The sequence below is a fragment of the Artibeus jamaicensis genome, unplaced genomic scaffold (assembly GCF_021234435.1).
Source record: "Artibeus jamaicensis isolate MK-2021 breed Jamaican fruit bat unplaced genomic scaffold, CSHL_Jam_final contig_786, whole genome shotgun sequence".
Taxonomy (NCBI): Eukaryota; Metazoa; Chordata; class Mammalia; order Chiroptera; family Phyllostomidae; genus Artibeus; species Artibeus jamaicensis.
Window position 1 is genome coordinate 3,384,609 of NW_026521971.1, and position 72,089 is coordinate 3,456,697.

Genomic DNA, 72,089 nt, shown 5'->3' on the forward strand with positions numbered 1-72,089 from the left:
TGGGACCTGTGTGAGAGGTAACTGACTAAAGTTTCATATTCATGTTTCTCTCCCTCTCTTTCTAATTCCCTTTCCCTCTCTCTAAAAATAAATAAATAAAATTGTAAAAGAGAGAGAGAGAGAGGCTGGAAGACCCAAATCTTAAATTTCATACCAGCAACAGCAGAGTTAGAAAGAAGATTTGGTGATGCCAGAGCCAGGTTTTCAAAAGGCTGTGGGGGGCAGGAAATGGGGCAGAGAAGAAAGCATCTCAGTTAGCTACCAGCATGGGTCTCTGAGAAGGGACGGACACTGCCACTTCCTACTTCCTCCTTTCAAACCAGGATGCTCAGATTAGGTTTGAGATTAGGATGCTCAGAAAGGTTTGGGGGCTCTGAGAGTTGAGAGAATCTGTGCCTTGGTCTGTAAATAAGGTGAAAGTCTAAAATCTTTCATTATGAGAAGGTATGATAGAGGTCAAGTAGAAATGGCAGGTGGTTGTGCCTAGGCAAGTGGGCCTGAAAGCATCTCAGGCTCATGCTTAATGTGCGAGGGTCCCAAGGAGCAGTAAAATATGTCCTGAGCCTTAAAACAGCATGGAATTTGCTCAAAGAGAGGATGGTTGACCAGGAAGGGGCTTCTGGTGATGCAATGCAATGCAGACATCTGTAGCCACCATAGAGACTGAGGATGACAGCTCACAACCTGGTAGTGGTGAGGTCTGCCTGGCTCCCTGCACAGGAGAGGAAGATGGGTAATGACCAAGGACCAGACAACCAGCCCTTCACCCCCACTCCATACCATGACCACATAAGCTCTGCAGAATGTAGCTGTGATCTTGGATAGCAGAAGAGGGACGGAACCTTCAGCTTGACTGAGGGTACCCCTGAAGTGACTGAGCAATCATATACCCGCCCAACTTCCTGAATTCACCAGCAAGTGACCAGATTATATTTCTGCTATCAAATGGAAATAGGTACTATAGAAAGTCATTCAGAAAATAAGACAGTTATCATTTTGGCACACTTGAGTTTTCTGAGTTTATTTATTTATTTATACAAGCAACAGTTTATTTAGAAAGTCATAAAGGTAGAAGTAGTGAGCCACGGAAGAAGTGAGCCATCTGGGCTGCAAGGGCTCAGGAAACAAGTTGCAGAGGCAAAAGAAGGGCCCTTAGAGCTTGGGAGAAAGGAAGCAAAGGTACACACCTTGAGGGAAGAAATGGTGGGGGGGAGGCACAGGTGTTGTCAAGAGATGGCATGTACCTGAGTTTTCAGACTTTAAAATTTCATACAGCCACGGTTAGCCAAGAATCATGCAAACTTGCTCCCGCCCACTTGCTGCTCACATACTGTGTGGTCTGGGTGAGTTTTTCTCCCTAGCCTCTGTCTTTGTCTGTAGAATGGTACATAGAGTACATTTTCACCTCACAGGATTTTTGTGAAAATTAATATTTTAGTCCGCAGAATGGCTAAACTTAAGAAAGTGACAATACCAAGTGTTGGCAAGGATGTAGAACCATCGAAGCTCTCGCAAGTTACTGGTGGAGTGCAAATTGATACACTTCAAAAAAACTGACAGTATTGCCCTGGCCAGTTTGGCTCAGTGGGTGATAACATTGTCCTGTAATCAGAAGGTTGTGGGTTCAATTCCTGGGTTGGACACATAGCTAGGTTGTGGATTTGTTTGGGAGACAACCAATCAATGTTTCTCTTTCCTACTGATGTTTTTCTCTCTTCCTTCCTCTCTTTCTTCCTCCCTCTCTCACTAAAAGCAATGAAAAAATGTCCTCCAGTGAGGGTTTTTAAAAAACTATATATTAAGAAAAATCCTGATAGTATCTACCACAGTTAAATATATGTATACTCAGTAATTCCAATTTCAAATACGCAACAAGAATAAGTTGTATGTTCACCAAAATATATGTTTAAGAATGTTTACTACAACTTTATTCATAAGAGAAAACAAACTAGATGTCAGCAATAAAAAATATATATGAAATAAAGTTGCTTCAAATTAGAGGTTTTTTATTATTTATGTACTTTTAGAGAGCGGGGAAGGGAGGGAGAAAGAAAGGGAGAGAAACATCAGTGTGTGAGAGACACATCAATTGGTTTCCTCTTACACACCCCCAAATGGGGACCTAGCCCGCAACACAGGCATGTGCTCTGGCCAGGAAACAAACAGGTGACCTTTCAGTTTGCAGGCCAGCGTTCAACCCAGTGAGCCTACCAGCCAGGGCTAAATTAAAAAAACAGAAATAACAAATCCATCAACTATAAAGTGAAAAAATAAAGCATGGTACATTCATACAATGGAATACCAAACGGTGATGAAAAAGAAACTACTTATACAAACAACACCATGGATGAATTTCACAGACATAATGTTGAGCAAAAGAAGCTAGACTACAAGAGTACTTATTCTATGAGTCCAGAGAAATGAAAACCAAAAGCAGGCCCAACTAGGTTAGAGATGATAGAATAGTAGTTACCTCTGGTGAGGAGGCAGGCATTGATGAAGAAGCTTCTGGGATGCAGGAAATTTTCCATCTTGCTCTAGGTGGTAGTTTCATGAATATATGCAAATATAAAAGTTCACAGAACTATAATCATACTTCTGTACTGCATAGAAGTCATAACTCAATTTTTAAGAGAGAAGTGTTGCCCTGGCCGATGTAGCTCAGTGGATTGAGTGCCAGCCTGTGAACCAAAGGGTGGCCGGTTCAATTCCCAGTCAGGGTACATGCCTGGGTTGTAGGCCAGGTCCCCAGTAGGGGGTATATGAGAGAAAGCCACACACTGATGTTTCTCTTCCTCTCTTTCTCCCTTCCTTTTTCTGAAAAGAAATAAATAAAATCTTAGAAAAAATAAAAAGAGGAGTGTGAAAAGTGGGATAGTGCATATTGCATGCTTAGCATGACACCAGGGTGGGTTCCTGAAGGAACTTTGCGCCCCTGTATTCTCTCCTTTACATGGCCCAACCCTCTGCAGCCAAGGCTAGAGGAGTAAGAGAGGACGTTGGGAGGGAAAGCAGGGGTTGCTGCAAGCCCCTGTGCCCCGGAATCCAACTGAGGCCTTGGACAAAGCTGCAGAGAGGAGCACTCATCAGTTTCTTCGCTTCCACCTCAGCCGACCAGTGCCGCGCCGCCCTGGTGCGCGCAGGGCCCAGCCTTGGGAAGCTGCTAGGGCCGCTCTAGGCAGTAGGGCATCCACACCTAAGTGCTAAAGGAGAAAACTTTCTGACCCTTATCTTCTACCTTGTACCTATCACCACCAGAGGACTGTGGGCCCCGACTGGATTGGAGGGTGGTCAGAGTGGGCCAGCCTCCCTCCAGGCTGAGGTGGATTATGTAACTGCCTCAGGCCACGCGGTGGGGAACTGGGGAGGTGGGCTTTGACCCTAGGTCTGACTCACCATGGATGAGTCAGAGCTTCCCAGAAGAGCTTGGGCTAGCTCTGTTCTATCTCCTCCCCCAGAGGGAGGGTCTGTGGGGATACAGGGTGTGTACTGTGGTCTCAGAGTGGCCACACCCAGCTCAGCAAAGATAGGGACAGGGTTGGGGTTACCTGCAGTCTGGTCCTCGCCAGTCCCCAAGAACTACCAGCACTGATAGGCTCCAGCCAGCAGATGGTGCCAGAGGGTCAGATGACTATCCAAGGAGAGCACCTTCACTGAGCTTGCCCCTCCCAGGTTTGCCCTTTTTACCATGCCCCCTCACTGAGATGCCTTCTAGAAGCAGCCCTCTCTCCTCTTCAGTTCCCAGTCCCCTGGCCTGGCCATCAGAGACTGGGTGACAGCGCAGCCTGATTGTAAATCCAGTGTGCCCCTGGAAGAAGGCTCTAGCCCTGTGGGTCAGTGTCCCTCTGGGAAACCAAGTTCACACACAGCAAATTCTGGTGGTACCGCTGGTAGGCTCAGCCAGGAACAGAGCAGTGCGGTGCATCAAGGGGTCTTTTGCAGATGAAAAAACCATGACTGGCATGACCTACCATTTCCTGCTATGTCCTTCCTCCCATCTGAGTCTCTGGACTTCCAGAGGATCCCAGTACCATCATGGCATCTGGAACCAGCACACTAGGGCGACAACTACCAGAGGGAGCAACCTGTCAGAGGGGACTGCAGCCTGGCCTGCCAGCTGGCTGCGCGTGTTGCTCCGGGCCAGCCCCGGAGGTGCTGAACATTCCAAGAGCCAGACTCCAGGAGACATCAGTGGGGTGAAGGTGAGTGTGACTACTCAGTACATCCTACAAGCCAGGTGTCAGTGTGAGAATGAACGCTTGGTCAGGAAGGCCTGCCTGTCTGCCAAGCGGCCACTGAGTAGCATGGATTTCCGAAGGAGAATTCCTGAGAGGCCCAGACACTGGCTCAGAGAGCTGCCAGTGTGGCCTGTGCCCATCAGTCAATAAATATTCATCCAGTACCCTCTCTGCCCCTGTCCTAGGCAGTGGTAGAAAAGATAGAAAAAGGACTTCTGCCTTCAGGGAGTTTATGTTCTAGAGGGTTAGACGTGATAAGCACAAATTAGAGAATGTTAGGTAGATAAGTGACAGACTTGATCTAGAAAGTAAAGGTGGGAGGGCAGAGGTGAAATATTTCAGCAGAAACCTGCTGAAAACGGCATCAGCCATGGACAGAGGTGGGAGAAGCGTTCACACAGAGCACGTGCAAAGGCTCCAAAATAAAAATGACCTTGGTATGCCCTAGAAACAGCACAGCCAGCATCATTAGAGCTTAATGAATGGGGGAGGGTGAAAAGAGATGAAGGCAGAGAAGCAGGGAGCTTTCGTAGGGAGGACACCATAAGAAAGTTAGATTTTATTCTATTTGCATTTAGCAACCTCCAAGGGTGGAAGGTGGCGTGATCTGATCTACAGGGTAGAAAGATCCCTTCTGTGACTGTGTGGAGAATGGATTGTAGTGAGGGGAGAAGGAAAGTAGTGAGATCATCTAGGAGCCGTAAACTAGGGCAGGGGCGGTGGAGATGAGGAGAAAGATATACCTATTGACCGAGGTGGGGAGCACCACGTGTTTTTTTTTTAAAGAATTTATTTATTTATTTTTAGACAGAGGGGAAGGGAGGGAGAAAGGCAGGGAGAGAAACAATTTGTGGTTGCCTGTTGTGTGTCCCTCATGGGGACCAGGCATGTGCAGGGACTGAGAATCAAACTGGTGACCCTTTGGTTTGCTGGCTGGCGCTCAATCCACTGAGCCACACCAGCCAGAGCAGCACCAGGGATCTGAGTGGGAGATCGGGAGTTCAGTTTGAGATCCATGCTATGGGTCATGTCATAGAGGTGGCTGGGAGCATAATTCTGGAACTTGGGAGAACTTAGGCTAAGGATAAAAACTTGGGACTCCAGTATATAAATGGGACTAGATGAGGTCATTTAGAGAGGCACAAAGAGACGTAAGCATCGGGTCACCCCAACATTTAGAGGTCTGAAAGAATTAGCAAAGGAAGTCAGGAAGTAGCAGTCAAAAAGACAGGAGGAAAACAAGCGAGTCTGGTGTGATGGCAGACCGATTATTTCCAGGAGATTGTTTTGGAGATTGTTTTGGTCAATCACTTCAAACGCTAAAAACTAGAATTTAATAGTGAGAAAAATACCTACCATTCTTGGCAATGGGGAAATAACCTTACTAAAGCCAACTATTTCAGTGGAGTGGTCCAGTGAGAACCGAATAGGAGAAGATGGACAGAGAATGGACAACAGGAATGTGCCCCAAAAGGGGCACAGGAAAGGGGCAGACACAGAGTTTGCGAGGTGAAGTTCATTTTTAGGACTAAAGATGCTAGAACTACGTTTGAATGCTACTGGGAACAATCTAGGTGAGGAGGCCAACGTTGTAGGGCCAGCGGCAGGGAAGTTGGTGGAGACCGTGGCCGGAGGAGGAAAGAGATGGTGTGGCGTCTGATCACTCTCGGGTTATTAACAGGCAAGGCCACCAGAATTGTCGGGTTCTGGGGGGGAGCTGCGGGCAGTCTGAGAAGAGACCATGCGAACCCGTCCTTTCAAAGCCTGAGGAGGAATCTCAGAAGTGGAGTGGAGGGTGTAGGCCAGCCTGGGCTACGGCAGGCTCCCGTCCGGCAGTGTCCTTCCTGCTGGCCCGGACCTGCAGCACCCAGCAGCGGAAGGCAGTACTCTCTGGGGGTGTTGGCAGATCACAGTCAGTGCTTCTCTGCAGACTATACTTCAGCTTTTTCTTTTAAAATGTGTCAAAAATGTGTGATAGTGTCTAATGCAGGCAGGTGAAAAAAGATAGCTCCTCTCCATCTTTTAGGCTTCAGCTCAATGTCATCTCCTTAGAAACCACCAGTGTCGTTACTCACCCAATCAGTGCACTGTTACGCTAAAATTGACCCAAATTTAAAAAGTGAAAGCCATTACTTCAAAGTGAGTTATTCCCATGAAGAAAATGGTCATAATTCACGGAGTAATTGGGTTGTGCAGCAGACCTCCAGCCCTGGCTGAAGGGTACTTCCTTTTACCTTCTTGCCTCCTACCCTGCTGTACTTTTCTTCATAGCACATTATTCCTTTTACATTCGTCTCTACAAGTATAAGCTCAACTAGGGCAGACACTTGGGGTTGCGTCCACTGTGTTACATTCCCCATGCCTAAAAACACCCGGCACACCACAGGGGCTCAGTAAACAGCTGTTGGGTGTTTAAAGGCATTTCCTTCTGTTTGCCTTTTAAAGGCTGTCATACTTTAAAAAGCTGCTGGCCAACAAAGAGAAGATGGCTAATGAAGAAACTTCAGAGCCACAATTACCCAGGAGCACACACCTGGGATTGGGGCCACACTACCTTTCTGCTTCCTTTGCACACAGATAGTTCTGTCATATGAAGACAGCACACAGCCTTGAGCTGCAATGAAGTCAAGTAAGCTCCCAAGCCCAGCCAGGCCACCCAGTCACTTGTCTGACTCAAGGTACCGGGAGCAGCCACTCCCAGCACTCTGCCAAACCACTCTCAGCTGATGCCTAGCAGCGGCTTACTTACTCCCGTGGTCATCACTCAAACTCCACGGCAACATGTCTTCCTGCTCATTTGCTATGCTCCCCGAGACTGTGCTCTGGCTGAGGAAGTTAAGCCCTCGGTCTAGAATCACATACCCCAACCTTTCCAACACGCACGATCCCTACTTTCCCATAGTTTTTGCCAACTTATTCTAACCTCTGATCTCCCGGCAGACAAACATCTGTCCTTTGCTTCAACAGTTGGAAAGCCTTAGCCCTGGCTGGTGTAGCTCAGTGGATTAAGCACAGGTCTGCGAACTAGAGAATCGCAGTTCAATTCCCAGTCAGGGCACATGCCTGGGTTGCAGGCTGGTTCCCTGCAGGCCAGTTCCCAGCAGGGGATGCATGAAAGGCAACCATACATTGATGTTTCTCTCCTTCTCTCCTTCCCCTCTAAAGATAAATAAATAAAATCTTTAAAAAAAAAAAAAAAAAAAAAAAAACAGTTGGAAAGCCTTAACATTCTTTCATAGACAAGAACATGAATAGTGCACAAGGAATGTTGGGTGTCAGCAGATCCTGAGTCATAGGCTTTAAATCAAACAGAGGTTCCTGCTGACCCAAGACACCGCCAGGCCAAGCAACAGATGAACTTAGGACTCACGACTCACGTCTGTCAATTCATCCAGCTACCACTTCCCCGACTCCCTGCCCAGGAACTCAGATTGAGAGTCAAAGCAGAGCCTCGATTCTACAATGCTAGGTCCTGGTGGTGGGAAAGGCTTTCTGTGCCTACAAATATGTAGGCACAGAACCCCACACTGGTTAAGTTTTCAGAAAGGTGGGGAGATGATCAGGTGATGAAGGGCTAGCTTGAGATTCCACACTGTGCTTGTTAAGGCCTGAACAGCTGACTAGTTTCTCACAGTCTTATACAGGTTACCAGTTTACTGGGAGTCTAAAAAACCCAGGTCAGTCTTTAGCTACAAGAATATTCCAAAATTAATTGGATTTACAGAGAGAAAGGAGGAACTATTTTACTTGGATATGACATACAGGGGTGAGGGCCTGGTAATACGACAGCAGAGGATCTGAGCAGTGAAAACACTAACGGTAGACATGTGCAATCACACGTCTGGACCTACAGAATGTACAACCATGAACAGCGTGCACAACGTAGAATGTTGGTGAATCCCAGTGGGAACCGTGGACTCTGGGTGATTGCTAATGTAGGTTCATCAGCTTCAACTGATGTGCCGTCCCGGTAAAAGACCTTACAATTGGGTTATACACACGTGGGAGCAGGGGGCACATGGACCATCTCTGTACCTTTTCAACTTCACTGTGAACCCAATACTTCTCTTACATTTGGGGATGAGGTGTTCTACTCCATGTATCTCCTTAAAAGAAACCATTTGTTCTCCTTTCCCATTTCTAACAGACCTGTCCATTTAAGTCCACTCTGACAGCGCCTTTACCCTCAGGAACAATAGTTAGGCTGTGGCAGCAGGTACCGAGTTGAAAATCATTTTCCTGATTAGCTTTTGCTTTCAAATCTGGCTCATATAATTGTCCTTGAGACACAGTCAAGTCATTCATGAGCTCTGGGAATGCAGTGACCAGGACACTTGGCTTGGTCCAGTTCCAGACAGCCGATGTGCAAACCTCCCTCCCTCACTGTAATTCCCAAAGGGCCTGCCACATGACTGACTTCCTGAAGCAGAGGTCAGGCACGCACGTCACTTCCTAGTCTATACCCAATAGCTCTTTGGGCTCTTGCCCAGCCTGCCTTCAAAGGCCACTAAATAAATTTCAGCAAAGAGAGGGAACCTGAATGCTTTCTGAGTTAGAGATTCTGGGGTCAGACTATGTGAATGACCTTATTTTCTTCCCTCCCCTCCCAAACTGTTGAAACGGCTTAATAACCCATGTAAAATGCCTGGCACATGAGAAAGGCTTGGTGTTAGAAGACTTTTTCTGTCATGTCAAGGACTGAGCATCCAATACTTATTGCTGTCCTGGTCACTCTGAATTCACCTAACCCTTCACAGTGACAGTCACTTCGGCACTCTCCTCTCGTTCACAAGTGCCAAGTGCACCAGCACCCAAACCTGGCTCAGAACAACAGCTCTTTTAGGATTCCAACATTGAATTTACAAATTTCAGAAGCCACACATCACTTACTCTGTAATTTCCTGAGATACCCAATAATGTAGGCCAACTGCCCTCAGGTTGATGGCAGAAATGTCCAAGCACCTCCAAGTGGCTTAAATGCTCTTTATAACACAAGTCATCAATCCACATTCCCAGCCCTATTTAAAAAAATCGCAGCATCTGATTTTCTAGTTATTTTTCCTAGGAAATGGTCTGAAGTGAAGTTGGAAAAGCCCAATGGCCTACAAAGATTTCGTTTTAAAGAAGTTGAGAGTCAGAGACAAAACATGAGCTCCCCCTGCCAAAATGGAATTATCTTCTGGAGGGTGAGCCCCTCGCATGGGCTTCCCCCGCTAGATGAGTGTTCTAAGAAACCATCTGTATCAGTGCACCAGCTGGTGTTGTGAGGCTGCGTTCAGCTTCAGTTTTTTTAACACTCACCGCGTTTGCCCATTTCACAATGGGTGATTTACCAGCACACCTGCTCACACCCTGCTGAGTGTTCAGCAGTTTTTCACCAGAGAAGGGCATGACCCTCATGCCCCACCATTCTTATTCACCCAAGCTCCTTTTATTTGTTTGCCCAGATGAAAGTCCTCACAGAGAAATGCTTTGCCAATGTGGAAGAGGTGAAACAAAAAACTGACAGAATCACTACAAGGCATCAAAACTGACAAGTTCAAAAACTGTTTTGAGCAGTGCAAAAAGCCTCGATATGTATATTGCATCAAAAGGAGAGCACTTTGAAGGCAACTGAAGTTTACATGTGTAAGAACACACAAAACAGTTCATCAGTTCTGGGGTTTTTTGGTCCCCTCTCGTATGATGCAGTGGTATCAGAGACATAACTGGATCTCTTGACCTTTTCAGAGGTCATGAGCTATTGCAGTGATTTTCAACCCTTTTCACCTCATTGCACACATTACTAAAATTGTTCAGCACACCAAGTTTTTTTCTGATCTGACAAAAAACAGGTGTAATCTTGACTTATTCACACTGGATGGCTATTGTCATTATTAAATTTGACAGTCTAAGGAAAGAGGGCAGTGTCCCTAAGTAGGTAATGCATGTTTTAAAAATTCTTGCAGCACGCCAGTGTTCCGTGGCACACCGATTTAAAATCACTGAGCTACTACTGCACTGCTACCTCAAAGAACCAGGTTCCTAGTTGAATGTCTGTCTCCCAGCTCTTTACAAGCAGCTCCAGGGTGGCTAACGTGCAGGAGTTGGGGCTCGTTTGTCTTTGTGGCATACTTCTAGTCACAAATCATGGAAAGCATTTAAATAAAAACAGTTGCTTTAGTCAAACCAAGGTAGAGAATATTTATACTTCTTCTGCATGTGGTTCTGGGAAACAAAGAATGCTCAAGACCAAATACATTATATAGCTTCCCTTCCACTCCTCTGCCTCAATGTATTCAACACATATTGCAGACGCTCACTGCTCTTGGCAAGGGACTAGCCTTAAGAGAAAAGCTGGCTGGACCCACCAGCAAAAGCACAGTCTACATCTGGTATATTTTCACCACTTTGTAACATGGCTTTTTCCTGAGACATGCCTGGACATATATGACCTCAGAGTCAGGAAGTCCACCCATTACTGGGCTTACAAAACCTAACCAGTAGCCCGACCCCTTGCCCCTAAGTACCACTGCCATGCTGAAGCAGTTCTAAATCAATACTGAATACCAAATCAGACCACCAAATTTGCTTACAGTTCAGAAAGTATGCTAAGCCTAGAGGTACAAACACTTGGCAGCTCCTGGCATTTCTAAGACATTTAATTAGACTTTTCACATTGGTCCTTTAGTATCTGCAGAGCAAGTACTCTTCCTTTGCTAACACAATTCTGGTCTTTGACTTCCATCGGTGGGCACTGGACTTGCTGCTAAGCTGCAGCCTACCATTGCATTCAGTAATCTCCTGGAAGAACACGCCTGGTTTGTCCATTAAAGCTTGACCAGATTTCCCAACGCCAACATGCTGATTCACTGAGCTATTGCAGGAGAAATTCCCAAGAGGTCTAAGTAGCAAAAAATGAGCTACGTGAGTTGGTTTATTACATTAGGAATGTTTTAGGCAGAGAATATGTAACAGACCTAAACAGGTTTACGATATAAACTCCATTCAGTTAACATCAGCCATGAGGCTTTGTGGCTGACTTTGAAAAAACATTCAATTGCTATCTCTTTTTGACCTCCTAGAAAAGGAGTTCTGGTCCAAGTATGTCAGGAGACACAAACCTAGAGTTTGCTGCCCAGTCTACTTATTCTTAGGTATCACTGACTGTGGTGTATGTTCAGCTTGTAAAGAAATTTGTACAGTATAAACATCCCTGATCCACTTTTCCGCCTCTGACGTTCAGACGTCAGCTGATAATTGGACACTGCAACCTACTTCCAGGGGAGCACTGGGCTGCAACCCCACAGTACCATGTGTCTTCGTGGTGGCCCTGCGCAATTAATCAGTGTATACAATAGAAAGCAGGAATAAAACACACTTACAGTTCTAAAACATAAGGCTTAAAATTGTAACTGAAACAAATATGGAGATCATCAGGCACGCCCAAAATAATACATCCACACCTTTCATAAGGCTATTCAAAAGAATAAATGTATTAACTGTGAAGGGAGAAAAACCTGATTGGAAAGGTTAAAGTTTTAATGAAAAAGTTTTAGCTCATGAGAACAGATCCCACTTCAAAACAAGCTGGTTACTGTACTTTACGGCCCATTTCCAGGAACACATTACAGCTGAAATTAAGGGACTGCTCATTATGCAGGACAGGTTAAAGTCACTACTGAAACAAAGAGCCGTAAGGCATACCTTAATTATTTACCAAAACCTACGACCACCACCAATCACCCCAAACCCAATTCAAATGTACAACTGGTGCCCTGACTGGTGTGGCCGAATGGATTGAGGGCTGCCCTTTGAACTGAAAGGTTGTTGGTTCGCCTCCTAGTCAGGACACGTGTCTGGGTTGTGGGCCAGGTTCTCACTGGGGGCTGCGAGAGGCACAGATCAATGTTTCTCTCACACATCCATGTTTTTCTCCTTTTCCTCCCTCCCTTCCCCTCTATAAAAATAAAACGTTTTGTAAAAAAATGTACTCTCAATTATATCAGAAGAGATTGAAGAAAGTGGACAATTAAAATACATACTGTGTAACTGTGTATGTGTATTTTCCAAAAGCACTTAGAAAAAAGAAAGGCGAAAACCTCCTGTGAGTTCCAAATTCAACAGAGTACAAAGCAAAAAAACTTTTATTACTACACTCACATAAATAGTAAGTGCCCCGAAGTTTGCCCCAACAGTTTAAGATTATCTAGTACCAGTTTCCACAGGAGAACTGTTTTAACTTCCAAATCCCACTCAAAGAATAAAAGTGGGGGAAACTGCTCCTTAAGTGCTTAGGGCTGCCCTTCACTTCAAAAGCCATCTTTGTCCTTGGTGAATGCACATCAGCACTAAACCATGATCCAGCAAGTTTCCTGTTTGATTCAGCAAGGGTCACTTTAGGAACTTCATACAAGATAATGCTTTCACCACTCTCTTAGGAGACAAATTTAACTTTAGGTCATATGACATGTACTGAAATATTTGTTAAGAACTCACCAATCTGTCAATCATCTTAAAGAGTCTGTATAACATACATAGCAATATTATATTTATAACCAGAAACTGTACTGAGAGACACATTAGTTTGTTAAACTCTACCTGAAAACATGCTATTAAAAAGAAATTCCCAAAGTTTAAATCTCAAGTTACATGGTTTTACAGTCCAGTCTCACTGAAGCAGCACACAGATTTCCTTTCTTGCAGACAAGTTAATATGCAGGAAGAACCCACGAAGAATACACCAGCAATGGGATAAATTGTACTACCTGAACTACAAATTAAGTCATAAAATTCATCTGAAGAATGCCAAGGAGTTACCAGAGAGATTATGTAATGGCCTTGATTTTTATTTTTCTTTACTTAGAATTCTACAAATTCTAAAATTATCAATTGATGTATCTTTTAAATAAACAGCACCAGTCTTGCCCATTAATACAATTAAAATTTGACTTTCTCAGTTCTTGGTTCACAAGTTTATTAAGAAAAACACTGCAGTGCTCTTGTGCAGTAACATCGTCTTACAGTAGGGGGAAAAAAAAAACAGTTCTGTTCAAAACAACTCACCAGGTTCTGACAATAACAAAAAAACAACATGAGGCTGAGATTTGAGAAGGGAAATAAACTTGAGTGCAGACAAATCATACAATTAAATTAAATGGTATCCCTGAAAATAAACAGAACAATTTCAAAACTCACAAGTAGAGGGGAGGCCTTGGTACTTATTTTTAAAAATGTTCATTAAGCTCCAATGATTGTTGCTATCCTTATCTACAGTCATGCTGAGTAAAGCTATAGCTAAATGGAAGTTAAATTGTATTCACGAGGTGTTAATGTTTACATCTTATTATCTGCAGTCTCTCAGAGAAAGCAAAAGTAACTACAAATAACGCTATGCCAGAAACTGGTTTCTTGACCAACAATGTCGCTTCAGCATGCAATGAACTGGTTCATTCTAAAGTGGTCACGGCTGTTGATGACAAGAGGCTTTGTATTTTTATATGGCACATCTTTTGGTCCGTGTGAAAACAAGTTTTTTGAATGTTAACTATTCTCTGACACTTTGGAGTTACTGTTGCTCTTCCCATTTCCATTAGGTCAATATATGGTTCATGGCAATACTGTACAAGTTTAAAATTTCATTACAGGAAGTAGTCTGGGGTACGACGAGTAACATGGGGCTCACCCCTGCGAGGTGCTGGGTCAAACTGCAAGCTGAAAAACAAGATGCAATTTGTTTATATTCTAAGACATCAATGTACTGGCAATCAAAATCAAGGACAACAGTCTTTCAAATTCTACACATTTTTTTCTCTATCCAATTTCAACTTGCCTCACTGTAACAGAGACCTAACTGTAGCCTCATCATGCATTTAATAAGGGTCTTCTAGCTGAATGCCTTGTCAAAAGAGCCAAGGTAACCTGAGCCAGAGAGGATATGCTTTTATATACTGGGCTTCCTTATAAGATCATTTGAAAAATGGGCTCTACTAAATAAATAAGATAAGGGTTTAAAAGTTGTAATTCAGCCCTGGCTGGTGTGGCTCAGTGAACTAAAGGGTTGCCAGTTCGATTTCTAGTTAGGACCACATACCTGGGTTGCAGGCCAGGTCCCCGGTTAGGGGTATGCGAGAAACAACCACACATTGATGCTTCTCTCCCTCTTTCTCCTTCCCTCCCCCACTCTCTAAAAATAACTGAAATCTTTAAAAAGTTGTAATTCATATTTGGGTCTATATATCACAAGTTTCTGTTGATGTATTTCAAAATACATACCAGACATAAGTCTGTTTTCCAAAAAAAACTTAAAAATCAAATTGGAAAGGATTTAGCATGAGCTTTTCAACTCTTAATTCTCCCACAGTCATAGCCAACAACTACTCAGGTATAGATACTTACAAAGAGTATTTTAGAGTATCATCAAGTTCCATGATTGCAGCTTGGTTACCACAACGATAACAATAGTTTGGAGCACTGAAAATCGTTACTACATTCCGGTCATGGCACCAGTTATATCCCTACAAGCAAAAGAAAGGATATAAAAATTCACTTGACTCCCTTTTTACGTAACTGAATGTGACTTAACTAGAGAGGAAAAAAATCTCTTAAGACTTGAAAACTATCAATGCTGTTTCTGGATAATTTAATAATTTTCTGTACTTTGCATAACTTAAAAAACAAACAGCACCAATAACTAAAAAATAAAATGCTTCTTAAAAGCGAGGCCTTCTGTGAACATCAGTGTCTGATCAGCCTCCTCCATTGCAGTGGCTCCAAACAAGCATACACACTCCGAGGAGACCACAGCTTAATCATTCCATCCTCAGTCGTCAGTGAAGGCCCGCTCCCCCAGTTGGTCACCAACCAGGTACAAAGGACAGAGACCTCTAGGATTTTCGGCTTCACTCCCTCCGACTTTTTGATTGAATGAGTTACTTTTAAACTATTGTTCACCAGTTTCTTTCCCTATCTTTAGCAAAGTTAGACTTTATTGATAATCACCACAAAACTATATTAGAATTAATCTAAATAGGACCCTAGTTTTATATATATATATGCTAAATCAATATTCTACACCAAGAATTTGAGCCCATTTCCCTGTTTTCTTCTTTCAAATCACCTGTAATCCTACCATCCAAAGGACTACTTATTTTGGTTCACTTCTTCCCAAACTCTCCTCCACACAATGTTAAATATATAAAATAACATATATAAAATAACAAAATTGGAATAAAATAGTATATTCCCCTTTCTCCTGCCCAATGAATCTTACATTCCTGCTCTTAAATCCCAAGCACTATTGGGTCTTTAATGTCTGTCAAATTTATGATGACAGGAGACCAGACTTTGGGTGGTGAGTACACAATGCAACACACAGAGGATACATTACAGAACTGCACACTTAACGTGACTAACCAATGTCCCCCCAATAAACAACAACAAAAAATGCGGTAACTACAAATTTCATTGTGATCAAAAGCGTGAGATTTTAATTCTAGTGTGTAGGCTACACTGGCAAACATCGGAAGGAATGCATGTAATGTTCTCAGTAATACCATTCACTTAAACTCCCTAATATCTTCCTTCATTAAGTTTGCTTAGAAAGAAAACCAGATTTCAGAGAGCAGAGCATACCTCCATCACCAGCTGGTGCGCTCTGGACACCAACGTGAGGCCATTGGCATGATTAAATGTCTCGGAAATATCTTGCCCAAAGGTGTAACCAGCTCCTCGAGGAGATATACCCCAACCACCACGGTCATCTGGATCTGACCACAGCAAGTCACACATTGGACCCTAAAAAACAAGTCAAATTTTAAACACTCTTGCAAAAATGGTTAATATATCATATGAGTAATTCATTAGAAGCAGCACTCTGCTAAGCCACACTTTTTAAGTGGTGTTTGCTGAAAACAGTAAAAGGTTTTACAGTTAAAGTCAAACATCTGTGTCAAATTCATAAACTATTTTCAGATGTCTTTAAGAGGAACAGCCTGTATCAGTGAGCCCCAATTGCAGCATACCCTAACCGATCAGTCTTCCTATAACATGCAGATTGCAGCGTTAGGCAGTGCATTCTGGTAATTAAGGCAGAGACTCCGAAGACACCCCATGTCCTAAGCCCAGTTCCACAACTGTTGTGATCCTGGCAGGTTCTTTCATATCAGCTTCTTCTGAAGAACAGGGTGGACAAGAGTGCTCATACCACATGTGGCCATTTTTGAAAATTAAATGAGAGAAAACATACAATGAATTAAATTTTTCCTCTCAGGAGGTTTGCTAAAAAGACTTTATTACTAAATGGAAGCCAGTTACCTCATGGGGAACCTCTTGTAGGCGATCAAGTGCTCTGATGTGGTCCAGTGTGTCTATGGATGGCGAGAGGCCGCCGTGGAGACAGAAGATCTGAAAGAGAGTGGGTTATCATGTCACCCTCACCTACAAGATGGCCCACCTTACTTGTTCCCACTGGTACTGGTGTTCTGCCACAACTGGGCTAGTCTCTGCAGCTCACTCTAAACTATGGAATACACTCCTTTTCCTGATAAACCATCGCTATGTCATGCAGTCTCCACATCAACCAGTTAGTTCCTGCAAGAAAATGTTTCTCTGCTGTCACCCTCAACATAGACTGTTATCTTCCTTCTCACAGAATGTTCTTGGAGTCACCTTAACTGCACCTCCCAGATGTGTTCAGAAACAGTGTGAGAGGATGAATGGGTTGTATCTTCCATCCTCATGGTCCCAACGTATAGATCAGGACCTGATACAAAGGCACCTCACAAAGGCCCCAGAGGGATGTGAGGGTGGAAAAGTAAGTTACTGGCACTTAAACATTAAGAAAGCAGAATACTGAAAATAATCAGCAATATAAGTTTTAACAAGATCTACATACCTGTCCATCCACCAAAGCAGTAAGAGGAAGATAGTCAAAAAGATCTGTAAAATATTTCCAAACATTTGCATTTCCGTATTTCCTTAAACACTCATCATAGAAACCATATACTTGTGTGATCTGTCTGCTCTCATGATTCCCTCGAAGAATAGTAATGCGTTCACGGTAACGAACCTGCAACAACAAAATGAAAAACTACATAGAATGCTGGCACCTTCAAAAACCAAACAACAATTCAGCAAACTTTCCCCCGGGAAATTCAGAGTTCCAATTTTGTTATTTAAAAATAGAAAGATGCCCTGGCTGGTGCAGCTCAGTGGACTGAGCGCGGGCTTGTGAACCACATGACTGTAGTTCGATTCCTAGCCAGGGCACATGCCTGGGTTGCAGGCCAGTTCCCAGCAGGGGACTCATGAGAGGCAACCATACACTGATATTTCTATCCTTCTCTCCTTCCCTTCCTCTCTAAAGATAAATAAAATCTTAAAAAAAAAAAAAAAAAATCCAAGCCCTTACTGAACTGAAACCACATACCTACAGATGTTCGTCCACTGAGTACCTGTCAACCTAAGACCAAACCCCTGCCACCACCAACTTACACCAAGAATAATGATCAGCTATAAAACTCTATTCACGAATGTTTCCCAGTTCAATGATTTTTTTAGTAAAACAGTTATGCAACAACCATCACAATCCAGTTTCAGAACCTATCCATTATCCCCAGAAGATCCTTCCCTTCATGCCTATTTGAAGCTGCTCCCAACTCCCACTCCCAGCAACCACTGATTCACTTTCTAGTGAGACTTGCCTTTTCTAGAAATTTCATATAAATGTAATCATACAACATGCAGTTGTTTTGATTTGGCTTCTTTCACTTAGCAGAGTATTTTTTGAGGCTCACTTGTGTATAGATCAGTGGTTTGTTCCTTTTTATTCTGCACAGTATTCTATTATATGGCTATACCACATTTTGTTTATCTCCAGTCGAATGAACACTTGGATTGTTTGCAGTTTGGGGCTATTATGAATAATGTTGTATAAAACTTATATTCACATGTAAGTTTTACAACAACATATATTTTCATTTCTCTTGGGTACATTCCTTACTGAGTGTAACTGCTGGGCAACATGACAGGGACATGTGTAACTTTTCGAGAAACTGCTGAACTCTCTTTCAAAGTGGCTGAACCATTTTACATTCCCACCAGCAATGTATGAAGGCTCTAATATCTCTGCAAGTTCACTAACATTTAGCAGTATCATTCTTATTGATGATACATTCTACTGGCTGTGACTGTGACTCTAATTTGCATTTCCCTGCTGATCAATGATTTTGTGCATCTTTACATATGCTCACTGAGCATTCAAATATATTCTTGGGTGAACTATCCAAATACTTTGTCGTCCATTTTTTAATTATTTGTCATCTTAGTTGAAGGTTTTTAAAAAATACACGACTACAAACACTTTTTTCTCAGTGATGTCTTCTGAAGAAAAAATAACCTTAATTCTGATGAAGTCCAATTTATTTTTAAAATTATTTTGTGCCTAAAATATGACTGTGCCTTTGGTATCACAGCTAAGAAATCTATGCCTAACCCAAAGTTAAAGATTTTTCTCCTATGTTTTACTCTGGAAGTTTCCTAGCCTTAGCTCTCATATTTAGGTTTATGATCAATTCTGACCCATTTGTGTGGTATGAGAGATCTAAGTTTGTCTATTTGCTTTTTTGCAAATGGATACTGTTCCACTACAGCGGGCAGCAGTTTCCTCCCCCCATAGCACAACAGTTGTCCAGGACTGTCATAACAAGCACTAATGACTGGGTGGCTTAAACAACAGAAATTTATTTCCTCCCAGTTTGAGAGGATGCCGGCAGGTTGGTTATACCTAAAGGCCTCTCTCCTTGGCTAATAAATGCTCAACTTCTCCACAAGTCTTCTCATCACCTTTCCTCTGCATCTATGTCCTAATCTCTTCTTTAAGGACACCAGTCACATTGGATCAGGGCTCCTCCATATGACCTCATTTTACCTTTAATTACCTCTTTAAAGGCCCTATTTCCAAATATAGTCACATTCTGAGGTTCTCAACATAAGAAATTTGGGGGTGGTAGTGGCACAATTCAGCCCATAACAAACATGAATTCTTAAACCTACCACATCCACTCCTTCTTTGAGCACTGGGACTCACCCTGGACTTTAAGTACAGGTTAGCTTGTAAGGCTGCTTTCCTAATATGTAAAGCCACAGCAAAAACTTTCCCTCATTTAACCTAACTCCTTTATTTTATTTTATTTTTTAATTTTTTTTCTTTTATGATTTTTTTTAATTTTTATTTTTTAAATTGATTATGCTGTTACAGTTGTTCTATTCCCCCCTTCATTCCCCTCCACCCTGCCCCCCCATCCCCACCATTACCCCCCTTTAGTTTACGTCCATGTGTCTCAAGTCCTTTAGGTTCTATATTTCCCATGCTATTCTTGCCCCCCCCCCATCTATTTTCTATCTACTGTCTATGCTACTTATTTTCTGTACCTTCTCCCCCCATCTCCTCCTCCCACTCCCCTGTTGCTAACCCTCCTTGAGATCTTCATTTCTATGTTTCCACTCCTGATCTAGCTGTCCTTTTAGTTTGCTTTCGTTTTAGGTGTGGTTGTTAATAACTGTGAGCTTGTTGTTCTTTCACTCTTCATGTTTCTTTAACTTCTTTTTCTTAGATAAGTCCCTTTAACATTTCATAAAATAAGGGCTTGGTGATGATGAACTCCTTGAATTTGATCTTATCTGAGAAGCACCTTATCTGTCCTTCCATTCTAAATGAAAGTTTTGCTGGATAGAGCAATCTTGGTTGTAGGTCTTTAGATTTCATGACTTGGAATATTTCTTTCCAGCCCCTTCTTGCCTGTAAGGTCTCTTTTGAGAAATCTGCTGACAGTCTGATGGGGACTCCTTTGTAGGTGATTGTCCCCTTATCTCTTGCTGCTTCTAGGATTCTCTCCTTCATTTTAATTTTGGCTAATGTAATGATGATGTGCCTTGGTGTGTTTCTTCTTGAGTCCAACTTTTTTGGTACTCTCTGAGCTTCTTGGATTTCTTGGAAGTCTATTTCCTTTGCCAGATTGGGGAAATTTTCTTTTATTATTTGTTCAAATAAGTTTTCCACTGGTGGCTGTGCCTTTCCCCCTTCTCGTACCCCTATAATTCGGATATTGGAGCGTTTAAAGATGCCCTGGAGGTTCCTAAGACTCTCCTCATTTCTTTGAATTCTTGCTCCTTGACTCTTTTCTGTTTGGCCATTATTTGCTTTCTTCTGGACCACTCCATTGATTTGAGTCCCAGTTTCCTTTTCATCGCTATGGGTTTCCTGTGGAATTCCATTCATTTCCATTAGTTTAGCCTTCATATGTTTCTCTAATTTGTGGCTATAATCAACCAGATCTGTGAGGATCCTGATGACCAGTGTTTTAAACTGTGCGTCTGAGAGTTTTGCTATTTCTTTGTCGCTTAGATTTATCTCTGGGGCTTTGAGGTCTTCCTGCGACATTTTTGGTCTGTTCTGGCCCTTTAAGTGGGAGAAGCGGCGCCTTGGACTCCCAGGTCGCTGGGTTGTGACGCTGTATGTGGAGGCGTGGTCAGAGCGGGGGAAATGGCGGCTCCCTCTACCGCGGCGGCCGGTCCAAGCGCCCACTCCCTCGCCTGTCCGCTTGCGCGCAAATAGGCAACCGCAGTCAACACGCAGCACTGCTTCCCCACTGTCTCCTCTGCAGTTGCTCACCTGGTGGGTTGCTCGGTCGCTCACTAGGTCCAATCCTGCGTTTGGAACCCGTGCGTCTGGATTCGCGCGTCTGGATTCTGCGCCCGGGTCTGTCGGAAGGAGTCCTCCTGTGCAACCCCTCACCAGCCGCCGGTTTCGCCCCTTACCGGTCGGGCTGAAGAATTTGTTGTTAACGGACTTCCGAAAAGTTCAATTTTCCGTGTTCTGGTTGTGTTTTCTGATGCTAATATTTAGTTGTCCCTAAACTTGGTTGTGTGAGAAGGCACAGCACATCCACCTATACCTCCATCTTGGCGGAAGTCTAACTCCTTTATTTTATAGATGCAGAGCATAATGACCTCTAAAAATAGTCTGTAGCACTTTTCATGACTCAGACTAGCAGCTTCACAAACACATATACAATATTAACTGCCTAAAATTCAGCTCTTGCCAAAACTACATCTCACTGTTTCTCCAATACTATCAGAAGTCTTTGACCATTTTACCATTCTGCATATTATTTAATGCAATCTTCTCCCCAAAAAGGTAAAGTCAAATTATTTCTTTTAAGTGACAGGCAGACGCCTACCATACTATAAGCTATTTACCATTTTGTGTTTCACCTTCTGATCTTCGAACATTTGCCAAAGCTATAACTGGTATAAAGCAACTTACTTTCTTTAATTATAATTTCTGTTATTCTAGACCATCATGTCATGTTTAATGACTGCAAACTAGTCCACTGAGATAAATCATAATTTACATATTCACTTACTATTGGATATTTAGTTCAATTCTTTTTCTGATATTAAAACAAGGCTGTACTTTATGTTCTCATAACAATAAAGCTCTTTTCTTTTTGAATTTCTACCTCTAATGAAATTATAAAATTACTGTGTCACAGGATCTAAATATTCCAACAACCGATGTGTTTTATCCCTTGAAAGTACTTCAAAAATATCTAGAAATATCTAAAGGTCATTATATTACCTCCCCATATCCCAATTTATTGATGTAAAATTTCTATTTGACTAGCCCTCTAATTTTTTCAAATAATCAGACTTATTCCATTCCTTAAAAAATATCCTTTTTTGTTTTTCTTTTTTACCACTGCCTTAATCTGTAAGCCCCAAACGTGAATACTTGCATTCCTAAATTTGCAGTTTCACTCTAAAACCTAACATTCGGATGGAGACAATCACAAATCCCCGGGAAAAAGAACACCCAAGAAGACTGTTTTACCCAGTTTAAAATATCCAAACATAAAAATTGAAATCACCTTAAGAGCTACGAGCAGAGTAACTGTTTCAACTGAATAGTACCCTCTGTCCACATAGTCTCCCATAAACAAGTAGTTTGTGTCTGGTGACTTGCCGCCAATTCTAAACAACTCCATGAGGTCGTGAAACTGCCCGTGCACGTCTCCACAGACGGTGACCGGACATCGCACCTCCTGCACGTTGGATTCTTTTGTCAGGATTTCTTTAGCCTACAGGTGGAGAAAAAATAAACCAATATACCAGACATTAAACAACATTAACAAGCATATGTTTATTTATACTTAATGTAGCTTGTGGGGTGAGTTCAGCAGAAGATGAAATTATAGGCAATTATGATCCCATTAAAACAGGAGGGTAAGATTCTACTCAATGGTTCTCTCTCCTCTGATTCTTAGAAAAAGTGTGTATCACAATGTATATTCCCTGTTCCTCTCATCAGCATCAGGGTTTTTAGGCCTATCAGCTGCCATCCAAGTAAACACTAAAGAGATATTACTAGCAGCTATATAAAATCAATGAAAATGGAGCAAGACATTCAGGTACCTAGTTCCTTAGTTTTGAAGGTTGGCACTCTGAAATTCCAGGCTCTGAGAAATTGCTTAGTCTTGCTTGACTTACCACAAATTCAAACATTACTTTTATGGATAACATATCTCTCAGTATCATTTCACTCATTCAACACACACTGACTGATCATTTACTACATGACAGAAACTGTGGAGAGCACTGGGGGATAATCATTCATTTGCTGAATTACCTGAGTGATACTATGCACCAAGTCCTGTGCTAGCCACTGGAGGTCTACTGAACAATGTTGCAGTGGGGTGGTGGGGGAAGGCCCACAAACAAGTAACTACATAACAAAGCACAGACTGTGTTAAATGCCATGAAATAGGAGTAAGTAACTGGTGCAGGCCACTTTAAATGAGATATCAATCACAACAAACAAGACAGCCTAAAAAGCACAGAGGAGAGCAGGAAAGGCAGACAATAAAAATGATCATTACAGAAGAAAAGGCCAAGTGCTAAGACAAGATGAAGCAAGCAGCAGTGCGTGTTCCAGGATCACAATCCCTGGGACTGCTAGGAAAACTGCCTGAAGTCCAAAGAATGAATCAGAAAGAGGATGAAAAGTAACGAATGGGAGGAGGTCCAATACAGGCAGCCCACATGTAGGCTGTCCTAGGAGTTGAGGGAAAAATGAACATGGCTGAAGCATAACCCACAGAAGTAGAGAAGAGGGTGGTCTGGGCTGGGGTGAGGGTAACTAACTATCCTGGTTTTAACACTGAAAGTCCTGCATCCCTGGAAATGCCTCAGCTGCCCTAGGCAAACCATGACAGTTGGTCACCCAAGTAGGAAAAGAAGGGGGAGAACGAAGCATGGATACAGACTGAGCAATGAGTCTAATCGAGTGGTATTAAAACACAGGTCCAGTGCCAGAAAATCTGATGAGTGAACTTAATATTGTGGAGGTAGGGCTATGGTTGTGGATCTGAGATGGGAGAACTTAAAGGCCACTAGTACTCATGGACAAATGTAGACAGATCTTGCCCAGTCTCCTTCTGAAATACATCTCAAATCCATCTGCTTCATCTTTTTTGCTACTACCCTGGTCCGAGCCACCATCATCTCACCTGGATTACTGTGCTGGCCCCGACACTGAATTCCCCGTTCCATTTTCCTGCCTTAATCTATGTTCCATGCAATCAAAGTAACACTTAAATGTTCACCAGATTCATGTTATTCATGACTGTGTACATAGCACCTTGCTGAAACAATGCCTAAGATACACAAGGCATTTCATACATATTTGTCAAATGGATCAAGAACTCAAACCAAGGTCATCTTCAGGGAGAGCCATGGTTATCTCCCAGGACATCAGCAGTCCTGGAAATTAATACCAAGTTCGTTGGAGAATGAAGAAACAAGTAATAACAGTGAGGAAAGATGCCTAGATATCTAGGTAGAGGTCAGAAGCCTGAAAAACACAAAGAATTTTATCCTTGAGTAGCTGGAGAAGGCGCCCACCCATCAGGGAGAGCTATCGGAGAAGGTACATTAGTGACTTGCTCAGAAAGAGCCAGATTTCAGTTAAGCCATTAAGGCTAAAGAAATTTGTCTTGAGAATGCGTTGAAGGTGTTTTACTTCACATATTCAATGAACATTGATTAAGTTACCCTATGTGTGACCAAAATTATGGAATTGTGTTCCAGAATGCACAGCAGGAGGCTGGTCAGGGAAAGGCAAAACACTGCAACACAGGATGAAATTACCACACAGAGTTGTTGCTAATGAGTCTTTGCTCATTATATTTCAAGTGACAACCAAGTATGATAGGATTGGTTTTAAGGCGGTGGTATGCAACCTTAGCCACACATTAAAATTCACTTGTTCTTTTTAACCAAAATCAATCAATCAGGCCAGGTCACTCCTCACCCAATTAAGATATTTGGGAGTAGAACCCAAGCATAAATAAAAAATTTTAAAAGTCTCCCCTCCCCACCCTATACCAATACTCTCAGGTACAGTCAAGTTTAAGAAGCCCTATTTTCAAGTCTCCAAACATTTTGGGGAGCCTGTTTCAGCCCACTCACCAACCACTGACATGTAAAATTAATTATTAAATAGATCTAACACTTTCAATGTAGAAAAAGTCCACTGTGTTTCAAAGAGATTACTTCTTAAGAATACGTATAATCTACACCTCTAATGTAATTCCAACCTCCCCTAATTTATTACTACTGAAAAGCATAAATTAACTAGGCGGACTCTATTACTAACTCTGTTTGGCACTAGTACCACGTCTAATGTTTTTAGCACCTACTACGCACTAATGAAAACAGCTATGAATGAAATGACAGGTCTACTTCAAAGAAATTTGCAAAAGTTACTGGGCACTCTCCACAATCTCATTCCCCACTGTGGGCCTAAAGTAACCACCAATAGCATTCTGATGCATGTCCTCTTGAAACCTTGTTTACACATTCTAATACCTATTATATGCCCAAGGAAACATAACTGTGTATTTAAACTAGAAACAACATTGTTCAGCAATTTGTTTTTCTCAACAATGTATCCTGGGAAAAAACCAAACCTTGGAGTTCAGAATGCACATATATAGACCTGGCTAATTTCTCACAGTGGGTATTCCCTAAGGAATGATATTGGGGGGGGGGGGGGCGGCACGGCACGATGACAACCCACAGAGCAGTTGCAATATATGGCCTAGTATCTGCTCCCTTGCATACATACGCAGGCATATTTCCTGAAAGAAGAGATTATAAGTGGACCTTCATATATTTAGCAGTTTGCACTTTTTTTATGTTGCCATTACCAAATTGTCCTCCAAAAGGGAAAGGACACTGTATCTACAAAGTGAATGTTTTAACTGCTATACCTGGGAAAGTCAAAGCTTTCTTCCCTTCCTACCAAATTTCAGACCAGATGGCCACTATCCCAAAATATACCATCACAGAACATCAGAATACTAAAGGCTGCAGATGTCCTTATTAAAGATCAGTTTACAATCAGGAAAACTAATCACATACAAAGAGGTCTGACAGAAGCTGTGCTATCACAAAAGGTTAGGCCTTGCAAATCCCAGAAGCACCTCAAGAAACCCGGCAATGGGTCACCTGGTGGGACCTCTGAAGAGTCTTCTCCAGAGCCTCCAGGCCTGCTGCATCGATCATCACAATTTCAACGCTCTAACACTCAAAAGTAAATGGTAGAACCAGACTTTCAAAGTCCCAAGATTAGACATTTATTTTTAATAACTAAACTACCTTTTCACTCTGGTATTCTAACTGCTATAATTTAAAGCTCCATGTCACCTGAATTACGCACAGAAACAAAAGCAAAACATACCACCCAAACTTTTTTCTTGCTTCCCCTAAAACATTTTTTCCAGACCTTCAACTGTCTCAGCTAATTTAAAAATAAGCAAAGATCAAGCTTTTAAAAAACAGCGTAATTAGCATCATATTGATTTTTTATTTATTGGAACCCTACTTAAGTTCAGTCAAATGATAAAGACTGAAATGAACAAATTATAGGAAAAAATACTTGATATAAAACTTCCTGGAACATGGCTAAAGCGGAGTTAGACTATTCCATTAATAAGAGTTTATCCCAACTAACCATGTGATATCATTTCTATTTAATCTATATCATAGGAAAAGACATGCAACACTATTATGCAGTTTTAATTTAGCAAACATTTAAAAACACAATACAATTGCAACTAAGAAAAATCCTTCATATAAAAAGAATGAAAAACATTAAAATGTTGATATTGTTTATTTCAGTGGCGAAACATTTAAGAATATGGTTGTCTTGATTCTACAACACCAACAAAACTACTCTCATTTCTTCCAGTGTCTACCTACACACAGACCTCACGTCTACAAATAGTCAATGTCTTGTTTTCTAATTTTCATATTCACTAACCCAATTTCCTAGAGCATTATAGTAATCATTTTAAATTGCTGTATATAATATCCTCCTGAAAAGATGTATACATGTATTATTTCCTTTCAGAAAATCCTCAATTGTGGGATTACAGGGCAAATAGTATGAACATTTTTAAGTTTCTTATGTGTCACACAACTGGATTACACATCTTTTTGTTAGGGCTGCTGCCACCTCTGAAGCAATGAACCAGCACCTGTTTGCTTTGTCCTTAGTTCTACCACTCCAAACCCACCCATCAAAGACTCTGAATCTGTCCACGCAGGGCAAAGCAAGACCTTCTGGCTGGATCCTATACCTCCAACCCCACCATTTGGGCTGACTTTGTGCCTTGATGTCTTATCTTAAGCAACTGCCTTACTCAGTCAATGGGCAAGTCTGACCACTTCTTTGCTGCATCCCTTCATGGGCTATCCCGGGACAATTTAAGAACCAAGGAGTGCCCTGACTAGTGTGGTTCAGCTGGTTGGTGCTGTCCTGCAAAGTGAAAAAGTTCCTGGTTCAATTCTCAATTGTAGGTCGAGTTCCCAGTAAGGTAAGGGAGACAACCGATCATTGTTTATCCCCCCTTTCCTCCCTCTCTAAAAACAAATATATAGAATCTTAAAAAAATTAAAAAAAAAAAAAAGAATAAAAAAAGCTAAGTATCACCAACAGCAGCAGCAGCAACAGAATGGAGGTCAAAACAAAGTGAAACCTGCCAAAGACATCTCCAGCTTGGGAAGTGAGTTCAGAGTGGATCAAGTGGCCAATGCACTCACCCTCACTGGCACCTCAGTCCCAGCCATTTCCGGCAGCAGGGCTCCTGTGTCTCTCCAAGTCCAGCTTCCACCTCCCCACGGTCAGATCCCCTTGTCTACCTCTTCTTCCTTGCATGTATGGCCTATATCCCAGAACCTAACTCAGGCTTCAGGTTACAGTCAAGAACATACCAGCTCAACTTCCTACTTTGGGGGTATGGACTGTGAATGAATCTTATTTGACCCCTCTGCATCACCAGCTTCCTGGAGCAGGGGTCACATACAGCCTATTGGTACCAATACAATACTCACAGCCATCTCAGTCAGTCCCCAGCTTTTCTTTCCACCCAGGGATATGGAGTTCTGAGACTGACTTATCTTTGTGGCAATTCCAGGTTTTGTGAAGAACCTCTAAGAACCTCTTTCATGTGGGCGATTTTTAAATATACTGGGCTGTACATTCCAGTTTTAGCCATACATTAGTTACAAGAGATGGCACGACACTCAGACTCATCTTCTTCTAATCAATGTTCTGGGAGGCAAACAAAGAACAATGAAGGTCTTTAGAGGGACCCACCAACCAGCAACCTGAAATGGACAAACCAATCTACTTAAGATCCTGTCATAGTTTTAGATCACTGATTTTCCTGATCTGCAAAGTGATCAAAGCATTCTAGCCATGTGCAACCACATACAACTAAAAATTAACAAACAAAAGTAAATTGTAAGGGAAAGAAGGGAAGGACATAGCCTTCATAAGCAGAGGTATTCCAATGGTTTACCCAATCCTTGGTTGAATCTTAAAAAAAAAATACTCGGTGTGTCAAGCTTACTCATGTTTCATGACCAATGTTTAGTTGGCTCTGGAAAAACTTCTCAGGGCTTTGTGAATCGTGCAACTGACTGTCCTAGATGCACTGCTTTATTTTTCAAATGTTCATAAGGAGTCAATACACGGTCTGAGACAATCAGTGTGTTTTGCACAAATGGTATGCCTGGGGTTTTAAACCTTTGCTAGACTTCAAAACTGTGATCTCCTCTTACTGTACACAACCTTGAACTCCACATCTGCAGGGGTGGTTCTGTGATTAAATAGATTATAATTGAAAGTTAAATTCAGGACAACCTAATATCTTAGAAGATTACGTTTGGCTGGAGGCGCTGTATTGCAACTTTATGTCAAAATGTCTCTGGATAAGGAGAGTAAGAGAAGGGAAAAAAAGGACACTAATTTGCCCGTAATTTACTGCAGGTAAGCCTAGCAGTAAAGAGACATTGGTCAATTGCTCTGGGCCTGATAAATTTATAAACTGAGATCATTATTGTTTATGCTTGCAGCTGTTAGCTGGAAAAGTTATATACTACACACGCAAACTTTTCCCCTGTATTTAGCAGATATGTACAACTGTATTAAAATGGTTCTAGCACATACACACAGAATCTGTATTATGCCTAACTTGTAATGCAATAATAAATGGAAAAACGTACCCACTCTTTAGCTATTTCAGATATAAAATGTTAGCTCCCGATTTAACCAGCACTTCTCATTTGGAGTTCAAACTTTTCATTCTGTGCTTATTTACTAGTTATCTCTCCTCTTACACCAATTGTCCACACATATTCTTTGAGTAGTCAGAGAGAATAGGATGATGTTCTCATGTAGTTTTCTACTAAAAATCTGATTATTAATTTTAATGTTCACTGGAACTCTAGTTCAAGAAAATTTAACATCTCATACTCTAATCACAGTTGAATACATCTTCACTAATATAGCCATAAAGATGTCAGAGAAGCTGGGGGGAAAAAGAGCAATTTTTGAATTTTACTTTCCAATTTAAACATAACAAGATGTTTTAAAACTTTTAAAGTTTTTAATTTAAAGCAAAATAATTAAATTTGCAAACAAAAATACATTTTTCGATATCCTAAGAGAATTTCACTTTGTTTTTTGCTGCCTTTATAAAGATAAAAGGTATGTTTCCTTGGTTTTCATAACTCAGCAAAAAAATTATAGTTTATGACAAATTAAAAGAACAAGATTTTCATTTTGGTGTGATACATAAAGTAGGGCTTATTATTAGCCCTGAAAGCAAATGAATTTGTGTTTTCTTCAATCATCAAACTTTTCTTCTAGTACTTGTCTTTCATTAATTATACAGAACAGATGCCTCTAATGTTTTATGAACTATTTGGTCTTCTATGATTAAAATCTGTATGATTATACTTCAAATAATCATCTTCACCTCTGACCAAAATGAACGACTGTTTTCTTTAAAGCCATGTGTCTCTCAGGCAACAGCCTAGCCTCAATCTTTACCAACCAACCTACCCATGTGCTCATATGAATTCAACATTTCCAATCATTCCAGCACAGGGAAAAAAGGTAATCTACTAAACTAAGAAATGTTGCTACATACATAGTTGTTTAAAATCCTTACCTCAGCAATCCATCACAACCTAGATTCAATCCCTCTGGGCCTGTTTCCTCTGCATCTGAAAAAGATGACTTGGCCCAGAAGATCTTTAAGGTTCCTTCCAACACTAAAATTCTACTCCATCCTAAAGCACTTCTTAAGTCTTTTTATAAGGTCAAAATGAGTCAATGAAATAGATGGTGGGCATTACTGCTAGTTTACAAATGATGAGTGACAAAGAAATAAAAATTCCGAGTGCCACCAGCACAAATGTTCTAAACCTTTCCCACCTAGAGTTTGCAAATTCAACCTCTTGACTAACCTGGAACACTGCTATTAAGAATACAAAATAACATAACAAATCCCTAAGAATGATAACGCTATTTAGCAAAGCTATGTACTGAAAAGTAGTAATGCATGTGATATGGGCTTAATAAATTTTGGTTAAATGAATTCCAAAAAGAAATGTACAGTGTCCCAGTTTACAGCATCAGTTACACTGGATAACCTCTGTCAACTACACTCTCTCTATCTGCCTGGTGAACAACCTTTCCCAGGGACACTCTAACCTTCTTTCAGCCCCCGAAACAGTAGTATAAAAATTCTGCTCCGTAGTAGTAACCAGCTGGTCACGTACAGGACAGACAGACAGACACACACACACACACACACACTTCTGTTACTGCACTGTTCCTCCATTCCAAACCACACCACCAATACACCACTAGGCAACAGTAACTTGGTACTGTGAAGAAACCAAGCTGTTAACCCCAGATTGCTATTTTATGGTTTCTAGACCCTACCCATGTACTGGCAAGCCAGAACTCTCTACTTCAGCCTCTTCTACTACTTCTGCTTCTGAAGTTGAAAGAAAAGCCATTTAAAACAACAAAAGAAAAGTGTTCCCCTTTCTACTTCTGGTCCAATTCTGATCTCGCTTGTGTAGGTCAGTACCGGTTGAGGGTTTTTTCAGATGAGAATGGTAATGAGAAATGAATAAAGAAAAAAAGTGTAATGAATAAAAAAAATAAGAGAACTAGATCAAAGTAAAAAGAGTAAAAATAGAGGAGGGTTTTCTTGACACACAAAACGTTTCCTCTCCTCAGCACCCTCCAAAAAGACCTCTGCCCACTGTTACTTCAACCCAAACCCCGAGTCTCCTGGTTCTCCTAGCTTATCTCCTCTAAACAAAACATTTTACACGGATCACAACGAGGCAGGGAAATGTCTGCTGTCACAAAGAGGGAACACCAGACTGGTGATGCAAACATTATCCCACACACGTGGACAGGGTTCATCGCTCCTTCCACACCAGCAGTTTCTCCTTGGCCCTTCTGCCAGTGAGCAGGGGAGCCTGTGTATGCAAACAGTAGGACTGTGCAGCTTTCTGGTGTTTCCTCATTAAGTCAACTCAAAACTGTTACTGCTCCGTGCCTGTGAGATCATGAAACACACAGGCACCACCAGCTTTGACTGTGGAAGCCATGAGGATAAAAAGAAAGGCATTTCACAAGCTATAATGAACAATATAAATGTCAGGTATGCTTTATTAGAGTATTTCAGAGCTCAGCCTATGGATCATAATTTACACTGAGAATACATAGAAAATAAACTAGGGTTTTCATGTCGGTAATCTTATTTGAGGGACAAATGCAGTTAGCCACATCCGAAATTGAAGAATAATTATTGTTTACTCCTCTAGGACAAGGTGAAGCAACAGTATGTGGCAGGAATAAAGAGCTTTCAAGCAATCAAAATAAAATTAGTGCTTTATTTTACGGCGTTTTTGATTCTACAATTCAATTTGGCCCCAATTCACCCGCATCTTTCATCATTAACACTATCTTAGAAAGGAAAAGGGGGGCTGTGAAGCAAAGCCAACACTGGTCTTAGAATCCACAAGCCAAGGCAACCTCAATTGAGCCCCTGCATCAATAATTTTACCTTTCCGAGCCCCTGGTTTCTATTTATAACTGAGGACAATAAGTGTCCCATAAACTTGTCAGACAACTGTGCATGTGAAAGTATAGTGAACATAACTTTATTCCCTATCATGCTTTTCTGCCAACTGTTTGTTCTCAATATTCATATTACTTTATGTAAATGAACCAAACAATGTTTTAAAACAAACATACACAAACTAGCAAAAACTTATTACCCACTTAATAAAGGAATTATCCTTGGTCAAACATTTGCAGCCCATTCAATCAGAAAGAAGGGGTTTGCTTTACTCATACTCACTTAAATGTTACAACTAAGTGAAGCCTTAATGACTGCATTTTATTTATAGCGCTGGTAGAGCAATGGAAAACAGCATACTTAAAGAACTACTTTGAAAAAAATCTGGCTATCAAACAACATTCTCCACAAGTTTGGTAAGACCTGAAAGCACAAAGCCAAAAGTCATATCTAAATTAAACCACTGATGAAGTCATATAACAAAAGGCTGTTTACCATAGTCAATGCAAAAGCAAGTTGACACTAATATTTTCTTCCAACCTGTAGAGGGAAACATACCAGCCCCGTTACACAGATGTAATGTTACTGACTACAGAACTGTGCGTGAGACAAAACTGCACTCACTCACCACAGATTTTTAAACAATCAACAAACGAGAATCCACCAAATGACAAGGTATATTGCACACACACACAAACCTTAATCACATCTTGGATGTTGGGGGCGGGGGAGGGAGTCTGACTAGTTAATAACATAAAAACCATGCTCACCCTTGTTTACACACACACACACACACACACACACACGAATCCCCTGCATTTGAACACCTAACACTGTTCATTGTTGATGGATACCACGATAATAACCTTTGCATTTTTTAATTACAGTAATCTCTCATGGTAATCTTTAATATTGTATTTAACTTTAAATATGACATTCAGCCCTGGCTGGTGTAGCTCAGTGGATTGAGCGCGGGCCTGCAAACCACACGATCATGGTTTGATTACCAGTCAGGGCACATGCCTGGGTTGCAGGCCAGTTCCCAAGCAGGGGACTCACGAGAGGCAACCATACATTGATATTTCTCTCCTTCTCTTCCCCTCTAAAGAAAAATAAATAAAATCTTAAAAAATATATGTAATTCAGATCAGGCATTTGCAGGTATATAGAAGGCTTTAAAATTAGCGTTCCTTCTCATAATCAAAGAAATTATCAACTGTTACCAAATAGCTATTTCCAACAAATTAACTTTTCTTAAACAAAAAGAGAAAACCATTGTACAAATGAAATTTTTCCCTCAAGATTTTCAAAATCTTGAAAATCTCACAAGATGTGTTATTGGTCATACAAATATTAACAATGAAAACTTTGTTTTACTAGAAAGACTTGTACATACAAAAGACCATTTCAAGTCATGTACCCTAACTCCTACCACATACCCAAAAAGCAGCCAAGTTAACTTAGTTTGGAAAATTAATATAGTACCAAAAAAAGTTGCAATATAAGCTAAAACACAGTAGGAAGGCTATGTGATGATATCCCCCCAAAGGATCCATTTCTTGGAAACCTAACTCCAAATATTACTTCCAATTTTGACTATTAGAAACTAAAATCTGGACACGCTGGATGAGCAATGGAGATCTAAGCATAAATTGATTAATCACTATGTCTTAGTTTTACAAAGACTATATGCACCAAACTTTAGCCACTCTTATCACTGCATCCAGTATTTGCTCTACAGTCTCCAGCCCTCTACTTCATGCCCCACTTACTAATGATGTCCAACTAGATTCAGACTCCTTGAGAATAAATATGATTACTCTGCACTGATTCCATTCCTTATACTAAGAGAAGGCTATCTTGGATATCCAGTAGGTTTTCACTAATTTTAAATGAAATTGTATAATCTTAGATTAGAAGAGACCCTGAAACATCTATTGGAACTCTAGTTTTATATGTAAGAGATTCTATTTATTTTTAGAGAAAGGTTAAGGGGGGGGAGAAAAAGAGGGAGAGAAAAATTGATGCATGGTTGCCTCTTGTGCGCCCCCCTACTGGGGACCTGGCCAGCAACCCAGGCTTGGCCCTGACTGGAAACTGAACCGTCAACTCTCTGGTTCCCAGGCAGGCCCTCAATCCACTGAGCCACACCAGCCAGAGCTCTAGTTATATATTTTCTATACAAATGACTACTCACCTAGCCAATGGCTGACTCAAAATCTTTATGTGAAGTACTGAACTCTACAAGTCATTAAAATAACCACTTATGGTACCAGAAATTAAGACCTGATAAGGTACACTAAGTAACTTTTTAAAACTTGCTTCTAAATCTTTAAAACAAATACCACCCTCATTTGATGCAAGAGAATTAAGGGTCAAGAAGCTAGCATTAAAAGGCAGCTCTAACAGATGATGTGCCACCTCATCAACTGGGAAAGTTCTGTTCTGGCTTGGGATAAATACGCCTGAATCTGGCTCCCTTAAATTCCAATTTACAGCAATAGTTTCTCAAAAAGCCTGTTTCAGGCGCATATACACCAAACTCATGAACCTAATTTTCACATCAAACCACAAACGAGTCAGCAAAATTACTCTTTAACAACTCTTCACTAATACAAAATGTTAACGCATTCCACAATTCTGTATTAAAACAAAATGCTGCAAAGTTAATGTTGAAAAGGAAAATTAAAGTGGACTTTAAATGGACTACAAGAGTCTATTTTCAGCACCTGTGAGGTAAACGCTAAGCACAATGTCTGGAAGACAGCAAAGGCTCAATCGACAGCTATTATTATTATTATTACTACTACTACATAAAGCCACAAAAATACAAACAGTGAACTTTTCCAACAAAGAGCCAGTATAAAAAACTCGCTGCTTTTATAGTTTATGTCGCTCATTTAAAAAATAAGTGGCAAAATGCCTAGTACGTTAGGCTTGGATAAGGGTTTCAACACTACCCAACTTGAGTCAGCATATAAATCATAAATTCAACTGACACTCGATTTCCAATCCCAAAACTCCTTATATAGTATGACTCACCGAATTCTCCATTTCTTGTAACTATAAAAAATAAGGCATATTCCTCCCTATAACTACCACCATGACCTTCGTAAAAATTAGGTTAGATTTTTAAATTCTTAAGAAAAAAAGCCGCGCCTTTAAAAAGTCTCTGGAAAAGACTGCTCGGTGACTTTAGCACAAACCACCCATACAGAAAGCTGTATGACCTTTAGCTGGGTCCTGTGGTCTGGCATGCAAGCTCGCCTTTTGGGGGACCCTCGGGAGCTAGGCCTCGGTGCTGAGCTTAGTAAAAAGCCTTTTTCTTCGCCACCTCACAGTCGAGTCCCAGGCTCCATTCCCATGACCCAGAATTCAAGTCCTCTTTCCCGGATCTCAAAACCGTCCCCAACCCAGGGTCTCTGCTCCCACAGCACCCCGCCCGACGCCAAGGCCGGGAGGCTCCGAAGCCCTGGAGTTGGGGGAAAGGCGCCATTTTAGGCGGCAGTAGCAGGGACGACCAATCTCCGCGCGAGAGGCAGGGGGCGCCGGGTCGCCCGGGAATTACCGGCGGACCTCACCGCGCCGGACACCGGTCTGAGAGGCTCGAGAGACCGGAGCCCGGGGCCTCCGCCATGTTGCACCTTCCCCACGACCGCCTACTCGGCGGGCTCAGCCCACGGCGGCTCCCGCGGCCGAGAGTAGTAGCTCACCTTCTCGCAAAGGCTCTTGACCTGGGGCTCCGAGAGCTGCTTGCACTCATTCAGCTGCTCGATCCACTGGTCCAGCTCCTTGGTGAACACCTTCTCGTCCATGATGACACCCGCCCGAACCGGCTGCCGCTCCGCGCTACTCCCGCGCCGCCGCCCGCACACGGGCCACACGCACAGGCCGCCGCCGGTTTCCGGAGTACTTCTGTGGTCACTGGCGGCTGCTCGGCGCTAGCGCTGGCCCGCTGGCTCTCCCCTCAATGCTCGGCCACAGGCCGCTGCCCTCCTCTCGCTCTACCCCCGGAGCTCGGCTCTCTGTAATGGCGGCCGCCGGCGTGGTTACGTCACGCCCGGCGTCGGGAGGCGGCAGGGTGCGGAAGGGTAGACGGGCCGCGTAGCGAGCTGCGCAACTGCAGAGCCCTCCCCGGCGCGCCACTAGACTCGAGTGGGGGCGGGAACCGGAGGCTAAGGCGCAGGCGCCAGGTAGCCGGCTGGTGACTGAGGCACCTTCGATTTTAGGGCGCGGTCCCTCAGAAGGGTGTGGTCCCGGGGAAAGGGCGGACCCGGTACCGGCAAGCAGGGTGATCGCGGAGGCGGGGTGGGGGACTGGATTAACCCGCGAGCACTAAGTCCCACGGGTTGTGGGTGCGGGTCTGGCGCAGGCGCAGTCCTCGCGGGAGGAGCCTCCTAGCTGCCAGAAACATTTTCCAAAAGGTGGACTCCTTGGTTTTTTTTACTACGCGGCTTCCACCAGATCGGAAACGGCCCTTACTCCTCCGTAGTGCGAAAGCACTGGAATTGCTTGGGATTCCCGCATCATTGTGGCAGGAACGGGAGTTCAGGAGTAGTCTGGTTGGAGGCCACCTCCGCCGCTGGTTCGCACTTTGTAATTAGGTCACACGTAGGTGGATGAGGGTGTACCTGCCGGCACAGTGTCGCGCAGTGCATCTTACTCCCCCTGGCACACAAGTCTCCGGGCTTGGGTGTCTCGGTCGCAATGGCTGAGCCGAGGCTTGGGCTTATCCCTGGGCCTCCGACCTCGCCTAGCTTCCATACACCTTTCGCAGTCTTGCCCGTTTTTGCTTTCTACCCACAGGTGTGTGTCTTCCTTTGACTCGGGTTCCTCTTGAGTATGAGAGACATGCCCCCCCACACACACACCCCTGCCTGCCCTGTGCTAATTTCTAAAGGGAAGGGCTGGAAGAGATGGGTGCATCGCTCCTGACCCGGTGGCAGTAAGAAACAGCTACCATCCGGGCTTAACGCTTGCATACCTTAGGATCAGACCTCCGCCTGGCTATGAATCTCTTTGGAATTTGTGATGTGTTTTCGCATTTCACTGTCCCTGCGTTCGCAAAAATATTTTGGCTCCAGCTATATGCTAGATCCCATGCTTGGGAGAGGGGGATCATCCAAATAGACAAAGCACTCTGAGCTAGTGGAGGGTGAATTCATTCTTCCAACAGTGCCCTTAAAGTGGTCGGGGGATAGGCAGAGAGAGAGAGATGATGTCCACAGGACCTGACAGCAGCTTTCCAAAGGACATTTAACCTTAAAGCACAGGGCAAAAGAGCTGAAACCGTTCCTCGTCTTCTAGACACTTTACTTCCAGAGGGGAGGGCTCACTGCAGCTCGGAACCTATCATCCAGACCAACAAGCTGAAGAAGATCCGGGAGGCCCGGATCAGCCAATGGTGGAACTGAAAATTCTCCTTCCTCCCAGACAACCTGCTTGGCCAGGCCAACTGGCTTAGTCTTACAAGGCTAGAAATTGCAATTCTGCTTTCCCTTCCTACCTCCCAGTAGTGTGCCCCAAAGAAAGTACCTTAGATCTATTCCCCCAAAGACTTATACGTCTGGAAAAAAGCTTTTTGAGCTCAAGGTCTCGCCATGTTTTGCAAGTAGCATCCCCAAATAATAGAGGAGAAAGAGTTAAGACCATTTAGAATGAATGAGGGGAGACAAAAATCATCACTTAGTGCTCAAGATTATAAAGACATGTCCAGAGTGCTGTCTTACTCTTCTGGTTCCTCTGTACCTGTTTCATAGGGCAAGAAGACAGGCACTCGGAAAAGAGAAGGGACTTGCTGGAGGTAGTAATCAGGATTTAAAATGTCATGTTCCAACTGCAAAGTCCTAGTATTTAAAATTTCACTCACCCAACTGACCTCCAAGGACTAAAATATGGAACAAGTCCAATATAATTTCCCTTTGCCTGAGTTCTTATCCAGAAAGGTAGGGGTGATGTTAGTTTGGTAGATTAAAAAGTATTGAACACATTCTGTGTGCTAAGATGATAATGAGTGGGTTTTTCAGAGGTGCTGTGAGCTTGTTGCTAGCTTGCAATTAATGTAGGTATTATTTATTTTCTCTTGATGCAGATTACTTGGTTCACTACCATCATAAAATGGAGGGAAGATATAATTATATATTCTTAAAACATCCTGCGAAGTAATTAGATGCCATGGCTTCTTAAGCAATGAGTTCTAGGAAGCTCTTATTAGCATTCAAGCAGTGAAGTAAAGCAATGATTATAAACAATATATAACTAAACCAGAATGTCTTCAGATGAAATCTAGAATCTTTGCTTGCTCTGTAGAACTCAAAGTAGCTAATGGATCTGAAAAGTCAGTGTTATTAATTTAGTCTTGACTAATTGGTCCAACCTCAATTCCAGAACTGAGGAATAGTTGAAAAAAAAAGTTAAAAGCAAACAAAAAAAATTTTTTTTTGTAATTTCTTGGCAAAAACCAGAGAGTGAATGAAGCAAATATACTTTGAGAAAGAATCTTTGCTCAGGTGACAAACTCCATACACAGCAAGTGTAAGTGTGCCTAAGACATTTAAACAGCTATAAATAAAAGTCGTCTGATGATAGGGGTGCAGTAAGAGGAAGGTAATGTTGAACAAATAACTTCATAATATTAGCCAAATTGTAAAGATTGACATTAAGCATGGAGAAAGGATGAGACATATCTTGAGAGCCACTGCTTTGGCCTAACGTTAGTTTTATTTAGTTGTTCCTTCCTGTTGCCTGACTTGGAGATTTACTGAGACAGAAAGTAGAACTGTGTAGGTAAGAAGTGGCTCTAGAATTAGATAGACCTGCTTTGAATTCTGGTTCTGCAGCTTGAAGTTTGGCAAGTAACCTAACTTTTCTGAGTCTCAGTTTTCTCTTCTGGGGATCATTGGAATAGCCAAACAACAGGGTTCTTTCAATAATTAAAAGAAATTCTAAATGTGAAACACTAAATAGTATATAATAAATATCCAGTAAATATTAGATATTATTTCTAAGTGGTCTCTGATTCTAAATATCCTCTAACACCCATTGAAGCCCTTCACCTGTCTGCCATGAGATACATACTGGTCTTCAGAAACAAAGTAACGGTGAGAAAAACATCGTATAGACACAAAGCCATTGGATGAAGTGCAGATGAGGGAGGAAATTCAAGCAGAGAGAGAGATGAAACAGAACATCACTCTCTTTCCTTGCCTTCAAACAAACATTCAGAAAGCTTGTGTAGAGAGAAAGTTGCTTAGGAATCAATCCAAAAAGCTGGTCAGTTTTATGCTCCTGTTGGCTCGGACTCGTATCTGGAAAGGGTGCCATCTCTGATAATATGCCCTCTGCACCCCGAGTTCTTCTATGCCTCAGAAGCCCCCAAATAATAACCTGAGCAGCCAACATCTCAGTGGCTCTGCCCACAGGAAACCTGCCAACTAGAACTGCCCAACAGCCAGAACATTTCTGGACTCGGGATGTGATGATGCAACTCATTGGTATCTAGCCCTGTTCTTGTTCTTTGTGGTTTTAGGAAAAATTAAAACTCTCTTGTCCCTTCACCTGAAATTAGAATTTTATAAATGCAGCCAAAATGTTGTGGCCAGGAACTTTGCCATAGATTATAATATAGTCCTCCCCCTGCCACTACAGGTTGGCTAAAGAAAAAAGAGAGAGAGAGATGATGATGTCTCTGAGGTCCAGATACCATTCTCAATTACAGAGGAAATATTTTTTTCTCTGTTACAGAGGGGGAGATGCCTCTGGAATGGAGGGCAAAGTTTATCACTCTGGAAGGCTGGGTAAACCTTAAGAATACTGTCACCAACTTTGCACCTATTAAAAATCTCATCAGAGGATTACGTTTATTGACATAGAACATTATTCATAATATGTTATTAAGTGAAAAAGTCCCTTATAAAACAGCATATGTGATATAAAACTAGTTTTATTAAATATATATTATAAATACATGTGTATAGGAGACTTTAGAAAGGTACACAGTGAGGTATTAATATCAGTTGCCTCTGATGAGTGGGATTGTTTTTTATTTTCTTTTTAGTTTTTTGATTCATCTGTAATGAAAACATGTTGCTTTTATGTAATTGTGCAAAGAAAATCTTCAGAATATCGAGTCAACGTGACAAGCTACCTGTTGGGGGAATTACAGACCCAAAGAACAAGTAGCAATAGTTCTGTTAAATAGTCCACTATGCCCGGAATATTACTCAAGGGCCCCCACTTTCTTGTGAAAAGAAGTCTCGCCTCCCCTGTGGCCTTCTCACATGGTTCCTCACAAAGTGTTTCAGTACAACCTTCTTTCCTGCCTTCCCTCTCACTGCACCAACTCCCTCCTCTCTCAGGTCAATGCTATGATCATCCATTTTGTTCCTTCTTTCCACTCTTTGCTCAGCCCGTCCCCCCTCTCTACATTGCCCCTTGGAGCTCTGTGAACCCTGCCTGTCAGTCCCGATCAGTTCAAGCCCCACGCCCTCTGAAGAGTCTTCTTTCCTGACTCCAGGTCTCCCTGGGTCCGGAGTGCCTAGAGCCTGGGAACGGAACAGAGACCTGGCACCTGTTCGAGCTGAGGGGTGTGGATGGAGGGTTTATTGGTGAACCCATGTGACGTGTTCCCTAAAGCCAGAGGGAAAAATCTGTTTACATTTTGTTCTTTGTTTTCCAGATTGTCCAGTTTACCAGTGCTTAAGTCTAGCTTGACTCCAGGCAAGATGTAGAAATCAGATTCCTGAAGCAGGTGGATTTGTAAGCATAGAGGAATCTGAGCAGTGCTTTGAAATGTATTTGCAAAGATAGAAAGATAGGGCCATCCTGCTCTCCTGTCTGATGGAAAAAAACAAACTGCGCCCTCCCGGGAGCGTGGTTCCCTGTTAGAGTGGACGTGGGCAGGGAGGCCCCTCGATTACCATGGGCTCGTGTGCTCATCCTTAAATTCTGAACATGGTGGGTAGTCAGGGAGTTGGGGTCACAAACAAAAAAAAGGAACAGGAAAGACATAGCTGATGGGTAATTTAGTGTCAACAGGGTGTAATTGGCTCTTAGGGGAAGGATGCTAATCAGTTGCCTCCATCTTTGGAGGAAGAAGCAAGAGGAAATGAGCCACTGTCAGGTAGTAACAATTACAAGGCCAGCATTTATTAATCACTTACTATGAGTCAAGTACTTTTCAAGTTCTTTACGTGTATTATATGATTTGTTCCTCACAATTTACTATTATTAGTAGTAATATTAGGTACTATTATTATCCTCATTTTAACAGATGATGAGAAACTGAGGCATAAAGAGATTAACTCACGTGTACGAAGGTAAAATAACTGGTAAGTAGAGTTGCTGGGGTTCAAACTTAGACAGTCTGCCTTCAGTGACCAAACTCTTAACTACGAGACAGCATTTAACATCAGATCACAAGTGATTTTTCAGAAAGAAAGACCCTGACCATTGGAGCATCTGACACTTTCAATGCCTAGCAATCTCCAAGGATACAGCAATAACCAGGATCCTGAAAGTGTGCAGCTTAGTGAGTGGCCTGTGGTCCAGACCACCTCATCAATCTACTCCCTGGGTACACCTCTCCCATACCTGCCTGCACAGTCCTCTGTCTGCTCCATGCACTTCTGCTCTCTTTGCCTGAAGACCCTCTTTCTTGTTCTCCTACGTCTCCATTTGTCCAGCCTCCTGGGAGGACCCATAGGCATAGCTCCTCTCCTCTTTTGGCACCAGAATTGAAAGGGCTGCTGGTCTTTGGGCTTCACCTTCCCAAGCCACCTTCTTAGGGAATGAGGTCCTTCCCAATGCATAGGCTGAGCACAGGCAGCCTAGGAAGCAGAGAGAAGAATCAAAGACCAACTATTCTAAAAATAAGTTGCCCTGCTCACCCGGCGCCCGAGAACATCAGTTGCCCTGGTTGGTTTGCCTTGCCTTCAAGTCCACTAAATTCCACCACGTGGACAGCACTGTCTTCCTCCCAGGAACTAGCTGTAGTGTAAGGGAAAGAGAGTTGGGTCATCGTGGCTTCTGCCACCAACAACCTGTGTGACCTTGAGTGTGTCTTTTCCCACCAGTTTTCCTCTCCACTGATGTACAGGCTGGACTGTATTGGTGAGTTCTCAAATTAGGATTAATGGGTGGATTCAGGGAAATCCATCAATTCCCAAACAATAATGTATAGCAATTTCCTTTTTTTAAATGATGTTTTCAATTGAGAAATTTTTGATTCACATGCAGTGTAAGAAATACTTCAGAGAGTTTCCAGGTTCCCAGAGGTAACATCTTGCTGTACTGTAGTTCAGTGTAACAACTGGGATATTGATAGTGACGATCCTCCTGCCTTAGTCTGAGTGAGATGACATTTTCCCAGTCTCATCTGCACTCATGTGTGTGTCCAGGGTGTGTATGTGCATTTACTTCTATAAAATTGGGAATTTTCTCTTGTATGTACCTTTTTTTCTAGGGCAAGGCTCTTAGCTTTCATCAGATTCTCTCCAGTATCAGAGACACAAAAGGGGGCCGAATTCTCAGCTCTGGGAATTCTATAAGACCACACCCAAATCTCGATAGCTTTCTATTCCAACAGCCACATTTCATTAGCACTTACTACGTGGCCGACATAGATAGGGAGGCATGTAGGGGACGGGTGATGGGAAGAGGTGCTGGGAAAGCAGGGAAAACCCAAAGGTTCATAAAACACAGCCCACTGAGCTTACGTCCCCAGCAAGGGAAGACAGGTAATCCAGCAGGTAAACAAATCACGTCTCAAAACAGGTACAGAAGAGGAGGGGCTTTGTTGCTAGGGGCAGCTCGGGCAGTATTCTCACAGAAGCTGACGCTTAGGCTACATCTTGAAAGCTAATCCAGAATTCCTCAGCTAAGAAGAAAAGAAATGTTAGAGTCATTCCCTCTTAAATCATATCTATTCTAGATGCTTTGAAGAAAGCACGGGAAGCCGTGCCCACATTTGTTCATTCTACGATGTTAGGGTGTCAAATTCTTCAACTCCCGTGTGCTGCTGTTGAGGCCAAGGGATTTCCCCCCCTGAGTCTATTTTCCACTGTCTTGTCCAGTTTGGATACCAGATCCTGCCTGCCTAGCTTGAGAAAGGCGTTTTATCTCTGGAGCTTTGATCACATCAGGGCATATATTTAAAGCATGAGTGATGAGAGGAGACCACAGCTAAGTGCCTGGCTCTGTCCCATCCCTAGGTGCACCCGGGAGCTCCCTCCTTCTCTCGACATCAAGGCCACAGCGGTTGGTGGCAGTAAGAGCAGCCTGAGCCATGAGTAAAACATCCCTGCTCTCCAATCACTTCTCCAGTCACTAGGGTCCCTTTCCCCATGAGGGCTCATCAGAAACCCTCAGGGGCTCCCCGCAGTCTCCCCCGTGTTAGACAGTTGGCTGCCACACATGGACTCTGGTGCAGACTCCCCTTTCTCTTTCTCTGTGGATTGCGGCTTCCACATCAAGTTACTCTGTTCCCAGTACTGTTCTCAGAAGCATCGGTCTCCTGGGGGCAGGGGGGAGCCATTGCTGCATCAGGCAGACCAAGACCCTCCTCTTGGGCCCACCCTTTGAAAAGGCCCCTAGAAGTCCCATTTACCATATCACTTCTACAACTTCTGTGTCTTCCTGCAAGTTATTTAATGCCATAAACCTCAGCATCTTCACCTGGAAGATGGGATTATAATAGTACCATCCACACAGGGCTATTTCAAGCTTTGAATAAACTAACCTATGCAAAGATCTAGCTTGTGACAAGTACTCCATCTACATTAGCTATTCTTATTAACATCACTTTTATAATAAAAGTATTTCTGATTGTAAAAAGAATTAATAATCACTGTAGAAAATGTGTGGACTACTGACAAGTTTAAGGAAGAAGCAATCATAACAACCAGGAATGAGTGTTTTGACGTATATATGGTCTTCCCAAGTTTTGTGTGTGTGTGTGCCTATTTATACTTATGGGAAATTTTAAAAAATGGGTTCATATTACAAACATCTGTAACTTGTTGTATTTGACTAATATAAGCATTTTACCATGAATTTAAATGCTGTTAGAAAATAATATTTTTAGCCCTGGCTGGTGTTGCTCAGTGGGTTGAGCATCCCCGTTACACAGGGCGCTCACCTGGGTTGCAGGCCAGGTCCCCAGTTGGGGGCACGCAAGAGGCAGCTGCTCAGTGTTTCTCTCCCTCTCTTTCTCCCTTCCTGCCCCTCTCTATTACAAAATAAATAAAATCTTTAAAAAAAGAAAATAGCATTTTAAAAAGACTACCTAGTTTTCAAGCATGTTTTTTCCAAGCACATTGATGTAACCCAACTTACGTAACTGATTCCCTAGTTTGGTACTTACATTGTTTCCTGTTTTCCTGTGTATAAACACCGTGGTAACCGTCCTTCTTCCTGAATGTTGTGTGCATTTCTGTTTAGTCCTTAAGAGAAGTGCTTATGGGCAGCATGGCCGTGCCAAAGGCTATATACCTTTTTATTTCTGCTTTCTTCATTGGATTAACCCTGATCCTTGGTTCATCACATACTCTTATAATTGGTACTTAATGGCCTTTTTAATTTAGGTGGTAAATTCATTAATTGTAATAATGCAATCAGTACAGGTAAATCCACAACCCAAAACACAAGGCAGGACCTCAACGATAAGCAATATTTAGCCACGAGGCCTTCCACCCCATCTCCCATGCTCTCCAACCAAGGGAGCCACACTGAATTGTATCTTCATTTCTTTTTTTTTTAACAGTCACTGAAAAAAACTTTTTTGATTTGATTTTTAGAGAGAAAGGAAAGGAGGGGGAGAGAAGGGGATTGAAACATCAATGTGTGAGAGAAACATTGATCAGTTGCCTCTCATACATGCCTGACCGGGGACCGAACCCACAACCCAGGCATGTGCCCTGACTGAGGATGAAACTCTCGGCCTTTCAGTTTATGGGATGATGCTCCAACCAACTGAGCCACACCGGCCAGGGCCGAGTCTTAATTTCTATTCTGTCCTTTTCATATAAGTTTTTGCTCTATCTGACATATTTCTAAAGAGTAATTTTAAGATTTGTCCTTAGCCCTATAAAAAAGGATATCATGCCGCATGTAATAGTTCAGGACTTTTTTCACTTAATACTACTTTGCTAAAATTCATCTGTATCATTGCATTTCACTGTAGTTCATTTTTCTTTTTAATTAATCCTCATCCGAGGATATGTTCATTAATTTTTCTGAGAGAGAGAGAAACATCTGAGAGAGAAATATCAATCGGTTGCCTCCCATACACGCCCCGATGGAGGATAGAACCCGAAGCCTAGGTATGTGCCCTAATCGAACCCACAACCTTTTGGCTTATGAGCTAACACTCCGACCGAGGTAGCCTCCCAGCCTGGGCTCACTGTCGTTCATTCTGACCCGTGTAAAATCCGGCAATGTGTAGGTACACCACAGTTTGTCACCCACCCTCCCCGGATGGGCAGGTGCCCCATTTCTGGGATTTAGCTCCTGTTCACACTGCTGCTCTGAACGTTCCCGTAAATGTCCCGTTGTACAAGAGTCCATCTAAGAAACCAGTTCCTGTCCAGCAGTGCAGGTGAGACCCCCTGAGCCCACACTTGCTGATGCACCGTGGACCCCCCGCTGTCCGGTGGCTCTCCAACAGCTGCATCAGTCTGTCTTCCTGCAGCACAGTCTGAGGGAAGGGCAATCCCCCCCCCCTCCCCGCGCTGTTTGCAGCTCTAGGGGTCATTGAAAATGTTTGACCCTTTGGTAGGAAAACGTGACATCTCACTGCTGTTTAACTTAGTGGCAAGGTATGGACTGCTCTAAAAACTGAGAGAGAAGGGATTGAACTCAGAGAATTGTGCCCGGTGGCTCTGTTGCTTTCCCATGTCCTAAAAGAGGTGACCAGTCGGAAGGAGGGAGCGAGAAGGGCTGGGGTGGGAAACAAGCCCAGCTCGGCACAGTGGCGGCTTGTCCCGCGGTCCAGGCCCGACCGTGTCAGATCACTCGGCGATGAAGCAGGCTCCATCTCTCCCACCCGCACCCGAGAAAAGCCAGAATAATGCTGCCCTTTGTTGTTTGAATTGATAAGTTCAAACCTCCTTCCCTGCTCTGCAGTAAAAGAACTTTCTATTTTGGGCTCAGTGACATAGCCAAACCCAAGCAGAGAGCAGCAGGCTGCACTATGAGTTAATAGTTTTTCTTCAAGGGCGAGAATCCACAGGCAAACAGGACGACTTTCCAAAACATGTGGTCTGCATAGCAACGTGCAGCCTATCTGCCTGTCTTTCTGGTGACAGATATATTTCGAGGTTCAAAACTGAACACCATCTAACCTTCAGAGTAAGCTGAAGGATTAATTCTGAACAGTAAGGTTTCTAAATTCGAGTCGATTCCCCAGGAATTTCTGGATGCCTCCCTGTGTACCTGGGGCTGGGCTAGGGTTAGTCAGGAAGAGAATTCTGTCTTCAAGAGGAATTCCAGCCCCGTGGAATACACCTCTCCCTCTCCCTCTCTTTCTCTAAAATCAATACACATGTCCTCAAGTAAGGATTTTTTTTTAAAAAAAGAACATGCTTTCCTCTGCTCCTCTGTTTCTCTGCCTAAAATTCCCACACTGACTGAGAGTACCGGTTCTCAAGGAGCCTCCAGGAGAACATGGAAGTCACGTTTATGAGAGGAGCACCCTGTGTAAACCACTGGCCCCTGTTAGCACGGAACCACAGCATGGAGGACTGGAGCAGAGGACGGGGCAATCCTCCCACTTGCCCTTTTGTCAAACTTTTCCTTACGTGAAGTTTCAAATATGCAGAAAAGTAACAATAATATAACACACCTCCATTGACCCATCACCCGGCTTCGGCCATTATCAACACAGGGCAGTCTTGTTTCATCTGTACCACATCCCTCCCTCATGTCTACTTTAAAACCAGCTGAAGGCAAATCACAGATGTTCCCACATATAAATACTTCTGTAGGTATCTAAGAAATAAAGACTCTTTTTTCAATAACCACTATATCACATCTTTAAAATGAACAATTCCATAACATTATCTAGTATCCAGACGGAAATCATGGGAAATGATTTTCCTAAGCCTCTTTCTGTAATAGATTAATAGCCAAACTGTCATTTATATTTGTTGATTTATCTCTTTTGTCTTTTTAGCTTATAACTTTAAACTTTTTAATTTATAACAACCCTCTGCCCTTTGTTATTGCTCTGCTTTTTGGTGTTATTGAAGATGAGGACTTTCAGTCACTATTTCTTTTTTTAAATATATTTTATTGATTATGCCATTACAGTTGTTCTATTTCCCCCCTTCGTTTCCCTCCACCCTGCACACCCCCACCCCCACTATTCCCCCCTTTAGTTTATGACCATGTGTCTCAAGTTCTTTAAATTCTATATTTCCCCTACTATTCTTGCCCTCCCCCTATCTATTTTCTACCTACCATCTATGCTACTTATTCTCTGTACCTTCTCCCCCCTTCTCCTCCTACCACTCCGAGGTTGCTAATTCTCCATGTGATCTTCATTTCTATGGTTCTGCTCCTGCTATAGCTGTCCTCTTAGTTTGCTTTTGTTTTAGGTGTGCTTGTTAATAATTGTGAGTTTGCTGTCATTTTACTGTACATGTTTTTTATCTTCTTTTTCTTAGGTAAGTCCCTTTAACATTTCATATAATAAGGGCTTGGTGATGATGAACTCCTTGAATTTGATCTTATCTGAGAAGCACTTTATCTGCCCTTCCATTCTAAATAAAAGTTTTACTGGATAGAGCAATCTTGGTTATAGGTCTCTGGATTTCATGACTTGGAATACTTCTTTCCAGCCCCTTCTCGCCTGTAAGGTGTTTTTTGAGAAATCTGCTGACAGTCTGATGGGAGCTCCTTCGTAGGTGACTGTCCCCTTATCTCTTGCTGCTTCCAGGATTCTCTCCTTCATTTTAATCTTCCTTCTTGGGTCCAACTTCTTTGGAACTCCCTGAGCTTCCTGGATTTCCTGGAAGTCTATTTCCTTTGCCAGGTTGGGAAAGTTCTCCTTTATTATTCATTCAAATAAGTTTTCCACTCATGGCTGTTCCTCTTCCCCTTCTGGTACCCCTATAATTTGGATGTTGGAGCATTTAAAGATGTCCTGGAGGTTTCCAAGTCTCTCCTCATTTTTTTGAATTCTTGTTTCTTCATATTTTTCTGTTTGGTCATTTTTTTCTTCCTTCTGGTCCACTCCCTTGATTTGAGTCCAAGTTTCCTTTCCATCACTATTGGTTTCCTGTGCATTTCCCTTCATTTCAATTAGTTTAGCCTTCATTTGTTCCTCTGATTTGTGACTAAAATCAACCAGTTCCATGAGCATCTTGATCACCTGTGTTTTGAACTGTGCATCTGAAAGTTTGGCTATTTCTTGGTCGCTTAGACTTATCGGGTCTGGGGCTTTGAGTTCTTCTTGAGCCATGTTTTGGTCTGTTTGCACCTGTTACATACGAGCAGTGGAGCCTTAGTTGTTCATCAGGGTGGGGCCACCCAGGTCGCTGGTTTGTGATGCTGTATGTGGGGGCGGGGTCAAAGAGGGGCAATAGCAGTCCCCTCTGCTGCTTCATGCTGCTGGGGCCTGCCTGGTCTGTCTCACTGCTCACTTCTTCACTGGTTTATCTGCTTGCGAATGTGTGACCGAGGTCAGCCTTCCGCCTTGCACGCACCCTCACTGGGTCTGCCTGTTGCTACCCCACACCTGGGATTTGCCCACGGCTGCCTGAGCACCTAAGTCGAGGAATCTTTCATGCCTGACCCCACTCTGCTGCTGGCTCTGCCCCTCTTACTGGTCTGGCCAAAGGGTTAGTTGTTGTTGGACTTCCATATAGTTCAATTTTCTGTGTTTGGCTGCATTTTTTGTTACTAAAACTTTGTTGTCTTTAAACTTGGTTGTGCAAGAAGGCACAATGTTTCTACCTACGCCTCCATGTTGGTGGAAGTCCTCTAGTTACAATTTCTGTGCAACAAACCTAACAGCATTAAACCACCACCAACTGGTGCTCCCTCATGCTGTGTCTGGAACTCAGGGCAGGGCCAGCAGTGACGGCTCCTCTCTGCTCCGGGATGTCTGGGGCCTCAGCTGTGAAGGTTCCATGTCTGGTGGTGACTTCACATCTGGGAGCTAGAAGCATCGAAGACTTGTTTGTTCATGTGTCTGGTGTCTTTAAGCCCAGGACCCTGAGAAACTCAGACTGGTGACTGGAGCACCTACCCATGGACTCTTCACATGGCACGGCTCCCTTAGAGCATGACGGGCTCAGGATAGTCAGGCTTCCAATGTGGCAGCTTTAGGCCCAAGTGCAAGCGTTCCAGCAAACAACATGTAGCTGTTGTGTCACTTTTTATGACCTAACCTCAGAAATTACAGAGTTCAAGCCCTACTCAGTGTGGCCCAGTTGGTTGGGCATTGTCCTGCAAACCTAAAGGTCACTACTTCAATTCCTGGTCAGGACACACGTCTGGGTTTTGGGTTTGGTCCCCAGCTGGGGCACATGTGAGATGCAATCGCTTGATATTTCTCGCTCACACCAATATTTCTCTTTCTCTCTGCCTGCCTTCCCCTCTCTCTAAAATAAATGAATAAGGTTTTTTTTTTAAAGAGATAGAAATTACAGTGTCATTTTTGCTGTTTGGTTGGTTGCCAGCAAGTCACGAGCTCACCGAGACTCAAGGAGAATGGAATCAGACTCCACCTTCACAGGGGCAGAGGCAAAGTTCCAGAAGAGCATGTGGGATGGGGGATAGTGTTGCTCCACTTGGCAAGTGGAGAATCAAGTCTGCCTCCCCTGTGCCAACCAGGAAAGACACTGCACACCACGGAGCCTGGGAGAGGGCACTGGGGAGTTTGTCTGCTTGCAGGGCTACGACCCACAAGGCATAAACTGGGCCCCGAACAACCAAAGGGAGACAGGGCTGAAATCCAGCTCTACTTGCCATCCCTGTGCCTGACTGGGGGGCTGCATTGCCAGGAAGAAGAGGCACCTTTTCTATTTAACCCTCAACTAAGGATATGGGTCTTTTTAAATCGATTTTTCCTTAGAGAGAGAGAAAGGGGGAGAGAGAGAGAGAAAGAGAAATATAGATGTGAGAAACATTTATCAGCTCCTTCCTGTGCACACCCCAACTGGGGATCAAACCCACAACCTGGGCACGCACCTTGGTCGGTAATTGAACCCACCACCCTTTGGTGCACCAGACAACAGTGCAGCCAACTGAGCCACCCGGCCAGTGCAAGAGGCACCTGTTCTAGCACACCCGACACACCATATGAGGAAGAGGTGTCACTGAACGGATAACAAAAGGTCATTCAATCAAACTCCACTTATTGGGCACCTATTGAACACAAGATACTTTGGAGAATATTGGATTTTTTGTTTGATTGTTTGTTTAGGCTGCACACACTGTTGGCCAAGAACAATCTCAAAATGGTGCTGGGTGTCCTTAAATATGTGTGTGTGTATATTTATTTATGTTAAGATTTTATTTATTTATTTTTAGACAGAGGGGGAGGAACAGAGAGAGGTTGCCTCTCTCGTGTCCCCTACCATGGACCTGGCCCACAACCCAGGCATGTGCCCTGACTGGGAATTGAACCAGTGACACTTTGGTTCACAGGCCAGCGCTCAATCCACTGAGCCACACCAGCTGGGGCACCTTAAATATATATTTTTAAATAGTGCAAGTTTTTATCACTAGTTACTTTTTGATTGCCTTGGTCTAGAATGTTCTAGACCTATCCCTGAGGAAGCCAAGAGATTGTGTTCCAGTGACCGAGGGCCCAGTCTGACCCATCTGCTGCCAGCTGTGTTTGGGCGCAAAAAGCGGATGCAGGATCCGTGGGAAACCAGGCCACACAGAACTGTTGTCGTTTCTTCTCTGCGGTCCCTGTTCTTCATCGGCATTGCTTCCATGGTTTGACTGAAGCCCCAGGGAAGTGCACGTTTTTGTTTCTTTATGTTTGTGGCCATCAGGAAAATAAAATGATGAGGCAAGATAATTCCTGACAATTTTAAGGACCCAGATGGCATCAGGCATCCTCGAGTTTGATCAGAGCAGGCACGTGACAAGGCAGCCCAAGCGAGTCCAGTTGTCGCAGTGAATGAGATTATTAAAAAGCTGATCAGGCAGGCTGGTGGCCAACGGCTGGGCTAAGGAAAGCCTCAAATGGCAAGGCCAAGGCACTTATTATTATGACTATTTTTTAGCTTATGTGGTCAAAGCTATTGAGTTAACTTAATCCCACATTTCAGCTCATAGCACCTTATACTATCATCGATCCACACCAGGCAGCTCTTTCGTGTGCGTACACGAGCATGAATTTCCTCCCAGTCCCGCTTCTCACTCGCATCCTTCCCCCACACGCAGCAGCCCTGGTGCACAGGATTCCGGCATTCGGCTCATTTGTGTTCCCGTTCGGAGTGCAGTGGAGTCTCATCTGCACGTATTTTCATCAACAGCGTCGCGCTGCAGCTGTCACCGTGGCTTACCTTCACCAGTCCGCACTTTTCAAGGCCTGTCCACATTGCTCGGCGCACCTCCAGTCCAGCACCCCCGACCGCTGCAGAGGCCCCACCACATCCGGCCTCTCCGCTCCCAGGAACCGGCGCTCCCGGTGCCTCTAACCTCCCACTGCCCAAAACGATGCCGCCGTGAGCAGCCTTACGTGTGACCCGTTTTAGATGCACATGTCGACACGCGTGTCGATCTCTTCAGACAGCCCCACACCCATGGGATGTTTTACGTACATTGGACAAGGCGGCTCCTCCTCCCAGAGGATGCAGCTCTCAGTAAAGCTCAGGCTCGACCAGGTATAGCGCAGGCTGCGTTTCAGGCCCCGCTCACCTGCTCAGGTGAAGCCTTGCTCAGGGGACAACCTGCAAAGTCGCAGGAGGCTGATCTGCCAATCAGCACGCCCCTATTCCTTCCACTCACCTCCCTTCTGGTGGGCGCAGGAAAGCGTGTCAGTTCGCTGCAGAAATTTCCCCACAGGACCTGTGTGTATTTAATGTGGCCAAGTGCAGCCTCATTGATCGAGGACTTTACACTTATGCAGTTCGTGTGAATACCATGGCTCGGTGATGAGGTTCCCGAGAACTGGGGTATCAGTCAAGGTCACAGCGCCCACGGGTAGAGCAGAGGTGCAGAGGTGCCTGCCTGAGGCCAAGGAAGGGGCCCAGACACTTGGCTTGCTGGCTCGCTTTGTCTTGGAGGAGGCAGAGAAACACCTTTTCCCTTAATGCTGCTGTCACAGGACACAGGGGATGTGGTGGGCCTCACCTCCACAGGGCAGCATTTCTGAGTGGCTCGGCCACAGATGGTGGACACCTAGCCTCAAGCTGTCCTGCCTCTGCCCCTTGATGAGCATCCTGTGACAGACACAAGTAAGAAGTGACAGTCCTCACAACCCAGCCATGTGGGTTACCCCTCCCTGGTGAATACCTAAGGCTCTGCCCCTCACTACATAACAGGCACTGGTCATGACCAAAAAAATGTCCCCAAATGTAAGAACAGATCCGAGCTCCAGAAAAAATACAACTAAGCAACTAAGAGGTAGCCAGCCTATCAGATGAACAGTTTAAAACACTGGTGATCAGGATGCTCACAGAATTGGTTGAATTTGGTTGCAAATTAGATGAAAAAATGAAGGCTATGCTAAGTGAAAGAAAGGAAAACATACAGGGAACCAATAGTGATGGGAAGGAAACTGGGACTCAAATCAATGGAGTGGGCCAGAAGGAAGAAAGAAACATCCAACCAGAAAAGAATGAAGAAACGAGAATTCCAAAAAAAAAAAAAAAAACCAAAAAAAAAAAAACAAGGAAAAGCTTAGGAACCTCCAGAACATCTTCAAACGTTACAACATCTGAGTATAGGGGCACCAGAAGGGAAAGAGGAAGAGCAACAAGTGAAAAACTTATTTGAACAAATAATAAAGGAGAACTTCCCCAATCTGGCAAAGGAAATAGACTTCCAGGAAGTCCAGGAAGCTCAGAGTCCCAAAGAAGTTGGACCCAAGAAGGAACACACCAAGGCACATCATAATTACATTAGCCAAGGTTAAAATGAAGGAGAGACTCCTAGAAGCAGCAAAAGAAAAGGAGACAGTCACCTACAAAGGGTTCCCATTAGACTGTCAGCTGATTTCTCAACTCTTGCCTTACAGGCAAGAAGGGGCTGCAAAGAAGTATTCCAAGTCATGAAAGGCAAGGACTTAATCCAAGATTGCTCTATCCAGCAAAGCTTTCATTTAGAATGGAAGGGCAGATAAAGTGCTTCTCAGATAAGGTCAAGTTAAAGGAGTTCATCATCACCAAGATCTTATTATGTGAAGCATTAAAGGGACTTATCTAAGAGAAAAAGATAAAAAACATATACAGTAAAAGGATAGCAAACTCACAATTATTAACAACTACACCAGAAACAAAAACAAAAGCAAACTAAAACAACTAGAATAGGAACAGAACTACAGAAATGGAGATCCCATGGAGGGTATCACTAGGGGAGTGGGAAGAGGAGAAGGGGGAAGAAGGTACAGAGTATAAGTAGCATAGATGGTAGGTAGAAAATAGACAGGGGGAGGGTAAGAATAGTGTGGGATGTAGAAGCCAAAGAACTGACATGTATGACCCATAGACATGAACTAAAGGGGGTAAATGTCGGTGGGAGGGGGTGTGCAGGGTGGAGGGGAGTGAAGGGGGAAAATGGAACAACTGTATTAGCATAATCAATAAAATATATTTTAAAAAAAGAGTGACAGTCCTCACTCATGGTCGGCCAAGTCATCCAGGACAGCCCTTCCAAGCAGGTCAAGTCTAAGGTCCACCAGAAAGTCTTGGTGACCATTCAGATGCACCTAAATCGTCTTCAGATAAGTGTGTGTGGAGGTAAATCAAACACCTAAGTGACAAGGAAAGCTGTTATTCTCATGCTAACGTTTCCTCAGCTGTCCAATGAGGGTAGTGACAACACAAACTTCTACAAAGGGACACAGGGCTTAATTCATGATTTTTCAGAAAAGAATCAATGGAACTTTCAGATTTCTGGGAGAAAGACGGATCCCAGAAATCAAACCATCACTGTATCACTGATTTGAGCTTGTGCATTTAGAACTACGGTACTTAGACAGGCCTGGAGAAGTCAACCACAGAAGGATGCAAGCCGCACTGATACCATGGCCACTACTACTGTAATTGTAAGCAAGCAAGGAGGTGGGCTGTGGAACAACACAGGAATGAAAGTACCAATCACCTGTGTGCAATTAATGAATATCAGCATTGGGAAAACAGTAACCACTGAGTGAGCCTGTGACATAAAATCCATAATGTAAGCTTGGCATTCAGAAAGTCAAAACCTGGAGATGGCTGTCACCCACAGGAAAGACCCAGCGATTCACAAATGGCTTGGCTGCTTCACTCAGGACAAGCCACACACCATCCAGTGGGGCCCCACTTTTCCTCCCCTGGGGGCTCCAACTTCCTCCCCTTCCATCCCTCAAACCAGAAACACATCACCCAGCAGTGCCTCTTTGCCCAGTGCCTCTGCTAGATCTCCATTCCTACATCCTAGAAGTCAGAAATTCACGTCATTGGCTTGTTGACATTCCCTTTAAAGAGATCTGGGGTGGCTTCCCCTCTGTGTGAGTCCAGAGTTAACATCGCTATCTGCCTTACCAGTCCAGGTCCCTGTTCTTTTATCATTAACAATGATGGAGACCAAGAGAAAGAAATGATAGTTATGTGATGTGATGCAGCTAGCAATCATTTTGCAATGTATAAATGTATCAAATCAACACATTGTACACCTTAAACCTATACAGTGTTGTATATTAATTTATCTCAGTAAAGCTGGGAAAGGGCAGAGCAGGGAGGGATATGTGAGAATGGTGGAGACCAGGATTGGCTCCCATAGCTCATCACAAGGTCTCAGACTGGATTTGGATGCTAAGACCACCCTTCCTCCCCTCCCTCCTACTTGATTCCAAGTCTAAGGTATGCCATGTTTCTTTATTTGTACATGCGTTCATTGGATTTAAAAGGACTGTTCTTCTGAGAGGCTCAAAGCTCACAGAAAAAATCATAATGATCAAAAAGTTATTGTGTCACCAGATGACTAATCAAGAAGAAATTGGGCCCAAATTAAGGCGAGGGAGACTTCAGTGGACGCCTGACAAAACATTTGACCAAAGAGGAAATGCAGGCTGGACTAGGCCACGGGCAAGAGGATGGGGACTCATCTCCTCCCAGAGCCCTTCAAGGACAGAGAGAGCAGGACACCTTGCGTAGTTCAGACTCTGGCCAGCCACCCTGCTGGCCAGCCTGCCTACAAACGAGGAAAGGCTAGGGTTCCTTTTGGATCTGCTCACACTTCGGAAGAGTAGCCAGGTGCTCTAGCTAGCTGAATTTTTCACTATTCTTAAAAACTGAACAAGAAGAACCTATTCCTAGTGGAAAAAGGAGGGCTGAGAGCCTGTCTGAATTCCAAGAACTCAAATTCCCTGCTACCTCTACCCCCGCCCCAAGCCCTCATGGACCTGGTTCATTTCCTTAACCCCTTTTTGGGGGGCAAGAAAGGGAATATTAAATGGTAAAGTCCATTGAGTGGAAGAAACTTTCCAATAATCAAGTAAGTCTTGCTGTAATGCCAAAGTCATGTTTGCCAATTGCCCATGCAGAACTGCTATGAAAGGTATCTCCTGAAGACGAATTCCTGAAGGAATCGCAAACGGTGGCAGCGCTGACAGTGATGGCAGCTGTTCCCGGAGAGGCCGGCAGAGCCTGGCCAGACACCCAGCAGCTCCCAGCCCCCCAACCGCCCACGGCTGGGGCCTGGCCCACGCAGGAACAAGTTTCTCTGCGCTGCCTCAGCCAACCGCTCGAGAATCCCAGCTCCCCACACCGGCTCCTTGGGCGCTGATGAACCTGCTGCACTTCCTCCTTCGTTTCCTAAACAAGGGTGTAGTTCCAGTTTCAGTGTGAGTCCAGAAAGCGCTGCAACGTCACCACTTCCCCATAGCAGTTCACTGAGTCACCTTCGCGGGCTGTTTAAGAAGTAAGCCACCCTCCCCTCACTTCCTTTCAAAAGCCCAAACCAGAGATTAGAGTTTTTCTTTGTGTATGTGTGTATGTTGGCTGTGTTATTTTTTCTTTTTTTAAACTTTTATTTGATTTTATTGATTATGCCATTACAGTTGTTCCATTCCCCCCTTCACTCCCCTCCACCCTGCACACCCCCGCCCCCACTATTCCCCAACTTTAGTTTATGACCACATGTCTCAAGTTCTTTAGCTTCTACATTTCCCCTACTATTCTTGCCCCCCCTATTTTCTACCTACCATCTATGCTACTTATTTTCTGTACCTTCTCCCCCCTTCTCCTCCTCCCACTCCCCTGTTGCTAACCCTTCATGTGATCTTCATTTCTGTGTTTCTGCTCCTGATCTAGCTGTCCTCTTAGTTTGCTTTCGTTTTAGGTGTGGTTCTTAATAACTGTGAGTTTGCTGTCCTTTCACTGTTCATCTTTTTTATCTTCTTTTTCTTAGATAAGTCCCTTTAACATCTCATATAATAAGGGCTTGGTGAGGCACTCAACTTATCCTTTAATTCCTATTTCAAACCAAACCTCCAAGCTACATCTGTATAGGACTTGGGTGGAGGCGGGGGTTGGCCCGCTGTACTGAGACCTGGGTTCCAGGACAAGCCCTGCTCCATTCGCGGCCTTTGGATGATGGCCTTTCAAATGATGCTGTGACCTTTCTCAGCAATTACTCTCTCTAGACCTCTGTGAAGAGAGAAGGGGCAGCAGTTGCTGCAGAAGATTCTGGCCTCCATCTCACCTGCTCAGAGGAAGTTAGAGCAGCGTTGCGGCCACACCGATCAGACGCAGACCCACCTGGGACAGGCCCGCAGGCCCTACCACTTAGGAATGAAGTTTGAAACAACCACTGGGTCACTGGGGAACGTTGTTGCCATTCTCATCCCCATTCCCTCCTTCCCCCCTCCTCTCTACCCTGAGACCAGATTCTTTCTTTCTGTCTTTTTTTTTAAAGGATTTTATTTATTTTTACAAAGAGGGGAAGAGAAGAAGAGAGGGAGAGAAACATCACTGTGTGGTTGCCTCTTATACACTCCACGCTGGGGACCTGGCCTGCAACCCAGGCATGTGCCTGACCAGGAATTGAACTGGCAACCCTTAGGCTCACAAGCTGGCACTCAATCTACTGAGCCATGCCACCTGGGGAAAACCTAATGTTTATTCTTTGTTTATTCTCTACTTCAGGATGAGAAATCATGGGGTGAAATCCCCACAAAATGAAAATGAAAGAGCCTGACTCCTTATGACTGATTCCCTTTGGACGAGGAGAGATTCCATGTAATTGGCCAATGGCATGAGGTCATGTCACATGCTGCCTCAGAGCCACACACAACGCAGGGACGCGAGTGAGCAGCGTGGGCGAGGGAATTACTGACGGACCAGAGCACCGTGCAGAGGCGACAGTCTGTGAGAGTTTTCTAATGCTAATTCTTTTGGTTTCTGTTTGTTTGGAAATATTTTAGGAATTTACTGGACACATAATAATATTTGGTGGCATTCATAAGGGTTAGAAGAGAAGGTAGAGTCCTATAAAAAGGGGGGGTTTATTCTAAGGGACATATACATATTCTACATATTCCTTTATAATGGTCGACTGACAAATGTCCCTTGAAGATTACACAAACACAGGGTGGTTTATGCCACTCCCCAAAAATTATGTGCAAAAAATTCTGAAAACTTAATCCTATTTTTTTAAACTTTTCAATAGTGCACACTTTGTAAAGCAATAATTATTCCCTAATTTATATGCTTTGTGAATCTCAATTTGAACATAATTTTTTTTTCCCTTAAAATGGACCGATCCCGGTCAGGCTCACAGGAGGAAACTGCGCCCTGGGGCTGTGCTCCTCTTTTCAATCCCGCCCTGCTGCCGCTTCACTGCCTGTGATCTTTACGCCTCTTCTCTCCTCCCTTCCCACCTAGTGGTCTTCGTAAAGCAAAGAGTAAGTGCACGAGCAGGCGGCGCATGCTTCTATCACCTTCCGAAAGCCTGCGATTCTTTCCCACCGCACTCGCGTTCTCTGAGCTCTGTCCGTCTTCCTGAAGCCACCGCAGTTCCCACTGCTCTCCACTCTCCACGCACGCTCCAGCCACCAACTAGTAAACGTTTTTATTATTATATATTTTTTTAATTTTCAATTTATTGATGAGAGAGAGAGAGAGGGGAACATCGGTTCATTTCTCCGCTCATTTATGCCTTCGTTGGCTGGTTCTCGTATGTGCCCTGACCGGGGACGAACCGCAGGCAGCCTTGGGGTGTTGGGATGCCGCTCTCACCCACTGAGAGACCCAGCCAGGACAACTAGTAAATGTTTCTAGAACATGGCGCACGTTTTTTCTAAACACTGAACCACTGATTTCACTTTCTAGAATAACAGATAGAATAGCATACCGTGTCAGACTGGATTGAATCCTGGCTGTCACCCACCAGCTACATGACTTTGATAAAAATCATTTAATTTGCCTCAGCCACAAGTGTGAGGATTTGCTTGCATTAAGCATGTCAGATGCTTAGTACAGTGCCTGGCATATAACAAACACCCAGTATTAGAGAGCTCTTATTTCAGTCTACTGAGGTCCTTCTATCTGTCGAGAGCCACCATCCCCTGCAACTTTTCTAATTTCCCAGCTGAAAGTCTTATTTCTCTCTTCCAGGACCCCATGGATCGTTAATACCTCTTTCTCGGCACTGACTGCTTTCTCCCTTGGATACTATTAATATTCCGACATGCATCTCTGTTCCACTTTACTGAATCCCTGTCATGTGCTCAGTGCCATGGGGAAGAAATGAGGAAAGAAGGCTGGCTCCTCGCTATATAAGTGCTGACCATCTACTTAGCAAACAGACATTGGCAACTCAGAAAAACTTCAGGATGTTTGTTGAATAAAGCTGTGTGGCTCATTCATTACTGTTGCTATGACGTTGTTTCCCTGAGGGTCTCTTTTATGGAAGAATCTCCAAGTGTAAGATAGACTTTCACCCAGGGACCCTTTTTCTTGCTATGAAACAGAATGTCCCTCTTGAGAGCAAATACAGGGATACTGGTGAACACAGCTGAGTTTAGGGGACCATTAAGGGAAAAGTCATATCAGTAATGTTATCAGATAGGATCAAACTATGACTTCCTCTGCTCCCAAAGCTTTTGCCAACAGAAATACCCTACGCTGGACCTAAACTACAGCTCAAGGCCAAAGTGCTTCTAGCCTCCTTGCTGTGATGCATGTTCTTGGTGTATTTGCAGTTCAAGGGTTGAACAGACAGGGAAGACTGCCCACCCATGCTTCCTCCTCTCACCAGGCACACAGACGGTCAAGACCATTTGGCCAGTGACGGTGATGACCCCTGGGTTTCAGCTTCAGAAAGCTGGCGGTCCTAACTCTGTTTTGTACTAAATGACACTGTAAGTCAGTTCCACATAGTCAGGGCCAACAGATCTGAAGTGAGACTGCTCAGGGCCCTGCGCCACCCGAATACCAGAAGAGAACACCTACTGCATCATGGAAACAATGCGGCCGGACAGCACATTCCGACCATGTGAACTGGGTACATGTCATGAAGGTGGCTCCTGGTGAGGTAATTGCTCTGGACTGCCACAGAAACAGGACTGGCTTGTTCTCCTGGGCAGAGCCGCTCACCCGCTTTCTCCTGCTGCCCTCCCCGCCCGCCTGGCAGAGGACTGAGGCCCTGGGACAGGACGGGGCTGAGCTCCTCACTCTGTCCTCAGAGTCCTCGCAGTCAAGACTGCGGAAGGGAACACTTTACTCAGCTGTGGCAGTTCTGTGTTTCTGAAGCAGATTCAAAAGTCAAATGTATGGTCCAACAACGGGCTAGAATGTTTTAAGGATGGTTCATTCCCAGAAAACTAAAAGCATTATAAAACCTCTAAGTTATATCTCACATTTTAATCATAGTAGCTGGAAACAATGTATTTTGAAGACATTTTCTATTTTTTTTTAATATATTTTATTGATTATGCTATTACAGTTGTTCCATTTCCCCCTTCATTTCTCTCCTCCCTGCACACCCCCTCCCACCACATCCCCCCCTTTAGTTCATGTCCATGTGTTATACTTATAAGTTATTTGGCTTCTACATTTCCCATACTATTCTTGCCCTCCCCCTGTCTATTTTTCACCTAACATTTATGCTACTTATTCTCCGTACCTTTTCCCCCTCTCTGCTCCCATTCCCATTGATAACTCTCCATGGGATCTCCATTTCTGTGGTTCTGTTCCTGTTCTAGTTGTTTGCTTAGTTTGCTTTTGTTTTTGTTTCAGGTGTGGTTGTTAATAATTGTGAGTTTGCTGTCATTTTACTGTACATGTTTTTTATCTTCTTTTTCTTAGATAAGTCCCTTTAACATTTCTTATAATAAGGGCTTGGTGATGATGAACTCCTTTAACTTGACCTTATCTGGGAAGCACTTTATCTGCCCTTCTTTCTAAATGAAAACTTTGCTGGATAGAGCAATCTTGGATATATGTCCTTGCCTTTCATGACTTGGAATACTTCTTTCCAGTAAGGTCTCTTTTGAGAAATCAGCTGACAGTCTGATGGGAACTCCTTTGTAGGTGACTGTCTCCTTTTCTCTTGCTGCTTCTAGGATTCTCTCCCTAATTTTAACCTTGGATAATGTAATTATGATGTGTCTTGGTGTGTTTCTCCTTGGTTCCAACTTCTCTGGGACTCTCTGAGCTTCCTGGACTTCCTCGAAGTCTATTTCCTTTGCTAGATTGGGGAAGTTCTCCTTTATTATTTGTTCAAATAACTTTTCCACTTGTTGCTCTTCTTCTTTCCCTTCTGGTCCCCCTATAATTCAGATGTTGGAACATTTAAAGATGTCCTGGAGGTTCCTAAGCTTCTCCTCATTTTTTTGAATTCTTGTTTCTTCATTCTTTTCTGGTTGGATGTTTCTTGTTTTCTTCTAGTCCACTCCATTGATTTGAGTCCCAGTTTTGTTTCCATCACTATTGGTTTCCTGTACATTTTGCTTCATTTCACTTAGTGTAGCCTTCATTTTTTCATCTAATTTGCAACCAAATTCAACCAATTCTGTGAGCATCCTGATTACCGGTGTTTTGAACTGTTCATCTGATAGATTGGCCACCTCTTAGTTGCTTAGTTGTATTTTTTCTGGAGCTTTGATCAGTTCTTTCATTTGGGGCCATTTTTTTTTTTTGTCATGACCAGTGCCTGTTACACAGTGAGGGGTGGAGCCTTAAGTGTTCACCAGGATGGGGCAACCCACGTAGGTGTGTGGTTACACTGTATATGGGGGCGGGTCCGAGAGGGAACAGTGTCACTTGCTCTGCTCTCTGCTAGATTTCAGTCCCTTCTGACACTTTCCCCAAGCAAACTGGGCCCTTCTGGTGCCGATTCTTGTGTGGGTGGGCTTGTGTTCATTCTAGGACCCTGTGGGTCTCTCCAACGAACTGTCCTGTGAGGCTGGGAGTCTATCCCAGCACCTCAACCCCCACAGGTGTTTTCAATCAGTGTTTTGAAGCTTTACTTCTGGGGGCTGGAACCCGGGGTTCCGGATCTGTCTCACTCCCCAGTTCCACCTGGTTTATTTGCACAGGAATGTGGGACCACCTACTCCACCAGCAGGCGGGCACGGGACGAGAGCCAGACTGTGAGACGGCTGGGCCGGGCAAGGTGTAGGGACCGCGAGTGCGAAATTTCAGTGAGCTCCTGGGGCTGCCTGTACTGTTTAAACTGCCTTTGGGTCACACCTTCTGGGTTACGACCTACTTCCACATACATCATCATTTCACTTGGTTATCACCGCACTTTCGCATCTCATCCCGCACCCTTCCTCAGTTTGGGGGAAGACCAAGGATGGTTAGATGACAGAAATCGGTATTTGCTTAGCATGAATTATTAGTGAACAAAGAAGTATTATCTGTATCTTATTCAGTGTAATGCATATTGAGCAACTGCATAACCATCTAACGGAGTGTTAAGAAGAAAGATTTCTTATAGGACTTTTTTACACACAAGGTCTGTGAAAGGGACAAAACCCAACAAGATCCCACAGTTAAATGATAACCAGGGACATACACAGCAGGTGTCTGTGGACATGGCTGTTTCCCACGATTCAGATTCTCAGCTTCTCTGGCTCTGAGGATCCAGATTCTCAGCTCCTGGATGGAGTGAGCCAGCTGCCCTTCGCTGAGTGAAATCCCCACACATGCTCAACAGAACTTCACTCAGTGCCTCACCCAGTGTAGCCCATCAGCAATAAAAAAATGAAAACAAAAACTTGATGCAAAGAGAATGTAAAAATATGAGAAATATGGATATTTGACCGATTAGATAATTGATAATATTAAGAAACTGTTAATAACTTTACAAAGGCACATAACTATGTCTTTATAAAAAGAAGCTTTAGCTTTTAGAAATACACATTGAAATATTTAGGGAAGAATTATATGCTGTCTGGGATTTGCTCCAAAATACTACAGAAGGGAGAAACCATGGGGAAAGAGGAAAGAAAAGGGGGTGAGGAGTACGTGGGGGATCAGTATGCGCCTCTGTCTACTCCTGTGTGTATTCGACATTCCCCATAATCTTCTCGAAGTACTGCAAACAAATTCAGACTGGACACAAAGAATCCTGCCATATCAACATGGACAAACTTAAAACAAAGGTCGGGGAATGAAATGTTGCAGAATGCCACCTACCGAAATATACCATCTATATAAAATCCCAAGATGGCAAACAATACAATGCACACTGTTAAGGGCGCATACACAAAATCAGGAAGACCAGCGCGGGGACAAAGATACGAGCTTCAGAACCATGGTTACTGGAGTGCAGGAAGAGGAAGGAGTGGGGAGGGTCACACGAGGGGCTTCAAATCTATTTTTGGAAAGTCTTACATAAGGTTGTGGATGCGTTGGTGATTATTATATTATTCTCTAAACATTTTTGTATTTCTGAACTCTTTCACAATAAAAATATGCATAAAAATTAAAATTTAAGAAGATGAGAAGACAAAAGTAGATATTCATCTGCAGAGAGGTTCCGGAAGAGTCTTGCTCTTCTTGGATTGACTCCCAAGAACAATAGCCATTTCCACCTCACCCTCTGCTGGTGAAAATTGCTTTTTATGTTAAAATGCTTTTATTATGAAAAATACTCCTGGCTGGTGTAGCTCAGTGGATTAAGCATGGGCCTGCGAGCCAAAGGAGCGTGGTTTGATTCCCAGTCAGGGCATATGCCTGGGTTGCAGGCCAGTTCCCAGAAGGAGACCCACGAGAGGCAACCATACATTGATATTTCTCTCCTTCTCTCCTTCCCTTCCCCTCTAAAGATAAATAAATTTAAAAATCTTAAAAGAAAAAAAATACTCTGGCAAAAATATAGTTAGCATGTTTAAATAGTAATAATAAAACAAAAGCCCTCAAACTCAAGTGTCTAGGGAACCCTAACATTACCAACACTGCAGAAGTGGAAGTACACTCTCCCTGAGCATTTCCAGCAGACGAAGCTGCTATCCTGAATTTTGTGTGTGTTATTCCTGGCCTTTCTTTATAATCTAATCATATGAGGTCTGTCCAGAAGGTATCCAACTATGTAATATGAAAAATAGAGACATTTATCGAAGAAGATAAGAGATACAAGAAACGTCGTACATAGGACAGTGATGCCTCAGTCCCCTTCAAAGTAGGCACATTGGGACCTCACACAGTTCTCCCAATCACCTTCAGCTGCCCTGTCCTATTTTCCTGAACCTCATTGATGGCCTGAAATCTCTTCCCTTTCAAAGGTGATTTTAGTTTGGGGAAAAGCTGGAAGTTACAGAGTGCCAAATCTGGGCCATAGTGGGGCAGAGTCACTTGGGTGATTTGATGTTTTGCCAAAACACTCTGCATGAGACGTGATGCATGAGCAGGCATGTTGATGTGATAAAGCTGCCAATCACCAGTTGCCCATAGCAGTGGCCTTCTGAATCACCCAAATAGTTTCTGAAGAGGAATGTTCAAGTTTAACGCAAAATCTGATGCAGATTCATTGCTCTACTCAGTCATTTGGAACACACAGCATACATGCTCACTCAATGGCGTTCACTGTCCCCACTGACTAGCACAGTGAAGTCATCATTATTCATGCATGTGCATTCCAGTTCTCCTTGGCTGCCAGGTTATATCAATGTTGTACAAACCATTGTCATTATATTAGCAATGGCTGGACTTTTTCCAGACAGATCTCATATATTGTGTGCTTTAAGATACACTTTTGGATGTTTTTAACTTACTCATGTGCAATCATACTATGATTTGCTTTTCTTTTTGGTGAAATACATTTCTGAGATTTATCAATGTTGATGTATGTAGTTGCAGTTCACTAATTTTTGCTATTAATTTATCCAGTCCGTTGCTGATGCACTTTTGGTTTGCTTCCAGTTTTTGCCGTAACAAACAACACTGCTGGAAACATCCTTATACTTCCCTCCTGAGGTCCCTGTATAACACCGCATCTCGGGAAAACACCAAAGAGGGGAACAGCTGGGCACAGGGTGTGCCCATCCACAACTTTGCTAGGTGATGCCAGGTTTTCCACAGTGGCTGTCCCAACACACACTGCCACCAGCAACGTATAAGAAATGTCACTGGTCCGCATCCTCACCAACACGTGCTGTATGTTGACAATTTATTTTTGCCAGTTGGGTGAGAGTGAGAACTGAAATCTGAGGCTTTAAATGTCTATTTCCCTTCTTGTGAATGAACTGAGCTCTTGATATTTTTCATTCATCTTTCTTCTTTTGTAAAATGTCTGATTCTGTATCTTGTGCACTTGGGAGAGATACATTGTCTTTTTTTCTTATTGATTATTTAAGGAATTTACTATGTACTCTAGATGTAATAATGTAAATTATGTAAGTTCCCAGCTGTGACTTGCCTTCTTGCTTTTGTTGTGATGAAGAGTAGTCCTGAATTTTTAATATAGTTAATTTGTTCATAATTTGCTGTTTTCCTTTGCTTATTGTGTTGGTATAAGGTGAGAATCCAATTCTTTTTTTTTTAGAAATTTTTTTTCTTTCGCTTTTTAGTTTTATTTTTAAGTTGATTTTATGGAGAGAGAGGAAGGCAGAGAGAGTATAGCCATTCTCGGATCAGGCGTCTATCTCTGTGAGATGAAACCACAGCCCTTAGGGGATGGAAAGAGCCTGATACACTTGATTGCTATCAAGCAGCTGCTTCGTTTCCCCAAGGACTAACGCCCTGTTGTGGGGGTGGGGTAGCACATTGGTCTCTGTTGCTGTAGTTTTCAGTGTACAAGTCCTATACCTCCTTTCACCATGGCATTCGTAATGGCCTTGGAGGATGATGTGTCCCCTGGGTCCTCCCAGGGAACACTATCCTCTGGTTGGTCTTCTGGTCTTATATCTTTATTCCAGCATGCCCTTTCACACTGCCTCTTTGTTTTTTCCTCTGCCATCTGTAAGAGCAACTCAGGCATTTTAATTTCCTTGAGTGTTGGCCATAGAATATTTAAGGCTTCAAAAAGCCATCCCAGCAGGGATTTTGCTGCATTCTTGTAGGTCCTCATTAGGGTATTAAAACTTATGTCCTGCCTTGGCTGGTGTGGCTCAGTGGATTGAGCACCAGCCTGAGGACTGAAAGGTCACCAGTTTGATTCCCAGTCAGGGCACACGTTTAGGTTGCTGGCCAGGTCCCCAGGTGGGGGTGTGAGAAGGCAACCTATGGATGTTTTGTTTCTCTCCCTCTTCCTTCCTCCCCCATCTCTCTAAAAATAAATAAATATTTTTTTAAATTAAAAAATAAATCACAACCTCTTATCACCCACTCTTTCCCACCCCTTTCTCTCTCTTTTTAAAAAGATTTTATTTCTTTTTAGAGAGAGGGGAAGGGAAAGAGAAAAAGAGGGAAATAAACATCAATGTGTGGTTATCTCTTGCACACCCTCCATCAGGGACCTGGCCCACAACCCAGGCATGTGCCCCAGCTGGGAATCAAGCCAGCGACCCTTTGCTTTACAGTCCAGAGCTCAATCCACTGAGCCACAACAGCCAGGGCATCTCACCCCTTTCTTTAAAAAGTAAAAATAGGAAAAGTGTGCTAGAGATGAGCAGGTGAGCAGCACTGTTCCCTCTCTGGCCCCTCCCCCACAGGCAGTGCCACAGCACAGCAAAGAGGGTTGCCCTGCCCTGGTGAATACCTAAGGCCCCACACTATTACAACTTCTCACATGCACTAAGACAAAGAAATATGGCCCAAATGAAAGAAAAGATCAAAACATCAGAAAGAGAACTAAGTGAGAGGAGATCACCAACCTCTCTGGTAGAGAATTTAAAGCCCTGATAATCAAAATGTTCACAGATCTGATTGAGCTTGGTTGAAAAGTGAAAAAACAAATGAAGGATACCCAAAGTGAAATAAAGCAAAATATTCGGGATATTTTTGTCAGTGTTTCCAACACTGACAGGATGGAAACCAGGAGGCAAAGCAACAATTTGGAACAAAAGGAAAAAATAAACATCCAACCAGAACAGAATGAAGAAAAAAAGAATTCAAAAAATGAAGAGAATCTTACAAACCTCTGGGAGAACCTGAAATGTTCCACTCTCCGAATTATAGGGGTGCCAGAAGGAGAAGAACAACAGCAAGAAATTGAAAGCTTATTTGAACAAATTATGAAAGAAAACTTCCTTAATCTGGGAAAGGAAATAGACTTCCAGGAAGTCCAGGAAGCTCAGAGAGTCCCAAAGAAGTTGGACCCAAGAAGGAACACACTAAGGCACATCATAATTACATTAGCCAAGATTAAAATGAAGGAGAGACTCCTAGAAGCAGCAAGAGAAAAGGAGATAGTTTCCTACAAAGGAGTTCCCATCACACTGTCAGTGGATTTCTCAAAAGAGACCTTACAGGCAAGAAGGGGCTGGAAAGAAGTACTCCAGGTCATGAAAGGTAAGGACCTACATCCAAGATTGCTCCATCCAGCAAAGCCTTCATTTAAAATGGAAGAGCAGATAAAGTGCTTCCCAGATAAGGTCGAGTTAAAGAAGTTCATCATCACCAAGCCCTTATTATAAGAAATGTTAAAGGGATTTATCTAAGAAAAAGAAGATCAAAAACATGTACAGTAAAATGACAGCAAACTCACAACTACCAACAAATGAACCTAAGAAAAGGGAAAACAATGAAAACAAAAACTAAGCAAACAACCAGAACAGGACCAGAATCAGAGAAATGGACATCACATGGAGGGATTTCAGTGGGGATGGAGAAGGAATAGAGGGGTAAATGTACTGGGAAGAAGAAGCATAATTAGCAGGCATAAAATAGATGGGGGAATATAAAATATATAGAGAGAGAAAACAGAAGATGCAAAGAACTTACATGTACAACCCATGGACATGAACTAAGGGGAAGGAATGCTGGAGGGTTGGGGGGACAGGGTAGGGGGAATAAAGGGGAAAAAATTGGAAAAACTAATAAAAAATACTTTTTAAAAAGGCCAGAGAACTAGTTTCTACTCTGGAAAAATAAAATAAAATAAAGTAAAATAAAACAAAATTAAATAAAAATAATAAAATTTATATCCTGAGAAGGTGCCCCCAACTCAATGAATTCTTACTTATCTAGGCTTATATTTCAGTCCCTTTGATCAAACACCCTAAAAACCTAAATCCAGGGTTATTTTTCTTGGCTCCTGCTGGTCAGCTAGCTAATTCCTGCAGTTCTTGTGGTGTAGGGTTAATTACACTCCCTGTAGTTGGAGGGGCATTTGTGTAGCTGCCACACATGCACAGATTAGTATTCAACCAAACATTGGAGGAGCACCATGCAAATTTCTAAGCTCCTCTGCGTATCTTCCTCTTCTCTAGTACTCTGCCTTGCAAATTCTAGCCACATTGGCCTCCTTAAGCTTATATCCCTACCTCATCAACTCAGCCAAACTGCCAGGCTCTCCTTGGATCACCACCTCTCTGTGCCGTGACCTAGAAATTGTAGAAAGACTGTGTAACCTTAGTGATCACTTTAATCATGTTCCTCCTATCAGGGATCATAGTCCTGGGCTGGCTGATGCTCAGGGTTTGAGACAGGTATTATATATATTTTCCCTATTATCTTAAAAATTGACTGCATTAAAGCAAAACCTTTGACTTGTTGAAGTTCAATACAAACTACTACTTTTACTACTTCTCTGATAATGTTAACTGTAAGGAAGTCTAGGAAAAGTAGTTTTTATTCCAGGCATTTATGTGCTCAGTTAAAAATCCAGGATTTTTATTCCAAAGGAAAAAGCAGAGGACAGATATTGAGAGACAACCATTAATCTATCTCAGTATTCCAGGGTTGCAGCTATTTTCTCTTGGTCCTTGGAAGATATTGTTCCAACTGTCTTCTGATGTCCATTGTGTTATTGAGAAGTCAGCTGTCATTCTACCTGTCATTCATTTATAAAGACCAGTTTTATTCTCTGCCTTTAATTTTAATTTTTTTTCATGTTCTGTATTTTCGTGTTGATATGTCTGAGGGTGGGTTTCATTTGAACTATTTTTAGGATCTACTGGGATTTTTTAATTGGAGGATTTTTGTTTTCTTTGATCAAATCTGGAAAATTATCAGTTATTCTTTCAATTTTGCCCTTCCTTATTCTTTCTATTTCTTTCTTTTGGAATTCTAATTAGTCATGTTAGACTTTCTCACACATCTCTTTTATCTTTTCCACTTCTTCATCTCCTTAGACAAGGGGTGTACAACCTGTGGCCCACAGGCCACATGGGGCCCAGGATGGCTACGAATGTGGCCCAAAACAAAATTAAAAATGTACTTAAAACATTAGTTTTATTACTAAGTTTTATACCAAATTTTATTACCTAGATATGTACATTTTCTATATTAGTGATCACAAATTTGAGATCTGCTCAACGGTTTTAAAAGACTATTGAAAGGACTGCTGCATAATTAGGATTATTTTGTGAAGACTTTTTGCTTATCTATGGTGACATATATGATGAAAATTATACATGGACCTTTTTTTTTTCCTCACCAGTTTTCATTAGTGTTTGTGTATTTAATGTGTGGCCCAAGACAACTGTTCTTCTTCCACTGTGGCCCAGAGATGCCAAAAGGATGGACACTCCTGTCCTAGACTGTAATCTGGATAATTTTTCTAGATCTATTTTTCTGTTCACTAATTCTCTCTTCAGCTCTAATTTACTACTTGACTAATCCACTAGAATTCTAATTTTATAAAAAGATTTTACTTATTTATATCAAGAGAGAGTGGAAGGGAAGGAAAAACAGAGGGAGAGAAACATCAATATGTTGTTGCCTCTTGCATGCCCCCTACTGGGGACCTGGCCCACAATCCAGGCATGTGCCCTGACTAGGAATTGAACTGGCAACATTTTGGTTCACTCCAAACATTTGGAGGTTGCCACTCCATCCACTGAGCCACACCAGCCAGGATGGATTCTACTTTTAATTATTATATTTTTATTTCTTTTTTTCATTTTCTTTAAAAAAAATTATATTTAGTTGGCCCTGGCTGGTGTGGCTCAGTGGATTGAGCACTGGCCTGTGAGCCAAAGGGTCACTGGTTCAATTCCCAGGCAGGGCACATGCCTGGGTGGCAGGCCAGGTACCCTGTTTGGGGCATGCAAAAGGCAACCACACATTGATGTTTCTCTCCCCCTCTCTCCCTCTTCCCCTTTCTCTAAAAATAAATAAATCTTTAAAAATTAAATAAAAATTATATTGAATTGGTTATGCTGTTACAGTTGTTCCACACACACACCCGCAACCCCCCACCCAGCAACCCCCACACTCTCAGGCAATCTCTACACCATTGTTCATGTCCATGGGGTCATGTGTATTAAGTTTTTTGGCTACTCCATCTCTTACACAGTACTTTACATCTCATAGCTATTCTGTAACTACTTTTTTGTACTTCTTAATTCCCTCATGTCTTCACCCCTTCTCTTATACCTCCCTCTGACCAGGCAAGCATCAAAATGCTCTGTATCCATGATTCTGTTTCTGTTCTTGGTTGCTTAGTTTTCTTTTTAGATTCAATTGCTGATAAATATGTATTTATTGCCATTTTATTGCTCATAGTTTTATATCTTTTATTAAATAAGCCCCTTTAACATTTCATATAATAGTGGTTTGGTGATAATGAACTCCTTTAGGGTTGTTTTTTTTTTTTTTTTTGGGTTTGGAAAGTTATCTGCTCTTCAGTTTCAAATAATATCTTTGCTGGGTAGAGCAACCTTGGCTGTAGTTCCCTACCTTTCATCACTTTGAATATTTCTTACCAATTCCTTCTAGCCTACAAAGTTTCTTTTGAGAAATCAGTAGACCGTCTTATGGGAACTACTTTGTAAGTAACTGTTTTTCTCTTGCTACTTTTAAGACTCTCTAGTTATTTTTAATCTTTAGCATTTTAATTATAATGTGTCTTGGAGTGGGCCTCTTTGCATCCATCTTGTTTGGGACTGTATGCTTCCTGGACTTGCATGTCTATTTCTTTCACTAAATTAAAGAAATTTTCCTTTGTTATTTTTTCATATAGACTTCAATTTTCTTGCTCTTTCTCTTCTCCTACTGGCATCACTATGATGTGAATGTTGGACCTCTTGAAGTTGTCCCAGAGGCTGCTTATACCATACTTTTTATTATTTTTTTCTTGTTATTCTGGTTGGTTGTTTTCTATTTACTATGTTCCAAATAATTTATTTGATTCTTGGCTTCATCCACTCTACTGTTGTTTCCCTGTAAATTATTGTTTATTTTAAGTAGTGTATCTTTTGTTTCTGACTGGATGTTTTTTATGCTTTTGAGGTCCTCACCAAGTTCCTTGAGCATTCTTATAATAAGTGTTTTGAACTCTGCATCTGATAGATTGCCTATCTCCATTTTGTTTAGTTCTTTTTCTGGAGCTATGATCTGTTCTTTCATTTGGGCCATGTTTCTTTGTCTCCTCATTTTGGCAGCCTTCCTGTGTTTGTTTCTATATTAGGCAGAGTTGCTATGACTCTCTGTCTTGGTAGTGTGGCCTAATGTAGCAGGTGTCCTATAGGATCCAGTGGCACAGCCTCTCTTATTACCCAAGCTCGGTACTTGAGGTGCACCCTCCATGTGGGCTGATTACACCCTTTTCTTGTAGTTGAGCCTTGATTGCTGTTGGCAGGTCAATGAGAGGAGTTTACCCAGGCCAGTCAGCTGCAAGGACTCTTTGACCACTGACTACCAACCTGCACCCTCCATAGAGGATCAGCTGTTCCTAGCAGGTGGTGGTGCTAAGACATGGTCTATAGCTGTCCACTGGGTGTTCAGGCTCTGGGATGTCCAGGTAGTACATATCAAGGTCAGCCCCCAACTGTGTTCTACCCAGGGCTGAACTACAAAGCAATCCAAGATGGCTGCTACTTGTGCTGGGCTTGGAAATTCCCAAACTCCAGCTGTGAATCTAGGCTGGCTGCTGCTAGTACCAGGCCTGGAGCCACTTAGCAAGAGGTATGGGGTTGCCTGCCTTTCTGTCTGGGAAAAAACTATTCCCTAGCTCCAACCTTGATGCCAGACACCTCAGTTTCTCCCTGTATGCCACTGGTGCATTTGAAGCTGCTTCCCCAGTGCTGGAGCTCAGAAGAGTGAGTCTCAGTCCATTTCTAGGTTCTTTAAGGAGAATTGCTTGGGACTCCAGAAGTTTCTTCCACCAGCTCAGTCCCAACTGGGTTTTGCTGCCAGAAGTTATGGGGCCTTATTTTCCTGGCACTGGAACCCTGGGCTGGAGGGCCTGGTATGCAGCTGAAATCCCTCCTCCAGAGATATCCCTTCCGAATTTTTATCTACCACATGTGGATGTGGGACCAGCCTGTTCCACATCTTCACCCCTCCTACCAGTCTGAATGGATGTGGTTTAATTCTGTAGTTGTCTCACTTCCATTCAACCTACTTTCTAACAGTTCTGAGTGATGGTTGTTTTCTATATTTTAGTTATAGTTTTGATGTAGTTGTGTGAGGAGACGAGTTGTGTTTACCTATGTCACCATCTTGACTGCAAGAGCTATATTTTTATTTCTAAATGATCCATTTTGTTCTTCTCCAAAACCTACCTCATTATTTTTGATAGTCTCTTGTTTTTCAATCATGTAGGCAATATTCTCTTTATTTCTTTTTCTTTTGATGTAGTAATGAAACCTTTGCAGAATATGTATCTGACAAGGTGAATTATGAAGTCTTTTCAG

General features: G+C 43.0%; 1 protein-coding gene across 1 annotated transcript; it reads right to left on the reverse strand.

Annotated features, from left to right (window-relative positions):
- Positions 1-13,177: 13,177 nt before the first annotated feature.
- PPP2CA (protein phosphatase 2 catalytic subunit alpha) lies at positions 13,178-35,794 on the reverse strand. The gene is made up of 7 exons (XM_037150868.2): positions 35,449-35,794; positions 22,148-22,357; positions 17,113-17,286; positions 16,533-16,622; positions 15,852-16,013; positions 14,616-14,734; positions 13,178-13,931 (listed from the first exon to the last, which is right to left on the reverse strand). Exons 1-7 carry the CDS (start codon positions 35,548-35,550, stop codon positions 13,859-13,861), a joined length of 930 nt encoding a protein of 309 aa, XP_037006763.1. The 5' UTR covers positions 35,551-35,794; the 3' UTR covers positions 13,178-13,858.
- Between the last annotated feature and the right edge of the window lie 36,295 nt (positions 35,795-72,089).

What these genes read in the sequence shown, in the direction of transcription:
- PPP2CA (XM_037150868.2), bottom strand. Translation starts at nt 35,550, where the DNA reads ATGGACGAGAAGGTGTTCACCAAGGAGCTGGACCAGTGGATCGAGCAG. An exon ending in TCAAGAGCCTTTGCGAGAAG is followed by an intron (nt 22,358 to 35,448) that starts GTGAGCTACTAC and finishes CTCCACCTGTAG; the next exon opens with GCTAAAGAAATCCTGACAAA. An exon ending in CTCTGCTCGTAGCTCTTAAG is followed by an intron (nt 17,287 to 22,147) that starts GTGATTTCAATT and finishes TTGTTGTTGCAG; the next exon opens with GTTCGTTACCGTGAACGCAT.